Source organism: Physella acuta, unplaced genomic scaffold, assembly GCF_028476545.2.
Source record: "Physella acuta isolate Inbredline_101_S28 unplaced genomic scaffold, ASM2847654v3 ptg001628l, whole genome shotgun sequence".
NCBI lineage: Eukaryota > Metazoa > Mollusca > Gastropoda > Physidae > Physella > Physella acuta.
Window position 1 is genome coordinate 172,960 of NW_026733142.1, and position 72,089 is coordinate 245,048.

General features: G+C 37.8%; 1 protein-coding gene and 1 non-coding gene across 7 annotated transcripts; one reads left to right on the plus strand and one right to left on the minus strand.

Moving 5' to 3' along the window:
- Positions 1-8,407: 8,407 nt before the first annotated feature.
- LOC131929435 (transcription factor cwo) lies at positions 8,408-49,973 on the minus strand. Of its 6 annotated transcripts, none has more exons than XM_059285639.1 (13): positions 49,550-49,973; positions 46,662-46,883; positions 46,018-46,492; positions 16,069-16,135; positions 15,809-15,916; positions 15,349-15,439; positions 14,989-15,077; positions 14,632-14,743; positions 13,885-14,172; positions 13,227-13,368; positions 12,465-12,536; positions 10,165-11,661; positions 8,408-9,537 (listed from the first exon to the last, which is right to left on the minus strand). In XM_059285639.1, exons 3-12 carry the CDS (start codon positions 46,101-46,103, stop codon positions 11,049-11,051), a joined length of 1,668 nt encoding a protein of 555 aa, XP_059141622.1. In that variant the 5' UTR covers positions 46,104-46,492; positions 46,662-46,883; positions 49,550-49,973; the 3' UTR covers positions 8,408-9,537; positions 10,165-11,048. The 6 variants fall into 6 exon arrangements, with proteins under 6 accessions (XP_059141622.1, XP_059141621.1, XP_059141620.1 ...); XM_059285638.1 differs by having other exon boundaries at positions 8,408-8,749; positions 9,352-9,537; positions 46,018-46,883; XM_059285637.1 differs by adding an exon at positions 9,739-9,809 and having other exon boundaries at positions 46,018-46,883.
- Trnas-cga (transfer RNA serine (anticodon CGA)) lies at positions 42,202-42,283 on the plus strand. The gene has a single exon. It is a non-coding gene; the product is annotated as a tRNA-Ser (tRNA).
- Positions 49,974-72,089: the final 22,116 nt, after the last annotated feature.

Here is a 72,089-nt window from a genome sequence, read left to right on the forward strand (position 1 = left end):
GAGTGTGATCACGTCAGGTTATAGAGATGTTGAGTGTGATCACGTCAGGTTATAGAGATGGTGAGTGTGATCACGTCAGGTTATAGAGATGTTGAGTATGATCACGTCAGGTTATAGAGATGTTGTGTGTGATCACGTCAGGTTATAGAGATGTTGAGTGTGATCACGTCAGGTTATAGAGATGTTGAGTGTGATCACGTCAGGTTATAGAGATGTTGAGTGTGATCACGTCAGGTTATAGAGATGTTGAGTGTGATCACGTCAGGTTATAGAGATGCTGTGTGTGATCACGTCAGGTTATAGAGATGTTGTGTGTTATCACGTCAGGTTATAGAGATGTGTGTGATCACGTCAGGTTATAGAGATGTGTGTGATCAAGTCAGGTTATAGAGATGTTGAGTGTGATCACGTCAGGTTATAGAGATGTTGAGTGTGATCACGTCAGGTTATAGAGATGTTGTGTGTTATCACGTCAGGCTATAGAGATGTTGAGTGTGATCACGTCAGGTTATAGAGATGTTGAGTGTGATCACGTCAGGTTATAGAGATGCTGTGTGATCACGTCAGGCTATAGAGATGTTGAGTGTGATCACGTCAGGTTATAGAGATGTTGAGTGTGATCACGTCAGGTTATAGAGATGTTGAGTGTGATCACGTCAAGTTATAGAGATGTGTGTGGTCACGTCAGGTTATAGAGATGTTGAGTGTGATCACGTCAGGTTATAGAGATGTTGAGTGTGATCACGTCAGGTTATAGAGATGTTGAGTGTGATCACGTCAGGTTATAGAGATGTTGAGTGTGATCACGTCAGGTTATAGAGATGTTGAGTGTGATCACGTCAGGTTATAGAGATGTTGAGTGTGATCACGTCAGGTTAAAGAGATGCTGTGTGTGATCACGTCAGGTTATAGAGGTGCTGTGTGTGATCACGTCATGTTATAGAGATGTTGAGTGTGATCACGTCAGGTGATAGAGATGTGTGTGATCACGTCAGGTTATAGAGATGTTGTGCGTGATCACGTCAGGTTATAGAGATGTTGTGTGTGATCACGTCAGGTTATAGAGATGTTGAGTGTGATCAAGTCAGGTTATAGAGATGTTGAGTGTGATCACGTCAGGTTATAGAGATGTTGAGTGTGATCACGTCAGGTTATAGAGATGTTGAGTGTGATCACGTCAGGTTATAGAGATGTTGAGTGTGATCACGTCAGGTTAAAGAGATGCTGTGTGTGATCACGTCAGGTTATAGAGGTGCTGTGTGTGATCACGTCATGTTATAGAGATGTTGAGTGTGATCACGTCAGGTTATAGAGATGTGTGTGATCACGTCAGGTTATAGAGATGTTGTGCGTGATCACGTCAGGTTATAGAGATGTTGTGTGTGATCACGTCAGGTTATAGAGATGTTGTGTGTGATCATGTCAGGTTATAGAGATGTGTGTGATCACGTCAGGTTATAGAGATGCTGTGTGTGATCACGTCAGGTTATAGAGATGTTGAGTGTGATCACGTCAGGTTATAGAGATGTTGTGTGTGATCACGTCAGGTTATAGAGATGTTGAGTGTGATCACGTCAGGTTATAGAGATGCTGTGTGATCACGTCAGGTTATAGAGATGTTGAGTGTGATCACGTCAGGTTATAGAGATGCTGTGTGTGATCACGTCAGGTTATAGAGATGTTGAGTGTGATCACGTCAGGTTATAGAGATGTTGAGTGTGATCACGTCAGGTTATAGAGATGTTGAGTGTGATCACGTCAGGTTATAGAGGTGTTGAGTGTGATCACGTCAGATTACAGAGATGTTGTGTGTGATCACGTCAGGTTATAGAGATGTTGTGTGTGATCACGTCAGGTTATAGAGATGTTGAGTGTGATCACGTCAGGTTATAGAGATGTTGAGTGTGATCACGTCAGGTTATAGAGGTGTTGAGTGTGATCACGTCAGGTTATAGGGATGCTGTGTGTGATCACGTCAGGTTATAGAGATGTTGAGTGTGATCACGTCAGGTTATAGAGATGTTGAGTGTGATCACGTCAGGTTATAGAGATGTTGAGTGTGATCACGTCAGGTTATAGAGATGTTGAGTGTGATCACGTCAGATTACAGAGATGTTGTGTGTGATCACTTCAGGTTATAGAGATGTTGTGTGTGATCACGTCAGGTTATAGTGATGTTGTGTGTGATCAGGTCAGGTTATAGAGATGTTGTGTGTGATCACGTCAGGTTATAGTGATGTTGTGTGTGATCACGTCAGGTTATAGAGATGGTGAGTGTGATCACGTCAGGTTATAGAGATGTTGTGTGTGATCACGTCAGGTTATAGTGATGTTGTGTGTGATCACGTCAGGTTATAGAGATGGTGAGTGTGATCACGTCAGGTTATAGAGATGTTGTGTGTGATCACGTCAGATTATAGAGATGTGTGTGATCACGTCAGGTTATAGAGATGGTGAGTGTGATCACGTCAGGTTATAGAGATGTTGTGTGTGATCACGTCAGGTTATAGAGATGGTGAGTGTGATCATGGAAAATTAGCTTTTTTACTATCTCTCCTCCAGTACCCACATATGTGGATTCGAACTCGGGTCATTCAGGCTAGTGGCTGCTAACTCTATAGCTTAACCACGTTTGCATGCGGCTGGGCATGGTGCTTATCCTAAAAAATGCTGCGCACAAGAAACTCTACTTCCCCTGCTATATAGACCACTTATACTTCCAATTTTAAAATAAACAATTATAACTTTTATTTTTTTATTAAAAAAAAAGTTAATTGCACCAATCTTAAAAAGTAAAAAGGTCCCCTTCCAAACCTGATAATCTATGGGGCAAGTGAAGTAGAGTTCACCTGTTTCTGTGACCTCGGCATATGAAGGGATAGTGTGGTCAGCACTATGCACAGTAGCCTTTACCTACCATGAGTTAGGTTCCATTCTGAACACTAATATAATCACACACATATTAACAAAACAAATACAAAAATAGTTACGAAAAATTTCAAGCATTAAACTCCAAGAATGATTTGTTTTCAATTGCTCCTAACTTAGGCAACTTTTATTGGTACTGTCAACAATATCTTTTAGGACGAAATGAATCACAGAATAACAACAAATACCAACAAATTCTGGCACAATATAGAGTTCATAGAAAGCACAAAGTCTAACAAGAGTTCTTTTTACAGCTACAAAATTCCCTGTCAGTGTATAATCTATAAAGGGGGGAAATAACACAGAAGAAAGACAACTTCAGTGAACATTTCAGAAGCAAACAATCACATAGTTTTGTATGAATTATGTACACATCCGTAAATAGAAATGTGATATATTAAAACAATACTGAATAGAGCTGAATAACTGTTAGACTGCAACACTTTAAAGCTAACATTTAAAAATACAATTTTAAATTATCACAAAATGTATTTTAAAATTATCCTGTACTAATATAATCATTTTAATATAGGGTCTACTACTATTTTTATAATCCAGGTATAAATTAACCATTGTAAATATTATATAAGTTGATTTTAAGTTAGTAATTTAAAAATTGTTTTGCTATAGATTAATATTTTATGAAAAAAAAGGAAATTAAGGTGGATTAGCTATTTACTGACATATATTTTTATGTTAACTTATATTGTTATTTTGTGCAAAAAGGATAAGTTAAGCTCTTGAATACTTAAAAAAAATTGTATAAATTTAATGCAGGGACTTGACAGAATACTTTTTTGAGCAAAAATATTTTTTTTTAAAATGTTATAAGTTACTCCAATTCAGATGTGAATAAAATATAAAATAAAAATTAGATACTATTTATTACAAATTAATAGCCAGAATATTCAACAAGATTGAATTTATATTTTTTGAATGCATCAAGTCTATTAATATAATTTTTTTTACAGCCAACATTTAAGTATGAAAGCTTATATACAATTTTATTTAATGAAATCATAAAACAATTTAAACAAATTTAATTGAGCTTTGGCACATTAGATTTGTAGCTTACTAAGTCACATTTAACTGAAATGAATATCAAAAGATCACTAGGCATTATGTGATAATTTCACAACAACATATCATATTAATGTTTAAAATACATAATTCTTTACATTTTAGATTAAAAAAACAGATCAAAGTTTTTAATCAACATGTAAGCAAAACATAACATCTATGTTGTGTAACATGCAGATATTTGAACATATCATTATTTTAAATTTAATTTTAATAGTTTTGACTACAACCCTAACAATAAACATAATCTTTAAAAAAATATTGTGGTTTTATAATTCAGTTAGATAAATTATTTAACCTTTAAAATCCTCTATATTCACATTATTTTTTTATATTATTTTTAGTGTTACAACATTCTTCCCTAGAAAAATAATTCCACTATTTTCTGTGAAACAAAAAATGTAATTAAAGTATACTTAGAATTATCTTTAAGTTTTATTCAATTATTTTTGTTAATTGAAACAACAAACTTGAAAAATATTTCAGGAAAAAAAATTATGTCTTTAACTTCCACTGATACAGAATCAAAAACATGAATAACTATTAACTTATTCCAAGAAATTTGTTATAAAATTATTACTGTTAAAATAAAGACGTAAATTTTAAATAAACATAAAATAACTATTTCAAACAATAAATTTGTAAAAATAAAATGTATATTTATATAATTTGTATCATGAATACTTATCAAAAGCTTTTAAAAACCTTACATTTACACATTAAAAACAAACAAGTAAGACTAAGAAGGTCAAGAAAGATGCCTTGTATCAGAGGTAGGTTATTGAAAACAACTATGGCAATGTACTGTGGCACAGCCACATACACTAAGGTTTAGCTAGGGAATCAGCTATTATATTTATGTTTCCTCTGTAAAGTTTGCTACATACCTTTCTAAATTTAAAGCTATAAGTATAGTAGCTAGAAATTAAGAGTTTGTTAAAGAATAGTTTAAAAAATAAGATTTGACTTATTTTTTTTCTGCATATATAGAAATAATTAAGCTAAAGTTCTGTTATTTTTACATATGTATTATTTTCTATGAATATTATATTTAAATTGACATAAGTATAAAAATATTTTATATTGTAAGCAAATGAATTAACACTTTGATAATATAAACAACCCCTTTTTAAAAAAATAGAATTATATAATCATTCAAGCTTGCCACCTGCGAAAAAACTAAAAACTCACTGTTGTTTTGTTATTAAAATGTTCGCACAGAAATTGGAACTGTATATTATGTTTGTAATTACTACTTCAAATTTTTAGTGAAAGTGAAATATTGAAAACAAGAACTTAGCTTTAAAATTGAAAAGAGAAAAAAAAAACTAGAATAATACACATGATGTCTAAGGTGCAGATCAAGAATTTTGTTAAACCTGTTATTTTTTTCTGGAATGTAAAAACTAAAAGAATTTATAGGAATTATACTTTATTTTACTTTAAAAAATATTGTCAGAATTTATGGATTTAATAAACAATTATACTGGTATGTTTATCGGAATGTTTTCTTTTACTTTTACTAATTAATTTACATCAGACATATCTAAAAAATAAAATGTTATATGTTAATGACTATACAAACATTTAACAAAGTACAAAAATTAGGGGAAATTAGATGCTAAATTTTTACCCATTATAAAAAAAAACCTTTAAATATAAATGTTAATATCTAAAACTATTAATCAAGAATGGGATCTAAAACATGGGTTGTAGAAAACTATTTATAGTTGATAAGCAAAAATAGAAATTATCTAGCTTTACAGAAAGAAAAAATGTTCTGAAATTTAAATTGTGTTTTGTTTTTAATCCTTTCAAGTATATTGATTTTTAGAATAGGTTTAACATTTTAACAAAGCTGAAAAAGAAGACCCAATCAAGTTTTGATTTGTCTTTTTTGTATGTTGAGATTTTGTTCCACTGATTTGTTTTATTAGAACCTATTTCTTGATGATTTTGTAATAAATTTAATAAAGTAAAATAATTCTACAACCCCTTGAATTCATTTGGACAGTGATTAAGTTACTACTTTACACTTTCCTGAAAAAAAAAACCACCGGATTTACAGTAGAAAAAAAAGTTTAATAAGTTTAAGAATTTTAAAAAATTACTACTTGTGACTTCTTAACATTTTTTTTTCGAAAAGTACATTCAGCAATGCAAAATCATCTCCAATATATTTCTGAGGTAAGGCGGATTTTAACTGTTTTTCAAATCACTCAAAAAAAAAAAGTTAGTTATTATATTTTGAAATAAACTTAAATTGTGGTTAAAAGCTATAAAGAAATTTAAATACAAATTATTTTGTAGTTTTGTCTCATTTTTTCAAGCGTTTGTTTTATTTCATTATTTTGCAAAAATAATTTATAAAACAAAAAGTAAAGCTTTCTTATTCTAATTTAATTATGTCTATTTCTGTAACACTATTTCTATTTTTCCCACACAATAAGTAAGGCTTGGAAAGAATTAATAAATAGCAGAACTAAGCAAAAGATATAAATGTTTATCTACACAAACAATATAATTTTATCTTACAATATAAACAAATATCATTCAATTATTTTCATAAAGTTTAAGAGAAACAATGAGCAAATTATCTTATAAATTAATTCATAATACACAACATCTAATGGCGGGATGTAAGGATAACATAATAATAGAGGACAGTACTTAGAGTCTGCGTTTTCATTTTATTAAAAATTAAATAGAGAATTAATTAAAATAAAATGAATTTAAAGTATTTTAGTACGAACATGATGAATGTGAAGAACTTTAGTAGTAACATGCTTATTAACAAGACAAAATAAAAGCAAACATGCTGCAAAATTCTCTATTGGCACAAGGCTAAATAAGAGCTGGATGGTTCAAATGTTGTACTCAGGCAACCTTCAGCTTTGTGATGAGTTTCTTCTCCCTGATGATGCTTGAAGCATGAATTCATCAGTCCACATCTGGTCATTTCTTCAGCCTGGTCTTGCGCTGTCTCCTCCTGGAATAACTTCTGGACAGGTCAGCCATCTTGCACAAAAGGGGAACTCTTTGCGAAAGGTCGGCAGCCATCTTGAAAAGAGGTAGATTCCTCAGATAGATCCCAAACTCCGTCCAGAGCCATCAGCAAAAGTTGTAAGGACACACAACATGCGAGAAGAGAAAATGAGACAATAGAGGGTTAAGATAGGAAGCAATTCAAACATGAACGTTAGCTCAATAATTTAGTGATAGAATGCGCAAAGAATTTGATGCAAATCAGAGTGAGATAATAACATGCAAGTCATAGCACCTGTAATATCATTCTTTAAATTACCTTTTGCAATGTATGTTGTAAAGAAAATATAAGCATTCAAATCTTAAATGTGCATAAATAATTCATAAAATATAAACTTTACTAGACTTATTAAAGTTTAGATATTTGTTTATAATGTTCTTTTTTTTTTCATTTAAAGCATTATAGCAGGCTGCAATTGATATTTGTTATAAAATAAACAATGAATCATTAGTTAAGTTACACATACTTCTAGATGTCAATAACTTGTTTATCTGTACTTTTGAATAACTACAACTAAAATTGTTAATAACAAGGAAATAGATAAATAAATCTGAAAAAGAAGAAATAAGATCAGAAAGAAACAATTCAGTTTCAAACTATTATTTATTTGTCTAAACTATTTTTTAAACTGTTTCTTTTACGTTAAAAAAAATATATTCACTCATTTGTTATGAATAATAGACAAATAAAAATAATTTCAAACTGAGCATAGAGAACAAATAAAGAAGATTTGTAACATTTTCTGCTTGTAATGCAATATGCTTGTCAAATATATTTTTTAACTTAAAAATAGTCTCGTATTTCTAGAAATATTATATATTAAATAAAAGTGCATGCCTCCATAAATTAGTTCTTAAAATCTCTTGGGTCTGCTTGCAAGGCAGAGAATGTTACTTTGAAACAAGAATTAAATATTTCATCTTGTTAATATCATGCAAATCATAATAACTAAAGAGTGATATGAAGACAACACATTTTTTTTTCTAATTTCCTTACTGTTTTTGAGAGAATTTGTATAACCAATATCTTTTTTAAAAATGCTAGATAATATGTCAAAATGAGAAAGTGTTTTTTTTTTTTTTGTAATATAATCTGGCGTTGTGTTGAAGAAATACAAAACATACAAAGAAAGAAGAAATATTCAAACATGATTCGGCAGTGTTTTTGTAATAATAAATTAGGAAATTTCCAAATCCTTTTAATTAATTAACAAAACAAAGAAGATGCTTACATATACTTCAATGCAAGCTTATGAAGAACCTGTCCAAATTTTTTTTCTACAATCAATACCACTAGTTCAGTCATAGTTTGACATCCATGTCATTTACCAGTAAATGAAACATACGTTGGCTATTTGTTTTGTAATGTAAAACATCCCACAAAGTAACAGCTAATCCCTTGTTAAGATCTTGATAGTTCACTTCCACATTGAAAGATATAGACATCAACCGCGTTAACAAACCTCCGAGAAAGTGTAGCGTTAACTTCAATCCCGGCAAAAAAATTTTCTCATGCTTTCCATCGTCTGGTCTTGTCTGTGTTAAAATATCCTTGAAAACTGTTTGAGGTAAATCCTTCCAATGAAACAACAGCATTGGATGAGTGTGAAAATGTCAGCAAGCAAGCAAACATGGAGTGGTTGCAAAAACTAATTTCTGATCAATTTTTTTTTTAAAACCTTACCTCAATAATGTCCTGTAAAATAAGGTTGTAGAGTGGTTATGGGGACCACCTACTAGGAATTATATTTATTTAAAATGAGAAGAAAAAACCTTTGAATTAAAATAAATCTGTGGCAAGCCTTAAAATGATGCCACTGCTGATCAAGTTTAGTAACATGTATTTAACTTTAGTGTTTAAATTGCAAACAGCCAAATAGACATTTTAAAAAGATTCTGCATTTAATTTTAGTTTGTTCTTTTTTTTTTTAAGAGTAAAATTATGCAAGTTTTGTGCCACTTTTTTAAAATTTATTGGAAAAAATCCATCAAGTATAAATTTTTTAAATTCAGCAAATTAATGAAACATGTTCATTAATAATGCAAGTAAAAATATAGTTTGCAATTTAAAACAATTTAAAGCTAAAATACTTAGTAAAAAAGTGTGTTGTAAAAGTTGTAAAAAAAGTTTGAAACTTACCAGTTGCTTAAGTGATTATAAAATTATGCCCTTATATTTAGAGTTTTTTGTTTTTAAAACAACTACAATACATTTTACAAAATATAATAAAACCTTATAGAATGGACAAAAAAGGGAGTTGAAATTGTAAGGAGTAAATGTACACATGAACACCAGACCTTGATGTGCTGAATAAACTGATGTCTTGGTCTTTGCCCTTGCCGATACTAACAACCAAATAAGGTTTGTTTACATTTTTCCAAAATCTCTAATTCAACCAATCAGCAACCACCACCATGTTTCTTATTTATAAGACTTTTGTAACCTTCATCAGACAACAGACATCAGAGCACAGATAGCTTAACCTATAATAACAGATGAAACAAGATTTATCTGTTAAAAATATAATTTACAAAAGCAGTAAAATAATTGTGGAAATTAAAATATTATTTGATATTGTCATTAAGCTTCTATTATTTTTACTTTTTATATTGACAAGTTATTGAAAATATAAAAAGAAACAGAAAACAAAGTGATAATAGATTCTTAATATCTTTTGTATATACATTGAAATTGGCAGGATACTTAATCACATCCAAGTCTAGTGCTTGAAAATTTTATACACATTTTTATTTTCCTATTTAAAAAGGAATATTTTTAATTTATTGGTAATCTAATAAGATTAAATAAATGGCATTTTTGAAGTCCATATTAAGGTAATATCATGCTGAAAAGAATAAATGACATTTTCTACACAAGTTGAAATATTTCTAACTAAAAATATACTATCTTGTATTACCTGCATGAGATTCTCTTAAAAAAGCATTTCAAAGCTCTAGCCACTAAACAAACTGCTAGCAAATTGCCCCAAAAACACAATAATAATTTTTAAAATTAGATCAATACACTTGTTTAACTGACCCATGTCCATAAATAATTAGAAAAGATCTTAATAAATAATAATTAAAAAAAAAAAATCATGTCGCACTAACCTTTCTGGACTTTCATGAAGGTCTGGCCAATTCATCAAGATATCCAGATTTCTTTGTCTACCACTGCCAAATGTTTTCATTCACAGCCAACTATTTTTGTTCCTCATTAACCATATTTAGGAAAAAAAAATGGAGCCACAGTATTCTCCTCATTACTTAAAATATCAAACAGCGTCAATGTTTCAGTTTCCTGATTAGACATCAGCCTCCTTGCAGCAAATTTTAATCGGAATGTTAATCTTTTCTAAATCTGTTTATATCTTCCAACACCCACTTTCAGCAAACAGCCTAACCACTAAACGTCCCAGGAAAATACAGCAAAGTAATTCAAGCACCACAAACAATAATTAATGTTTGAACAATTAAAGGCCTCAGGTATCAATAAATAATTCAACTTTCAGTTTAAACATTTTGATGTCGACTAAATTCACAGGTTGGCAGCTGGCGTATCATGGAATACACTGATCAACAGCAACTGCAACGACACTAGCGCAAGTTGTTTCCATTTGGTGCCACATTCTACAACAAGGAACAGCAAGTCAACATGACCAGAAAAATCAAATATGCTAGCCCTTCCACTAAACGCAGCTCTAAAATCAATGTTATGTGTGATGACAACTGAGTATAACAAAAGATATAATCTTTATCTGTCAATTATGTTTTAAGCAACTGCAAGAATTTTGAAAATATTGATCTTCATTCTATTTTTAATTAATTTTCTGGACTTCTATCACCAAGTATTTTAAACGTTCGTAGAACATCTTGATCGTCACATTTTGAATTCAGCATTTAAAACTTTGAAATTTTTTATATTTGGTAATTTCTTCCCTTGTGTCTCTATTGTCACAATATGTTTTCACTACAGCAATATGTTTTTAGTTTTCCTATTCTTGGATGTTTCTCTCCTTACGCTGAGTTGACATGTGGGTGCAGATCGTTATGTTGGGCATGGAGATCACTGGACGACGAAAATGGACAGGAATGCTAATGGGGTGGAACACAGGTGGGCCGTCATGCTCTACAGAGTTCTCAAACAGACTGCCAATGTTTGTGTTGTGCACGGAGATAGGCATGTAGTGGGTGCCTTGTGGGTGGAGGATGAACCCAGGCAGGGCAACAGAGGAACTGTTGTTTTCATTGCTGCGATTCGAGACCTGGCTACCAGACTTGTTCGGGCGTCTCTTTGAGCAGTCGTTGGATACGGAGGCGGAGTGGAACTCGTCCGAGTTTGGAGAGTTGTTCCCCTCGTTTTGTCCATCGTTGCGGTAAATGGTGTTGGAGTTTCCCAAGCTGGCATGCCTGGTCTTGTGCTTGTTGCTCTTCCATTTCAGCTGGCTCTGGTCGTCTTCAAGGTCGCGGCTGCTGGTGCTGGAGCTGGTGTCGCTGGGGTGCCCGTGGTTGTGGTGATGATGCTGCATGTGGTGGTGCATGTGGTGATGGTGACCCTCCTGGGAAAATCGTTTGGTGATGTTGTGTTTGAATTTGTAAACGTTGTCCCTAAAAGAGAAAGATATAGTAAAAGTTAGATGGGTATTGAAAGGCCAGTAACTGCTGTTTGTTTTTTTAAATTTAAAAATGATCATAAAAATTAAGAAAAAGATAAATGGAGAAATTGACCAAAAACAAAATGGTAAAAAATAGACAATTTTACTCTTTCTGCAAAAATGAAACTTTGCTTTGTTTGTATTGATGGGATGTGCGGGCAGGGATGTATATGCAGCACTATGCATGGTAGGGGAAGGGGGTCATGGTTATTCCTGATAAGGGGACTTGATTGTGAAATATTTAATGTTATGTATTTGGAAACAAATAGTTCACTTAAGCACTTATACTCAAATAGTGTCTTATGAAGTTCATATTTAAGCTACATTTGTGTCAATTCAGTAGGCCTATTCTTTGTCTCAAAACAATTTTATCTAACATTAATAGTATTTTTAAAACTTTAACAAAATATTTTATTTTCAGGCTTTTTAAAATTTTAGTTCAAAATAAAATATTACATTGTCTGAAAAAAAAAGAGATAAACAAATTTCATTTGAAACATTATTTCTGAAAAAAAAAGCAACATATTAAAATTTTCTGAACCATGGCAGTTTGGTATTTTCTAATATAACCCATCTTTCTACCCTACTTCTATTTCAGATGTAATAGCAAATAAAACATTGAGTAATCATAGAGAAATAGATAAGAAAACAGACTAATGAGTGATGGTGTGAGTGTGTTTTTATCTCTTATCTCATCTTTAAAAAGGTGAAACAGAAATAAAAATGAAACAAATGCGAGTGGGAAGAATTATGTACGTGTAGTCTTGTTTAGCATCTTCTAGGAAACTTTGAAATAGCTTTTGTTTGATCTTGTACGCACTTGATCCGCTAAGATTGAAACAAATAGAAAAAGATGTAGCACAGAACACTGGCATCTTAGCATAGCAGTGATGAAAAAAAGCTAATGAAAATAGAAAATAATGAAAGTTTTATAAAATGAAAAAAGTGTAGTGTGATGCATTTTCTAAATTTTATACTTTCCACAAAGTTTTAATAAAGTTCTTATTAATGCATGATTATAAAAAAAACTCTAAAAATTTTGCTGTGATTAACATTTAATTTTTTAAAATACTTCAGAAGTTAAACTTTGACAGTGTTTGTCATAAGAAAGAGTTATGTATTGTAAAATGAAATATAAATCAAAATTAAGCTATGATGTCCCTAAATTGTCCAAGGATAGACTCTTCCAAAATTAGGTGTTTTAAGTTGGTAGTGCAATTGAAATCTTGTTTAGTTTTATGGATAAAAATTAAGGTCAGGCGTATGGTAGGTCTAGGTTTGGTGTTACTGTTAGTGATAGGGTTAGCATTGACATTAGTAGGTCATAAATGTGTATTTAGTTAACTGCCAGTAACCTAATGGTCCTTTTTTAATAAGATTCTATTAGCTGACACAAGTATAAAAAAAATTAATTATGAAACAAACTGCAGCCTACATAGTATGAGATTTTAATTAAGAAAAAAGGGGAGACTACAACAACAAAATGACAAGAAATCTGGTCAATCAAAAAAAAATTACCTTGAAGAGGTTGATCCACTAGGGGAAGTTTTCTCCATGTTGGAGAGATCTGACACATAACCACTGCTGCCCATACCATTCTGGTCAGAAGTTGACCCCAAGCCATGCAGGTGATTGGAGTATGAAAACAGAGGAACCATACCTGCACAGAAGAAAGTCTACTTATTGTCTAAATGTATCAATACAATTATTTTTCTAGAAAGCAGAATATCATGATCAATATTTACTGAACATTATTAGAGCACACTAATCGTTTTTAAGTAGAAAAATAAAAAGGCAGGAAGTTTCAAGAATAAAGGTTTTACAATTTTTAAAAAAAGTGTTTTTTTTTAAACATTTAGATCACAGTTCATTAAGGAACATCAGTTTTAGGAGAGTACTGAACTGTAATTTGGATGTTAAAAAAAAGGTTAAATTTAAAAAAACAAAACAAGAGGAATTATTTGAAGATTCTAAATATGAGATAATTAAAAAAAAAACTATTATATTTAAATTTTCAAAGTATCACTACCATTAATTGACAACATCTAGTAGAACTAATATTGACACATATTGTAGTCTACAGTCATCTCTGAACTACAACTGAATATGCTAATCTAAGACATTTTTTGTTTTGTTTTAAGAAAGAGCGCGGCAGTTAAAAATGTGACCAACTCACAGTTAGACCCTGATCCAGACTCTGACACACTCTTAGAGGAAGTGATGCCATGCTGCTGTTCCCCAAGCAGTGACCGCAGGTGCTGGTCACGGTTTTTGTTTTCGCTGCTGCTGTGGTTTTCATCCTGCGACACAAACCCGCTGGATGATGCTGAGTAGAAGCTTGACCTTTGCTGCAAGAAGGCTGGCTGACCGCTGATGTCTCCGTCTAATCTTGTCAGATCAGATTTCTCCACCTCACCGTTCATGGTACCATGTGGTGCAGTCAAGTGTGGTGTGTGTGAAATTTCTAAACATTGGAAAAGCAAAAAATTCATTTTAGGAAAATTATGAAACACCATCTTGAGTTTTAAAGAAAAATTTCAAGACAATGAATTAGAACAAGAAGTAATATAATAACAAGACAAATATATTTTTCAGTACAGATTTTTAAAAATGGAAACAGTTATAGTTGTACTATTCTGTGTTTGATTATGGCATATTTAGTATAAACAGACCAGGCCTTAAAAGGCAACTCTCTAAAGGCTAAAGGTCACACTGTGCTGCCCAAATCAACCCCTGTATATTACAAAACAATTTTATTCAAGGGATCTAATTCATAATTCAAAGGTGTTATAATAAAATAGAGCTATTTTGGCTATCACTTTACTTAACATAAGAGGATAATCCAATTGTTTTTAAGATCTGTAATATCACACCAACTATCTGCTTATAAAAGGAAAATTCTAAAAAAAAAATGTATTCTTACGCTCAGTGATAAATTTCTTGCTAGCGTTTTCCAGATGGTTCATAAATTTCTTACAAAATGGATCCATGGCATTAACACTCTCGACTTCAACAAGAAACCTCATGGCTTCATCCTGGAATACATTTTTATACATTCTTATTATTTCTTCAGATTTAAACACATAGGTATAGTATGTATAAAATGCTATTTATTGGAATAAAATTGAAGAAAAAGTAAATTATTTAAAAATTCTAAAACGTTTTACTTTCTAATCTGTGTTTATCTGCAAAAGATATTACTATTTAAATTTATTGTAAAATTAAACCTGGAGAGTAACTTAGCAAAAAATTAAATAAACAAAAGACAGTAAACTAATACCTGAGCTTCTTTGAAACCCATGTAGAACTTAGTGGCACAACAGTTGCGTTCAGATGGTGCTGGCTGTGGTTTATCCTCCCTCGAATTTTCTGAAATTTACAGAATGCCAATTTAATTTTAAAATATATAAATATATTTTTAAAATATTCGTATCACATATTTGAACAGCAAATGATTTTCTAATACTTTGTATTTGTATTCTTATGTGGTTTATAAGTCAAGTCTATTCAAAATGTCATCATATTTATGATGCCATAAGATTTCTATTTATTTTAGATTTAAATAATGGGTTGGATCTTAGATCATGATAACATTCGTCTATTTTGAAATTTCTAAAGAATTTAAGTAAGACCTACTCACTTTTTTCGTAATCATCTACTTTCTGTTGCAGCATATTTATATGCTTGATGGCCATTTCAATTATTTCTGTCTTTTCTATTCTACCTTGCCCCTATAATAATATAAAGAAACATGTTTTAAAATATTTTCAATATATAAGATAACAGTTCATTTGTTTAAAATTATATTTTGTAAAGATTGTTATGTACAGATTGAGTTAAATTATAATAACAACTGTATGTGTCAAATTCTAAGATTATTTTTTTATTTAAAAAATTATTTCAAATTAAAAACACAAAGTAATCTTTAAAAAAAATATGATTAGTATTTTTAAATTATACTAGGGTTATAAATAGAATAGTTTTATAATCAAGCTTAAAAATGATATACTCAATAAAAATTGATATAAATCTCTAAAAATCTAAATAAAACTATACTAATCTATCTAAGAAGAATGGAATAAATCTCATCTGTCAATTACCGGTACCTGCTTGTGGTAGCTACTGGGTATGAGGCGGCTCAAGTCTGCAAGACAGTTATTCATCCTGTCTCGGCGCCGTTTCTCTATGATACGATGGGACATTGGATCCTAAAGCAAAGTGGACAAGTACACAAATTACATCCTTGTTTTAGACAACAGTCCTAGTTAAAATGTTAGTTAAAACTATAGGAAAATACAAATTTCAAATACTAAGAAACAATTCTTTAAAAACTAGAATGATTTTCAGAACGCAAACTCACCCTTGGAATTTTTTGACGTTTAAGACTGAGCTCAAATTCATCAGCAGCCGTGGCAAAATTCAACAGCCTGGAACATACATTTTAAATAAGGACATTAGTTATTGCATGTTTAAATTGGTCAATTTTTAATATGTAACATATATGTATTTTATAAAAATAGATTTTCAACAAATTTAACATATTTTCAACACATTTAATTAATATATTATTCACCATTCACAAAAGAAAATTGCATTTTTTAATAATATTTATAGTCAAAGTCTGCAAAACATAATCAATTTTTAATATACTAATTGGAACATGTAATTTAATGGAGATCTGCTTTTTTAAAAATAGAGCCTGTTGATTAAAATTTCAACTCAGGATACTGTCCCTTTATTGAGCAGCTTTGAATTATCATTGTTACAGATGATTTTTTAAAATCAATTTAATTTTTAAATTTTTTCGTCAGAGTTTAAGTTACATTTTGCTTGCAAGGTGTGGGGAAATAAAACATGATTTTAAATTGGGGAGTGAGAATTTAAGTAAACAACTTGTCAAGTAAATTAAACATTTATCTAATTAATGGGAGGTCACTCAGATATTATTAGTGATTTTTTTAAAATTTTGGTTATAGGCCTTAACTATAAAAATTATAAAATAAAAATTAATACAGAAACTCCTGAATTTTCGGATCTTGTTTAGATGAGCCCCGCCAATAAGTTAACCACCACCGCCCAAAAAAAAAAATTATGAAATAAAAGGACATGAAACTTGTACTTTTTAGATTTTAGTTTTTATTGAAATTGGGACATTTCATTTTATTAAATACATGCAATAACAGGTACATGTTTCGTGTTGGTAAAGAAAAATAATCCTGTTTAGACCTAGCGATCCATTGGGCAGATGAAGTTGAGATAACATGTTTCTTGACTTCGGATACGAAGGGAGGGTGTGGTCAGCACATTCCCCAGAATTTGATCAGCACTTAGCCCAGCCTTAACGTGTATTAGGCACCAGTGCTTCTGCCAGACTTTTTTCTCTGGGGGGGGGGGGGGACGACGACACTGTTAAAAGTATATTTCTATATAAGAGGTCGTCCATAAATGGCGTCACACTCGTAGGGGGGAGGGCGGGTCCGTAATTTTGTGACGGTGTGTGACAGGGGGGGGGGGGGCAGATGGTGTGACGTCACTTTTTTGCATTATAAAAAAGCAATGTTAGAAAAAGAGCTTTAGCCGAAAACGGTTTTAATAAATTATAATAGGAATTGATGAAAATAATCTATGTTGACAATTTTCTGACAAGATTTCGGAAAAATATTGATTTTTTAAGAAAAATTCAACAGCAACTTTGGGGGGGGGGGGGGGGGGGGGGGGTTGTAGGCTGAGGTGTGACGTTATTTTAGGAGGGGGGGGGGGGCTGACTTTTTGTGACGACGTGTGACGGAGGGGAGGGGGGTAAAAATCGACCAAAAAAAGTGTGACGTCATTTATGGATGACCCCTAAATTACATTCAGTTGGGGGGGGGGGGTGCAAATTGAAAGTTTGTTTCCGGGCGCCGGGAAGGGTCGCTACGCCTCTGGTTGACTATCAATATAATAATAGGCTTTCAGACCTTGGTTGTCCGAGATTGAGTTGTATAATAGTAAGTATATTTTAGACTTTAAATGAGGGCTACTTGTGCATATCGTGTTCATGGCATCGGGCAAGAATAGCCTACACTCTAAAGATTTTTTAAAAATATCTAAAGATGTTGCGCCAAGGTTATAAAACACGTGACAATATAGATCTAGAACTCGACTATGCGTTGGTTGTTTTTCCTCAATTATTGTTCTACATACTTATCATATTTTGTTTATTCTCTCAAAGAATGTTTTAATTTTTTTTTAGATGCACTGAACAAAAAGTTGTAACAGAAGAGCGTAGCGATAAAAATAATGGCGGCCCTGATTAAATAGATTGTAACAGCTGATCTAAGTTTGATTTATAATAGTCGTTCGACATCGAACTAAGATTTCAGACAGATAGGCCTAGTCTCTAACTATGTAGATCTAGGCCTAAATAAATGTGTAGCCTAAAAAAATTATTTTCTCGCATTTGTAAATTTTAAATCTTTTCAACTATTGTGTTTTTCTTTTGAATTTGTTATTTGTTAGTAAAATGGACCAAAAAACGGGTTTTAATCAAGAATGATCTAGATCTAGAACTTTTCAGACAACTGGGCCGGTGATTTTTTTTTTTTCGCCCCCCCCCCCCCCCCCCCTCCCTTTATTTTTTTATTAGGCCTAATTTACGAAACCTATTGTTCAAAGGTTCAGCGATACTGCGTTTGTTATTCTCTAGTACGCTTCATAACGGTTTATGTACTCAACCTTGTGGTAATCAAAGAGAAACAAACCAATTATCGTAGCTGTTCCCAGAATCCTGCGCGCTCAACAGCAGACGGCCGCTGGTTGTCGCCTGGAACGTTTAATCAGCACGTGCATGGGCACGAGACTTGCGCAGTTTCTCCTCACCCCACCCCCCCTTCCCATATCGATAAAAAAACCAACCTTTCCTCTCTACCCGTTTGTGGTTCTCTCTCCCTTTTCTCTCCCCCCCCCCCCCCCCCCCCCCCCTTCAGCATGGGGAAACGCGATACACCGCACCCGCCGTTTGGCTGATTGTCACCGCCGCGTCGTCCGTCACGAACGGTTTGTCATCCATCATGGCGGCCAGCTCGTGACCCGCACGTGTTCGACCTGCTCGCCGGGAATTCCCGATAAATGTGTCCGCGCCGTTGGCCCTATACATATTTAATTTCCCCTCCCCACCCCATCCACGTTTTCTCCTTTTCCCCAAGCACGTTTTATTTTTCTACTGCCGTCATAACTTATTACCTTAATGAACAAAGTCTGGCATTTGCAAATTGTTCTAATTAACGGGTAATTTCTCGTGTCAGGTCGTGGCCCCGCGCTCGCATTTTCTCGTGTCAGTGGTTCTGAAATTATGTGGTGCGTACAGGCACCGAGGTCGCCACTAGCCGAGTGATCACCACAGCTTTCCACAAGCAGTGGGGTCGCGACCCTGTCACGATGACGGGTCGCGACCCGTGTACGGGTCATCAAGTTAAAGGTGAGATTGTGTGTTCTGTTAACTGCTTTAAATACGATGGCAACGTTGTTGTGTTAATACTGTCTAAAGTTAAAATCTAAATAACCCCTTAACCCCAGTTTGGGTAGTTAGGGCACCAGAGAGCGGTGTGTCTAGGACTAAGTGTCGCATGGCGGTGCCCTCCCCTCCCCATGCCTGACCACAGAACAAAGCCTTCATCTGGGTGGCTCGCCTTCGTCACGAACACGTGGTCGTTGAAGTTCATCGAGGAACTCTTGCGCTCTGGGCCGGTGACCTTTACAGAAGGTCATACCCCCAGTGATGCCGGGTTAGCATCAGTTGTTTGATTTGAATTTTTCTCTCCTAGATGAGTTGCTGTTCCCAACTATTAGCATCAGTTGTTTGATTTGAAAATTTTCTCTCCTAGATGAGTTGCTGTTCCCAACTATTAGCATCAGTTGTTTGATTTGAATTTTTCTCTCCTAGATGAGTTGCTGTTCCCAACTATTAGCATCAGTTGTTTGATTTGAAATTTTCTCTCCTAGATGAGTTGCTGTTCCCAACTATTAGCATCAGTTGTTTTGATTTGAAATTTTCTCTCCTAGATGAGTTGCTGTTCCCAACTATTAGCATCAGTTGTTTGATTTGAATTTTTCTCTCCTAGATGAGTTTCTGTTCCCAACTATTAGCATCAGTTGTTTTGATTTGAATTTTTCTCCTAGATGGTTTCTGTTCCCACTATTAGCATCAGTTGTTTGATTTGAAATTTTCTCTCCTAGATGAGTTGCTGTTCCCAACTATTAGCATCAGTTGTTTGATTTGAAATTTTCTCTCCTAGATGTGTTGCTGTTCCCAACTATTAGCATCAGTTGTTTGATTTGAAATTTTCTCTCCTAGATGAGTTGCTGTTCCCAACTATTAGCATCAGTTGTTTGATTTGAAATTTTCTCTCCTAGATGAGTTGCTGTTCCCAACTATTAGCATCAGTTGTTTGATTTGAAATTTCCTCTCCTAGATGAGTTGCTGTTCCCAACTATTAGCATCCGTTGTTTGATTTGAAATTTTCTCTCCTAGATGAGTTGCTGTTCCCAACTATTAGCATCCGTTGTTTGATTTGAAATTTTCTCTCCTAGATGAGTTGCTGTTCCCAACTATTAGCATCAGTTGTTTTGATTTGAAATTCCTCTCCTAGATGAGTTTGCTGTTCCCAACTATTAGCATCAGTTGTTTGATTTGAATTTTTCTCTCCTAGATGAGTTTCTGTTCCCAACTATTAGCATCAGTTGTTTGATTTGAAATTTTCTCTCCTAGATGAGTTTCTGTTCCCAACTATTAGCATCAGTTGTTTGATTTGAATTTTTCTCTCCTAGATGAGTTGCTGTTCCCAACTATTAGCATCAGTTGTTTGATTTGAAATTTTCTCTCCTAGATGAGTTGCTGTTCCCAACTATTAGCATCAGTTGTTTGATTTGAAATTTTCTCTCCTAGATGAGTTGCTGTTCCCAACTATTAGCATCAGTTGTTTGATTTGAAATTTTCTCTCCTAGATGAGTTGCTGTTCCCAACTATTAGCATCAGTTGTTTGATTTGAAATTTTCTCTCCTAGATGAGTTGCTGTTCCCAACTATTAGCATCAGTTGTTTGATTTGAAATTTTCTCTCCTAGATGAGTTGCTGTTCCCAACTATTAGCATCAGTTGTTTGATTTGAAATTTTCTCTCCTAGATGAGTTGCTGTTCCCAACTATTAGCATCAGTTGTTTGATTTGAAATTTTCTCTCCTAGATGAGTTGCTGTTCCCAACTATTAGCATCAGTTGTTTGATTTGAAATTTTCTCTCCTAGATGAGTTGCTGTTCCCAACTATTAGCATCAGTTGTTTGATTTGAAATTTTCTCTCCTAGATGAGTTGCTGTTCCCAACTATTAGCATCAGTTGTTTGATTTGAAATTTTCTCTCCTAGATGAGTTTGCTGTTCCCAACTATTAGCATCAGTTGTTTGATTTGAAATTTTCTCTCCTAGATGAGTTGCTGTTTCCCAACTATTAGCATCAGTTGTTTGATTTGAAATTTTCTCTCCTAGATGAGTTTCTGTTCCCAACTATTAGCATCAGTTGTTTGATTTGAATTTTTCTCTCCTAGATGAGTTGCTGTTCCCACTATTAGCATCAGTTGTTTGATTTGAAATTTTCTCTCCTAGATGAGTTTCTGTTCCCAACTATTAGCATCAGTTGTTTGATTTGAAATTTTCTCTCCTAGATGAGTTGCTGTTCCCAACTATTGAGCCTCATATGCCCGGAGGTTAGAACTCGGGACTATACGATTTAGCAACGATGAGCTATACCGACCCGACCACGCCGATCCTAAAGTGTTACCCCCCTGTTAATTGGGACCAAAGCCGGTCACAATAAGTGAAAAAAACCTCGGAAATAGTTTAACCCTCCCATTTCTAACATACGTGGGCCTTCATTGTGAATGCATAATATCATTCTGTGAATTCCTACATGAAACCATTTAATTAAGTGCATAATGTTATCTTTAGAACATAAAAGAATAGTTTTAAAAAATAAATTAAATATTAAAAAGTATAATTCTAAGTAACATAAATATATTCTATAAATAATATAAATATGATACGTGTGTGTATCACATACGTGGATGTAACTAAAGAACATTCTTTAAAATATATTTTTAAGTAGATTTTTGAACTATGTGGGCACTCCCTGACTTTTGCTGGCATACGGGCAATGTTCACGCCACAATTCCTCAATTTTAAATTTTGCATGAATATTTTAAAACAATCCGCGATGTAGTAAGGCCGCGATAATTAAACCGCGAAGTAGCGAGGGATGGCTTTACCCTGATGTGTAAACTACCCAGCAATCAGCATCTTGACCATCGGGATCAACACATTTTGTACATCGCAATATTTCATTCGTAGCAGAGCACAACTTACTAGTTTTCTGTTCCAAAATCAACAAGGAACAACTTAATTGGCTAAATACTCTAATCGCGATAAAAAAAAAATTATGTAGATTCTATATTCGTTATAAAATGGGTTATCAAGATTACCGAAATCACGGAAATTAGTTGCCTTGAATGGATCATTAAGCCAAATCAACGCTGTAATAGTTGATTTGCATAATTACAGGTAATTAGCGTATATAGGTTAACGCCGTGAACTTGAGCGCATTAAAGAAGTGGGTGTGGGGTGTGTGGTTCGAGGATAAGTTTTCTCACTGTTATATGTTTCATGTAGGACGGCGTGGTCGAATGATAGAGAAAATGGCTGCTAACCCGAAGGTTCGCATCTCGAGTTCGAATCTCGGTTCGGACGTGTGACTATAGGACGTCACTGAGTCCACCCAGCCCTGACGGGTACCTGACTTACTTTGGGGAAAGTAAAGGCGACTGGTTAGTGCTGACCACACCATCCCTTTATTTTTCGAGGCTAAGAGAAACACATGAACTCTACTTCATCTACTTCACGAATCATTAGGTAAAAGAGGAATCAGTATACTTTCATCTGATTGTATTTACAAGTAATAGGAACAATGAACGCGTTGTTGCTCAATGAGCAAAAATAAAAATGTCACGAGTTTTAAAATAGCGAGACCTCTGAGGGGTGTGGTTAACTTTCGACCCGGAGCCCACCCCCCCCCCCCCCCCACACACACTTAATCCGGCACTGTAAATAGGCTAGGTAGGTAATATAATGAGCTCATTTAATAAGAAAATTGGAACCTAATATTGTAGCCTATATTAGAAATATGTATGTAGGTGTGTTAAATTAGACTATGATTAGAGTGTTTGAGTTCAGATTAAATTAAGATTATATTAAGAAATAGGATCGATGTGCTTATCATAAAACAATGGCCGAATGGTACCATATAACGGACATTTAATAAAAATGAATACATGCGTCTGATAAATTGGAAATACCAATATAGCAAGTATGATTTATTTCTCCCTATTTCTGTCCACCGATAATAAAAATACAATATTAGCCTCGGCAATATCGTAATTTATATTCAGGCTATGACGTAGTGATTTCTTTGATGCTGGGCGGGTGAGACACGGAGCGACAAGAACAGGCGGTTAGCTGAGAGCAATATGAACAGGCGGTTAACTCGGAGCGACAGGTTAACTCGAGACTTGACGTCATTGCGGTTCATAACAATCTCGAGGCACACAATGTACTATAATAGAGAGTTTTAAAAAAATCACAGAAAATAAATTAAGGAACAAAATAGATATTGATTAAAAGGGGACATTAAAAAAAAGTTACATTTAGTTTTAATTTTAAAGAAGAGCAAAAACGAGAAAGTGTTATAGAAATAAAATTAAAGCAAGACTGTTAATGTTAAAGTTAAGAAACGCCTTCAAAATGGCGGACGTTGTCCTTTGAGGTAACCTAGTAAGCTCCAGCCATGAAGCCAATAAAGGTCTAAGCTGTCTAAAACACGAAGCTCACACAAGATTCTCAGACTTTTTATAACGAGATTTAGACGATAAAAAAAAAAGATTCGCCTTTTAACTTTACATTTAAAAATAAAACAAAATAATCAAGGATATTTTCTAGGGTTAGCGGTTCAAGCTAACGTGACTAGGAGTACTTTTGAGTCTAAATACTCAAGTAATGGGTTTTATTTTTTTTTCTATGACGCGCGAGGGGAAGTCCACCCGTGTTACCAGATTTAGCAGCCCGTCACTGACCAAATAGATAATTACGTTTCCTTTTTTTCTTTGGCCAACGACAATTTTCTACTGGCGAATGCTAAAATAGTAAACACCGGATGACGTTCGTATCTCGAGGCATTGTGGTATTAGGTTACTGTTGGGTCATTAGGTCTGGTTTTGGATTTTAAGGAGGAGGGGTCTGACGCAAAGAAATGGGAAAGTAAGTAGTGCAAAAATGTAAGGATGTGTCCATTAAAAAAACCATGTATAGCTAACAATAGTTAGTACGGATATAATTTGGCTTTAAAAAAATAAATGTAATTAAAAAAATCTGGGATCTAGTTTTTAGACTATGTGGGTTGTGGGGTGTTATTCAATTAGCAATGGCGTTTTAAGGGTTCTCTTTTAAACGGTTCACTTGTCAGATGAAGCAGAGTTCATCTGTTTTAAGACGACCCGAAAGCATGGCCCTGATGCAGATAGTAAACAGCCCTTCGCTCGGACTCGAAAATATTTAAAAAATTAAAACATAAATAATTTGCGCTACAGAATGTTTCACCCAAACTAGAGGAGGAAAATAAAAAAAAAGGGGGTTGGGGGACTCAGGGGCGTTATAAGTTAATAACTGAAGCGGGTTTGTAAAATGGGTTCATGAAGTGGGTTCATAAAGTGGGTCAATATGGTTCACAAAATGGAATCACAAAGTATGTTCGTTCATCAGACAACCCAATCGAACGTCGATACTTCAGATTTGTAAGGCAGGATCATCGCTTGATCTCACACGAATTAACTCTACTTTCAAAATATAGGCTTTATTTTTAGTTATTATTTAAACTCGAGTTTCAGTTTTGTTAGATATTCGATTTAAACTAAGTGCTGTTGCCTAGCAACAGTTACGTTGGATGTATTAAGATGAAATACTGTCCGTGGGCAGTTTAATGGTATGGGGGGGGGGGGGTCAAGACATTTCTGGGCGTTAGTTTGAGAACGTCATACGTGGCTATAAATGAGCCTAACACAATGTGTCCAGTTAGGTTTAAAGGTTGTGAATAATAGTCATTAAATTAAATATTTTTTTCTATTTCGAGGGTTGCCAGGTGTCCAGTCCAGTATTTGATCAGACTGTCCAGGATAAAATAAATATAAATACTGGACAAGTATATGAATAATACTCTGTCGCCCCCCTTCTTCTGCTTTGCGGCATACCTGAGAAGGGAAGGATGGAAAGGTGTCCAGTATTTTCGGAAAAGGTATCTGGCAACCCTATCTATTTCGTCCGAGTGTGCGTGTTCAGAGGTAGAGACGTAGCGATTCATTTCGGCGCCCGGGGTGAACTGTTACGTTTGAGTCTCTCCCTCCCCCCGCCCCATTAATATATAATTTTTCACGTTGACGAAGCCCCCCCCCCCCCCCCCTCCTCCCGCATTTGGAAAAGTCAGGGGCGTTTGTTACTTAACAGTTTTTTATATATTTTTTAAATGTTATTGTCACACAACCGATGTAAAAAAAAACACCAGTTTCACCAGCCTATCAGGTGACGTACACTCTAAGCTGCGCGGCCGAAAAATAGTTAAAAAAAAACAACTTCCGCGCAGTCATTTTTTAAAATACACGAGCCGACCCGCGGCATATCATACGCCGCTATTTAGTTGTTGTTTTTTCTACTTTTCAGTAATTCATAATTTGTGAATTCGACAGTACCAATGCTGCCACTGAAAATATGTGCATTAAAACACTAACACCCCCCCCCCCCCCCCCGTGAAAGCAGCCTCCTCTTAGTTACCTCCTCTAATTTTAAAATCGTTTCAAACTAAATTATCTGTCCCTAATAGCCGTCACCAAAACCGACTCTATGATTGTAAAATGTAAACATTTAGAGTGAACTACAACTCAGCAGACCATGTAGGGGTGGGGGTGGGATGGGGGGGGGGGGGGGGTAGCGATAGAGAAGAAGAGAGGGGACTGCAAAGGCGCGCTTGCAGCTTGTTAACACGTTTTTATTAACTCAGCTTCGCGTGTGTTTGTTGTTAAAATTGACATCGAAAATTAGCCCACTTCTGATTGCTCTATAGATCTGAAATTTGGCATGCAGGTTACTTTCGCCTAACAATTTCAGATGCAATCATAAAAACTAGCAATTAGAGACCGTAATTAGCTTAATTTAATTACGCCCAAAGGACCATAAAATTGAGGACATGATTTCTAAAGATACCGACAAGACTGGAGGCTTGTTGACACAGTTACTTCGGCCCCAATCGATGTGAGCGCGCTGGCCGTGATCGTATAGTGGTTAGTACTTCGCGTTGTGGCCGCGACAACCCAGGTTCGAATCCTGGTCGCTCAAGATTTTTTTAGTCCGTGTATTTATAAACACTTAGTCAATTCATACTTAATCAAGTCATTAGATAAAGTAGAAAATAAACTATATAAAAAACTTTTTTAAAAACCACGTTTTTCATGTGTAGCAACGGACTAAAAAGGAGAAAATAAAATACTTAAAAAAAACTTTTTAAAAAACCACGTTTTTCTTGTGGACTAAAAAGTAGAAAATAACTATTTACATACATTTGATGACAAAAAACGTGGGTCGGGCAGATGGGTCGGGAAATTTGATGGTGAACGTACCCACGTTTTTTGTCATCAAATGTATGTAAATAGTTATTTTCTACTTTTTAGTCCACAAGAAAAACGTGGTTTTTTAAAAAGTTTTTTTTAAGTATTTTTTTTCTAACGGCTCCCAGAAGAGAATTATATATATAGATTCTTGTGAAAGACGTTAAGATCGCCGCGCACACGAAATACACCTTGTACACTCATTTTTTACCCATAGAGGGAACGTTGCGATAGACCAAGCTGTAGTCTATATTCTCAACTTCGACTTTGTATAATTCAGTGATTCATATATCGCTTTAAATACACAGCTTTTAAATATTTTCTACTCTATTTTCCCCTGGGGCGACCGCCTCACCCGCCCTCCCCTAGCTACGCCTCTGTTCCGAGCTGGGGCACTACTCTCCTCCCTCCTCCCCCAGATGCCTGAAAACAAAAACATAAAAGTCCTGGGCTGGGGCTCCTGAACCAGCTTACTAGGCCAACGCTCAAAAGACAAAGCTTAAGTCCATTACCTGGATGGCCTGGTTTTCTTATGTTATACTGCATAGGCTCAAAGTCTACGTTATCGTGGGGGCAACTAACTAGTACTGATACTAAATTTTATTTTCAATCAAACGATTTGGCCTACTTTGAGAAAAAAAAATGTGTTACGTCATCAACGTGTTTCTCCGTTTTTTTTCTCTAAAAATAGACCGCGGCCGTGACCTTCCTTTCGGATTTTGGGAAATAATCTTTAACCCTGACAGAGCCTCAGGCTTGAATCGATCAACACGTGATGGGAAATCCGTTTTTTTTTTTTTCGTTCGCTTCTAAAGGAAATAAAAAAAAATCGCTGACTTGAAAGCTAGAAGTGGGGCTAAGATGGCGAGGAGGTGTTGAACATATGCCATTGGTAATCTACGCCCTGAGCTCAACATGTTGTTTACATGTGGTAATGGTGGGGGTTCGCATGTGGTAGTGGTGGGGTTCACATGTGGTTTACCTGTGGTAATGCTGGGGTTCGCATGTGGTAGTGGTGGGGTTCACATGTGGTAATGCTGGGGTCCGCATATGGTAGTGGTGGGGTTCGCATGTGGTAATGCTGGGGTCCGCATATGGTAGTGGTGGGGTTCACATGTGGTAGTGGTGGGGTTCACATGTGGTAATGCTGGGGTCCGCATATGGTAGTGGTGGGGTTCACATGTGGTTTACATGTGTTAATGTTGGGGTTCACCTGTGGCCCACATGTGGTAATGGTGGGTTTCGTTTGTGGTAATAGTGGGGTTCACCTGTGGCCCACATGTAAGGGTGGGGTTCACCTGTGGCCCACATGTAATAGTGGGGTTCACCTGTGGCCCACATGTAAGGGTGGGGTTCACCTGTGGCCCACATGTAATAGTGGTGTTCACCTGTGGCCCACATGTAATAGTGGGGTTCACCTGTGGCCCACATGTAAGGGTGGGGTTCACCTGTGGCCCACATGTAATAGTGGTGTTCACCTGTGGCCCACATGTAATAGTGGGGTTCACCTGTGGCCCACATGTAATAGTGGGGTTCACCTGTGGCCCACATGTAAGGGTGGGGTTCACCTGTGGCCCACATGTAATAGTGGGGTTCACCTGTGACCTACATGTAATAGTGGGGTTCACATTTGATTTACATGCGGTCATGAAATGTCCGCTTATTTACACCAATCATCCTGATGCGCCCTATCTGTTTGGAATGTGCTGATAGACTTGTTTATACAAATCAGTTTCTGATTACAAGCAAGTGCAGCGATTAAAGTGATAGTAATGTAGAGTTGATGACGTATGTGTCACTTAGCTGGTCCTGTCACATTTTTAAATTGTCATTTAGAGAGTGACATTTGATATCGGGACCTGTTTAAACCAGTTTGAGTTTATCGTTTTTGCGATATATTGTCTTAGTCATCACCTTTACCAGGGGTCGGCGTGGTCGAGTCGGTAAACCGAAAAGTCTCGAGTTCGAACCCTCGGGCAGATGAGGCTCGTTAGCTGGGGACAGCCACTCTTCTAGGAGAGACAACTCCAAAATTAAAACAACTGCTGCCTTGTAGTTTGTTCTTGGTTGGACAAAGGCTATGGAAGCAAATCCAAAAAAGAAAAGCAGGCTGAAATCGGAGTCAATGGCCTCAATGGCGCAAAACCAGTTGACACGTAACGCTTAATTGTGTTGGAGGCGTGGTCGAGTCGGCAAAAAGCTCATGGTTGATAAATTCGAACAGTCTCGATTTCAACCCCACTGGCAGATAAATCTCGATCCCCTTCAACACTAATAATTAAGAACGAAGAAGAAGAAAGATCACCTTTACCTAAAGACCACCAAATTGACGTCTTAGTTATAAATTTAAGGTAATGACCTTCAAATAACATCTTGGCCGTTTATTTAACGTAATGACCACTAAAATTAATTGCTTAATAACTTGACGTCTTTATTATCAGCCTAACGCCATGGCCACCAATAATACATCATGACACGATTTAAAAAAAAAGACAATCATGCATTTCTCTGTTTGAACCATTAAATCCATCATTAGTCAATCCTCCCATTCAATACTTATATCTCCACAAGCCTACATAAAAGGGGTGGACTGGTTGTACCCAATAGACCTGGGGTAGTTTTTAAAAGGGGCCCCCAATCCCAGATTGAAATTTTTTGATTGTGCATTTTTTTCTTCTACATCAAAGCCCGAATTGTTAAGGAATGGTAAAATAATAACGATCAAAAAAAAAATATCACAACACTAAAATGACAATTACAGCACCGCTTCTGTAGGGCCCACCGAGAATCTTTTGCTTAGGGGCCCACCAAGAGTTTTTGCTGGGGGTGGGGGGACGACACCAAGATTTTTTGCTGGGGGTGGGGGGGACGACACCAAGATTTTTTGCTGGGGGTGGGGGGACGACACCAAGATTTTTTGCTGGGGGTGGGGGGACGACACCAAGATTTTTTGCTGGGGGTGGGGGGACGACACCAAGATTTTTTGCTGGGGGTGGGGGGACGACACCAAGATTTTTTGCTGGGGGTGGGGGGACGACACCAAGATTTTTTGCTGGGGGTGGGGGGGACGACACCAAGATTTTTTGCTGGGGGTGGGGGGACGACACCAAGATTTTTTGCTGGGGGTGGGGGGACGACACCAAGATTTTTTTGCTTGGGGGCCCACCAAGAGTTTTTGCTGGGGGGCCACCGAGATTTTTTGCTGGGGGTAGGGGGGGGGGGGGAACGACACCAAGAGTTTTTGCTTGGGGGCCCACCAAGATATTTTGCTTGGGGGCCATCGCGATTTTTTGCTTTGGGGCCACCGAGATATTTTGCTTGGGGGCCACCAAGATTTTTTGCTTGGGGGTCCACCAAGATATTTTGCTTTGGGGCCACCGAGATTTTTTGCTTGGGGGCCACCGAGATTTTTTGCTGGGGGTGGGGGGGGGGACGACACCAAGATTTTTTTGCTTGGGGGCCCACCAAGAGTTTTTGCTAGGGGGCCATCGCTAATTTTCCCGGTAGACCGGCGAGCCAGTCTATCCAAGCGTACCAGTAGAGGACGCCAAACATAATGTCGTAAAGTGCCAATGACCTTACACGTTCTCTGCCTTTAACATCAGCCGACATGAAACCACTTTAATCAGTCCGCTTTAAGCGAGACCGGTTACAGCACACATTTTCTGGTCTTGTACCCAGGGTATATGTAACTGTAACAAGACCGGTTGCAACACACGTAACTGTAACAAGACCGGTTGCAACACACACGTGTAACTGTAGACCGGTTACAACACACATGTGTAACTGTAGAACGGTTACAGCACACATTTTCTGGTCTTGTACCCAGGGTATATGTAACTGTAACAAGACCGTTTTCAACACACGTAACTGTAACAAGACCGGTTATTACACGTGTAACTGTAACAAGACCGGTTACTACACACACACACACACACACAATGTATCAACACATTTTCTTGTCTCATAGCCGGGGTATATGTAACTGTAACAAGACCAGTTGCAACACACACACGTAACTGTAACAAGACCGGTTACTACAAACGTAACTGTAATAAGACCGGTTACTACACACATGTGTAGCTGTAACAAGACCGGTTACAACACACGTAACTGTAACAAGACCTGTTACAACACATACACCGTATCAACACATTTTATTGTCTCATAGCCGGGGTATATGTAACTGTAACAAAACTGTCTTTAGCTCATTAGCTGGGAGAGTTTAGGAGCTGTACATAAATCTAGTCTATCACCAGCAGGACCAAGACTGGAGTAAGGCAAGAGGCATTGTATAATCCTTAGGGAAAACGCACCAAGGTCGAACAGCTAAGGAAGTATCGAGATTATTTTTAAAACAAAAACAAAACCAAACAAAAAAGTTTCCCAGTTGAGTCAGGATTAAGATGAAGGTCGGGGATATGATCTGGATTAGGGTCAAGGTTAGGTTTTGGGTTACAGTCGGGATTAGCGTTTGGAAACTTTAAAAAACAGAGCAGAACTAGATCGCGTCCAGGCACGGCATCAATAAACACATGAAACATCAATATAGACGTGAAACATCAAGAAACACGCGGAACATCAATAAACACGTGAAACATCAAGAAATACGTGAAACATCAATAAACACGTGAAACATCAATAAATATGGGAAACATCAACCAATACGTCACAAAAAAAATCAATAAAGACGTGAAACGAAACATCAATATAGACATGAAACATCAATAAACACGTGAAACATCAATAAACACGCGAAACATGAATAAATACGTGAAACATCAATCAATACGTCACAAAAAAATCAATAAAGACGTGAAACGAAACATCAATAAAGACGTGAAACGAAACATCAATAAAGACGTGAAACATCAATAAACACCAATGTAGCATTTAGCATCCACATCAATAAACACATTCAACATTTAGTACAAATCAGATATAAAATATTGTGAATGCATCAAGTACGCATAGAGACCGAAGCCTACAATAAAAAAAATACACTCGACCCTTTCCCCCCTCTTCAAAAAAAATATGCCATACTTATTTAGTAATTTTCTTCTAGGAGTACTCAATTAAAGCATTATTTAACTCAACTGAAAACATAATTGCTAAGTCCTGATAAAAACACTATTAAAAAAAACAGCCTTGACAATAAACGTGTTCAGTACAGTTTATCTCTTAGCTATCTAGACCACTGTCTGCCTCACGTGTCTCAACCCCCTCCCCCCACCTCCCTCCCCTCACATCGCGGTTCTCCAACAGGTAGTAAAGCTGCGATCAGGACTAGGTCGTTCATTGATTCACTGAGGTCGTCTTGTGTTCGCGGGCCCCGTGACGTAATACACGGTGGGCGGTGTCGACGCAGTTTTGAACTCCATTTTTTTTCCTTTGGTACTCTGACATTACGTAGTCAGGTAGAAAAAATAATGAACAACGCCCGTATCCACAATCGTCAACACATTACACTTTGTAGAGTTAACAGCTTGCTTAGACGTACCGCTTTAGAAATGAAGGTTAAAACGCCGGGTTTAATTGTCAATGAAGCTAACCGTTTACGTAACAGTAAACGTAATCCTTAACTACGTGGTAAAGTAAGTTAGGTACCTTATGTGTCCGAATCTACCCCCCCCCCCCCCAAAAAAAAAGTCTACCCCCCCCCCCCCAACGAAATGGAATTTATATAGAAAATATATACTTTTAACAGTGTCCGCCCCCCCCCCCCTCTGCCAGGAATTTTAGTCCGCCCCCCCCCCCCACCCCGGGAGAAAAAAGTCTGGAAGAATCACTGTAACCCCCCCCCCCCCCTCCCTCTCATCCCTTAACTGAGATACATACATGCTTCATTTTAACCGTTGGGAGAGGTTGGGGGGGGGGGGGGGGGCTCAGTGAAAAAACGTAACGCCAATGTACCGTGAAAACTATATGCCATACACGCCTTTTGTGGGACCACAAAAAAATGTAATTTTTAAAAAATTGGAAAATTATACGCCCTTATCACACAATATCTGAGACATAATTCACGACTATCGTGTTTCTAAAATGTGTTTTGGTTAGCTTTGATTTACTGTCGCACAACACACACCGCGCACACACACCCATATATATACGCACACACTACACCACACACACATACACACATATATACACACACGCACGGACACACATATACACACACCACACCGCACACACAAATATATCCCACACCGCACACACACATACCACACACACACACACACACACATATATATATATATATATATATATATATATATATATATATATATATATATATATATATATATATATATATATATACACCAACCGCACACACACATACATAAACCACACACACACACACACCAGCGTGTCTGCGACCCCAACCGCCGGTGCATAAAAGTGAGGCCGGTCAAGCAGAAACGTCACAGTCTGGTCTGCCGTCTACCGCTAAACAACACAAGCGGGCTTAAGGCCGATCTTTGGTTTACGGATCAGTTCACATTGCCAGTGGTGTGACGGCCTTAAGATCACGTTATAGATCGGTCTAATATAGGGTGGAAGTATGACGTTTACCAGCTGGGGTGATAATTTGGGTCGTTTTTTCAATGGGCGGATATAGATTCTAGATGATATTGACAATATGTACAGCAAACACGTAAAACAAAGGGGTGGGAAAGTCTGATTTGATTTTTTTCTGACGATATGTGAAATATGTGAAGGTTACATTTGCCACCCCCCCCCACCCTCAAACTTTCGATTTGCACCCCGCTCTCAAACTTTCGATTTTGCACCCAGCCCCCCCCCCCCCTCTTCAAACTTTCGATTTGCACCTCTTAAAAGACTATTTAACACTCGAATTAATCACTAAATTAAGTGGAATTATCATTTTTCTCTATATATTTTGCTATTTTTTGCCTTGGTGTCACCCCCCCCCCCCTAAATGGTGTCACCCGGTGCGGTCCTCACCCCCACCCCCGCTACGCCACTGAGAATAGGTACATCTTAATACATCTCGATTATGTGAAATAGTTGAAGGCCTACATGACAAAATACATCTATGCTGATTTACGATTTTAACTGCCTTACATAGACAAAAAAAACTATAACTGATAAACACTACACTGTTAATTTTACAGCGCGTTGATGAATTTGTTGCATAACCTTCTTTGTGTGACTAATCACACCGCGCAGCTAATTGATAACACAACCGAATAATTAATGATGTCGGAGATCGTGTCTAAAAATAGATCGGGATGGTCACAAAAAACAATCGAATCAATCAGAGTTCACAGGGCGGGAATTGAGCAGACAATTAGCAGAAGATAGATGTGTGAGTTCGACTCACAGATCTGTTGACTGGGTGGTTTTAAAGTGCTCACGATGGTCCGGTTAGCGCACGTGAAGAAGAGTAAGCAGGGTCTATAAATAGAATTGAATTAATTAGAGCTGTTTTTTTAAATTATTTACTCGGGTATTTAGCTTTAATTGTATCAAATATTTAAACCGTAAAGATTGATATGCGTGTGTGTGGGTGGGCAAATGGTGTGGGCGCTGGGTGGTTATACGATAACCGGTTTTAAATATTAAATATCTCCCTTAAAACTTAAAAAAAATCATTACAGCTAGGAATAATTTGCAACGTGCCTGCATAAATAAGTAGAATTTAAGCTTCAAAGTTCTTTAAAAAAATTGTTTTAATTTTTTTCTGCCTTTTTTTTTGCTACCAGGTTCATGCATGTGATGGAATAAAAACAGTAGGCTTTAAGTGAAAGCGTCCCAGCCTCTGACAGTTAATGGAGCGAGTTCAAAACCCGACTGGAGGAATTGTTAAGACTGGGTTATAAGATCGCGACAGGCGCTCATAAGACACAAGAACAATGGAATAGGACTAGAAATCTATATCGAAACATGCCTGACTCGCATACTGAGAAGTGCATATGTGTGTGTGTGTGTGTGTGAGAGAGAGAGAGAGAGAGAGAGTTTGTGTGTGTATGCGGAGGGGGGGGGGATGTGGGTCTCTTATCAACAGGCTAATGTAATATAATCAGCATATACAAATACACAATGCTCTTTAAAGCTTGTTTGCTCTGCTCAAAGTGAAATCAAATTACTGAATATAAAAAAAATCACACGCATTCTAAAAAAAAATATTTACTTTATTTTAAAAAAAAGTAATTGTCAGTCTAAATTTGGAACAAAACATGTGGATAGATTAATTCACGGTGGCATTTTTACGTGGTAAATAACAGGAGTCTAGCGGTGACCTAATTATTTCGAGGAAGTTTCGGAAGTCGTCCGGTCGTTGATCACGTGGGTACCACGTGTTTCATGCGCCAAGCACGATGGGATAGTTTCCTGGCTGATTTTAGTCCAGAGTCAACAAGGTTATATGATTTAAATCAGCTGGTCATTTCGTCGTCAAGTTTATATTGTTCGTGTTGTTGCATTGTAAATTTGAAATTAGTCGGTCATTTTGTAAGCAAGGGTAATTTACACAATTTACATAACTTTGCCATTTCGTCTGTTAAAAAAAAAAGTAAGGTACTTTTTTGAACTTGTGTGGTACACACGGTAAGTAAAGTAGAGTTCAGCTGTTTCAGTGATCTCGGCAATATGCCTAGGTGACTTAACATTTTCCTACTCAGAGACGTCCAACTGACACGGGATTCGAACCTCAGCATTTAGCGCAAGCAGTCGTATACACTACCATCACGCACTTTAGTCTTATTATTCAACAAAAACGCTTCACAGCTAGTGCGTCCTGACGCACGGTTCACATTCCATTGCAGAAGTTGGTGACAATCGTAGATTTCATGTCCGCCCACGCAGCCGATGACGTACTTCCGTGAACACCGCTCACCCCACAGTCCTTTGGCTAATAGAGTGATCGATTCTACTTTATCCCATTACCTCCCTTTTTGCTATTGTATCTAGTAGTCTTTAAATTAATGGGTTATTACTTATTTCATAGCTGACTGGATTAACAAAAAATTAGATACTCATGCGTTTTCATCGTAAATTAATTTACCTGTAAGAAACTATAGCATTTTTAAAAAGGCGTTTTTTCCCAATATGTTGTTTACTTTATGCATGCAACTGGGAATTTACCAAGTAACTAGTATACAAACTATAAATACTTCAATATAGCCATTAAACATAATTTTGGCTCATTGAAAACAGGGGGGGGGGGGGCCTAGCTGGATATTACCTAGGAGTCTTGTGACTAGTGTAACTTAGAACAATGTCAATCTTAACACTTTGGAGGAGGGGGGTGGGGGTCAAGCTCGAAGGCCCCTGGTTGCAGCCCCACCCCCAACCCCTTGTTACCAAACGCGTGCATACAAGTGACTGCTGAAACTGCCCCCCCCCCCCCCCCCATGCCATTCTAATGTACACTCCCCAGCCCCAACATGTCACTAGCAAGGAATTAAAATGGCCGCGGACTTGGTCACACTCCTCCACCCCCCCCCTTCCACATTTCCAGGCACGTGCATACGTTTTTGACCTGCCGGTGTGGCGAGAGTGATGAGGTACCTCACGGGAGGGAGGAGGGGGGGCGGCACGGCACTGGACGTTAGGAAAAGAGGGGAGGGCGTTTCTGAGGGAGTCTGGAACCGCATTGGACACCAGAAAAAAGGGGATGGGGGTGGGGATGTGTGTGGGGATGTGTGTGGGGATGGGGTGGGGGGGAGGGGGAAGAGTTGTATTGAACTGGACACTAGAAAAAGGGGATGTGTGTGGGGATGGGGTGGGGGGAGGGGGAAGAGTTGTATTGAACTGGACACTAGAAAAAGGGGATGTGTGTGGGGATGGGGTGGGGGGAGGGGGAAGAGTTGTATTGAACTGGACACTAGAAAAAGGGGATGTGTGTGGGGATGGGGTGGGGGGAAGGGGAAGAGTTGTATTGAACTGGACACTAGAAAAAGGGGATGTGTGTGGGGATGGGGTGGGGGGAGGGGGAAGAGTTGTATTGAACTGGACACTAGAAAAAGGGGATGTGTGTGGGGATGGGGTGGGGGGAGGGGGAAGAGTTGTATTGAACTGGACACTAGAAAAAGGGGATGTGTGTGGGGATGGGGTGGGGGGAGGGGAAGAGTTGTATTGAACTGGACACTAGAAAAAGGGGATGTGTGTGGGGATGGGGTGGGGGGAGGGGAAGAGTTGTATTGAACTGGACACTAGAAAAAGGGGATGTGTGTGGGGATGGGGTGGGGGGAGGGGGAAGAGTTGTATTGAACTGGACACTAGAAAAAGGGGATGTGTGTGGGGATGGGGTGGGGGGAGGGGGAAGAGTTGTATTGAACTGGACACTAGAAAAAGGGGATGTGTGTGGGGATGGGGTGGGGGGAGGGGGAAGAGTTGTATTGAACTTTCTATCTGTCTGCTACTTTAGCTATCAGTTTTTTTCCCAGCTGTATACTTCTTTAGATATCTGCTTTTATAGCTGTCTACTTCTTTAGCTGTTACTTATATTGCTGTCTTCTTTAGCTGTCAGCTATTTATAGCTGTATATTTCTTCAGTTGTTTGCTTCTATTGCTGTCTTCTTGTTCATATTTCAGTTATTTGTATATATATCTGTCTGTATATCTGTATGCATATCTGTCTGTATATCTGTATGTATATTTGTCTGTATATCTGTCTGTGTAACTGTCTGCTTCTGGCAGCAGTCTGTTTTACAAGTCCTCACACAAAACACACGACACAGAAGACAACCGTGTTTTACAACACCCCACACACAACATCCCACACAAACGACTTCAGTTTTTTACAGCACCCCACACACAACACCTCACACACAACACCCCACACACAAACGCAGACCAAGTTTTTTTGACCCGCGAGTCACCCTGACCTATCAATCCTCTTGAAATTATCGCGCTTCCTAATCATTTTTTTTTAAAAACACTACCACAGCAAACATAATAAGCCGCCTGGGTCAATGCAACATACCACACCGACAGCACGATTCGGAAATCAATGAGGAAAAAAATACAACCAAGAAAAAATTTGCACATGTTTGGCTAATTCTATACGCGCGCTCGTGATTAAAGACGACGAAATTTTCACGATAAAAGGTCATGCTAAACTACGAGATCTCAGAAACAGAAGAAAAAAACACCGAGACATAACCTTGTTGGAAATGTGTGATTAAAAAAAAATGGAGTTTGTTCTAGTTTTGTTAAATCAATGCTGGGGGAGATAACGGGTGTTTTGTTGGAAACTGGATAATCTCCCCTAGGCATGTTGCTCACGTGGGGAGTGTTTGTAAACATGTGACGGTCTTATCCGTACAAATAGACAGCCAAGAACAAGAACTCGTGTCTGGCAGATAAGGACGAACTCTTAGCTCAGAAAATATAAAAAAATTTGGAAGAGTAGGCTATCGGTGATTTAAAAAACAAAAAGAGAAGATTATACAATTTTTGTAGATAAAAGAATTGTCAAGGTAGAGCATGCAAAACATCGAGAGGACTGGCTTTCGAATCCTGGATGCACCATGGTCCCAAGATCTAGCAAACAGACTAACCAGCTGTCAGTTTAGAGTAAGATAGTCAAAGGCTTTACACATTTTACTTGTCGAGACTAGGATATTACCCACCACGTAGAACAATTACCCACCACCACCATTAACTATAAAATACGTTGCATGCAACCATAGCTCTTGCAGTAATTCAATACTTCAAAAAAAACAAAGGACTACCACCTAACGTTTAGGTTTAACGTTAAAATTGGTGTTACTTGGCAATTCTTTTCAACTTTCTGGGCGGCTAATACACGATGGTAATAAACTTCTCCCGCGATGGCCAAGATGACCTACCCCATTCGAACTTGCTCACCAACAAAAAAAAAAGCTTGCTAATTTTGAAAAACTAGTTCGTGGATGAAATAGATTCCATAAAATAATGTCTCATTTGTAAGTGTACTTATAAGAGTCTAGTTCATTTGTCAACAGTTTTTTTTTTTTTAAACAAAAAAAAAAAACAACAGTGTTTGGTTTCAGCGTTGTTTTTGTTATATTGCGCAAGTACTGAGAAAACAGTGAATGAACTTTCCATAATAGTAACATTACAGTGATGTCTGCCAACTATATATATATATATATATATATATATATATATATATATATATATATATATATATATATATATATATATATATATACAGAGGGAGAAAGAGATCCACTAAAGTAAAAAATCTCAGGCCTGGCCATGCCGTATAGCACTATCGCGCTAATCCATCGTCAACCCGGAAGTCTCTTGGTCTGAGGGACGCACCCCCCCCCTCCCACCCCCGGGGGCCCTACTATCGCTATCTATAACTGATATCTTAACTATAGAGGTCAGAGAAAAACCGCTGGACATTGTGCTGACCACACAAGTAATTTATCTGCCGAGGTCACGAAAATGGATCAACTTTATCTGCCCTTATGGGCTATCTGAAAGTGTACATTATTTTCGAGTGAATTGCTTTATTTATAGCCACCGTGTACACATTATTTATTATTTATATGCTTATAACTTTTTTAAAAAAATATTGTATGTATACATTACTTTGTGTAGGTTTATTTAGTTGGGTCTATAGACGCACATTATTTTTTAAATACGAGTATTGAGTTAATGATGTAGTCGACTAATGACCGAGTGTGGTGGTGATGTTGTGGTGACGAAACCCTGTCATTACAAGACAAAATGTCTGACAGGCAGCACCACACAAACCTTTGAAAAGTTGTTTTTTTCCTTCGTTCAGTGCTCACCCACGTTGACTGCACGTGCCGAAGTTTTTGGTTCAATAACGTATTAAAGCAGCCAGTTAAATCTCTGCACTATCGCTGTGGGGTGGGAGAGTGGACGAGAGTGGGGGGGGGGGGGGGCTGAAGGTAAGGCGTGGAATAGGAGTAGGGGGGAGGAAGGGTGGGGGAGCGGTGGGGGGGTAGTGGTGGATTGGATTGGTGGAGTGAACTAGAGTAGTGGGGGAGGAGGGACTGAAGGTGAGGCGTGGAATAGGAGTAGGGGGAAGGAAGGGTGGGGGAGCGGTGTGGGGGGGGGGGGTAGTGGTGGATTGGATTAGTGGAGGGGAGTGGATTAAAAGGGTGGGGAGGAGGACTGGAGATGACGCGTGGAATAAGAGTAGGGGAGGGGAGGGTTAGGGGGAGTGGTGAGGTAGTGGGGCTAGTGGTGGATTGGATTGGTGGAGTGGATTAAAACGGCGGGTGAGGGAGGACTGAAGGTGAGGCGTGGAATAGGAGTAGGGGAGGATATGGGTGGAGGAGGGTGGTGAGGTAGTTGACGGGGGAGGAGTGGATTGGACTGGGGGAGTGGACTAGATGGGTAGGTGTGGAGAAGGACTGGAGATGACGCTTGGAATAGGAGGGAAAGGGAATGGTGTTGACGAGGGGTAGGTCGGGTGGAAATATCAATACATTCTCCCTGGGACTGGGTGACATTTAACACTTGATAGATTAGACCAATTGTACATAACAGGGGTCACGATAATTGAGCTAGCCAGGTGCTCGTGGAACCAAAGTTGTTTTTGCGTAATTTCAACCGGCAAATGACATAAGCTAGCGGGGGGTATAGCTTATGGCCAGAGGGTTTGGCCTTTTACAAAGCGAAATGTGTGTGGAGTTTTTAGAGAGGGGGGGGGGGCGTGAACAGGAAACTAGCCAGTTCTAAGACGAATACGAGTTATAAAATGGTAGGATGCACTTCAAATACATATTTTTAATTTACTGATAATTTTAGTGTGCCCACGGCAGATATTTATTGGCATATTTCAAGATTACTGTAATACTCAAATTATAATATATATATATATATATATATATATATATATATATATATATATATATATATATATATATATACGCAAGAGATCGGGACCCCCCCCCCCCCAATGTAGCAATCACGCGTTTATTTTTACACTTCGATTTTATACAGTGTAAATAGCTTCCATGTAAACATGTAAATCACATGTGTCCCTTGCGTACAAGCGCGAAACATTTTCTAATACAGCCGGAGTGAGCTCCCGATAAGAGATCAACACAGAGAAAATACAATTGTTGACACAAGATCTCGTCATACAGAGTTTTGTGAGGTCGGGTCGGGTAAGCTCACAGTTACTGAACCTAAATGTCCCGAGTTCGAATCCCCCGGCAAATGAGGCTGGGGACAGCAACTCACATAGGGGAGAAAACTCCAAAGTCAAACAACACTGCTGCCTTGTAGTTGGTTCTTGGTTGGACAAAGGTATGGAAGCAGGATGGAGTCGGAAGTCAATGGCTAATATGGCGCTAATGTTGTCACGTGATACATAATACGGAGGGAACCCCTTCTAACACTTGAATTGAGAACAAAGAAGAAAGAAGAATAAGAAGCTATGAAACAAAGAAACACACCGCACACTCTCTAGTGTGACGACGTTGAGTCAGTTTATTCGAACGTCTCTGTGGTAAAGTAAAGGCGTCTGGGCATAGGCGCTGACCACATTATTCCTTCACATGCCGAGGTCACAGAAATAGGTGAACTCTTACTTCACTTGCCCCATGAACCGGCAGGTTCCAGAAAGAAACTTTAAACCTTCTTAAACGAATCAACAAGATTTCAGATCCCTACGTTTTGGTTTTTCAAAATAGAGCAAACCCGAGGCTTTACTAAGGGTTTTAAAAAAGGAAGAAATTATATAATTAATCTTTTAATTGGATCGGCTCAAATGAAATTAAAATAACACGAGCTATGACAGGGGCGCGTGGGACTTCAACATGTTTCAAAAACACGAAAATAACATTGAATTATAACATTTTAATACAAGAGAAGAAAAAATAACATTTAATTATAACATTTTAATACAAGAGAACAATAAATATCATTTAATTATAACATTTTAATACAAGAAAACAGTAACAAAAACTTAAAGACATTATTCTTTGTTCTGGATAAGTAATATATAAAAAAATTTGTTAAATAAAGGAACAACCTTGGTAAAAAAGCTACATAATGCGTTACACGTTGCTTTTATATACTTTAAGGATTTTTATTTTGATATGTTGTAAGTTCGCCGGCTGGGTAATACCACTCTAATGATGGTATGTGATGAATGCATGTGATGATGGTAGGCCTATACTCTGTGTTCACCCCCCATGATGGTATGTGATGGGTTTATGTCTGAATGGTATGTAATAGGTTCACATTATGATGGTATAGGATGTGATCGGTGAACATCATGATGGTATATGATGGTTTCATGCCATGATGGTATGTCTATATGCCGTGCTCACCCCCATGATGGTGTGTGATCGGTTCATGTCATGATGGTATATGATGGTTTCATGCCATGGGGTATATGATGGGCTCACTCTATGATGGTATGTGTTTTGATGGTATGTGATGAGTACACCCCATGACGTAAACGGTATCAGGACCAACCGCTCACCGAGATGGCCTAATTAACAATGTTTATCAGATCCCCAATCACGTGGTCGAACCTACGTATGTAGGCCAGCTAGATCGATAACTGGTTTGTATTCCGGGAGGTTCCGTGTGATCACGTGATCCTCCCAAACAAGACCCTCCTACCCCCACCCTCCACATCAATATGTAGACGAGAGCGGGCATAGAGCTCAATGCGTAGACATCGTTCTGTATGTCCTCTGTTTACATGCTCAACAACGCCCCCACCCACTTCAACATCTATTAACATCATCTGGCTTTCAAATATAGCTAGAAAGGGCCTCAATAAAATAATAACGTATAATCGTCACTATCAGTACAGTCACGATGGCCGAGTGGTTAAGGCGTTGGACTCGAAATCCAATGGGAATTTCCTGCACAGGTTCGAATCCTGTTCGTGACGCTTTACGTTTTATTTAGTAGTAGAAGACAAGTAAGGGTTCAGGTCTACAATTATACTATCTATTAAAATCTATAAATCATAAGTCTTTATTTAAGAATAGTCGTATAGACTGATGGATAACTTAACTAACTCAGATTTTTCATGAATCGGTCCACGAATTAGCATTTAGAAAAACAGTATTAGTTAGCCCCAAACCAATCTAAGTAAAAAAAAAGTTACCCTTTGACAAGTGCTCTACCTCAAGACTAACCATTGAGAAGAGTATAATATAACTTTAACTAGAGCATAATTACGTTGGCTATGGCTAGCCTACAACACAGTAGGCAGCAATATGGCTGAGCTTAAATATCCCCGTTTAAGACGCTTTTTAACTTTAAAGATGTCATCAAAAGCTCTCTCCCCCCCCCCTCCTCCTCCTGCAGCCTGCTAATGATGCCTAAAACGCTTCTCACTATTAGAAGAATGTGTTTTACAATGTAATAATCTACCGTGTAAGCTTTTACCTGATAACAGTAAAAACAAAATGCAAAATAGATATGTTCTTTTGGCGTGTGTCGGTATATTTTGTTTTTGCGTAAACCCGCGCTTGTTCGGTAGTTGGACTAGCCAGCCGCACAGCTGATAAAACAACACGTGCAGAACAAAACTGCTGATTGCCGGTTTCCGCCGTGACCCGGGTTGGGTTACTTTACGTCATCAGCCAGTCACGTGATCTGGGGGACCAGATTCAAGGTCGTTTAACCCCACAAGCGTCACACTTGTGTGTATGTTTGTGTGTGTGGTGGGGGGGGGGGGGGGGGGGTGGCGGTGTTGGCGTTGGAATGTGTATGTGAAATATATATATATATATATATATATATATATATATATATATATATATATATATATATATATATATATATATATATATATATATATATTAGTTAAGAATCCTCTATAGACCTAGCGATACTTTGGCCAAATGATGTAGAGTCCATATGTCCCTTGACCTCGGCATATGGAGGGATGGTGTGGTCAGCACCATGCCCAGCCGCCTTTACTTTCTAAACGAAAGCCAATGGCAATTGTGGGCTAAGCGACGCTAGAAATCCTAGAACAAACGACGCCGGAAATCGTAGAACAAACGACGCCGGAAATCGTAGAACAAACGACGCCGGAAATCGTAGAACAAACGACGCCGGAAATCATAGAACAAACGGACACCGGAAATCGTAGTTATTCGAACTGACGACCACAGAAGCACAGTTTAAAGTTGGCCTAAACAGACAACAGCTTCATTGAGCAGGAAGGCAGTAATGCAGGGAGGGAGTAGTGTGCACCAACATGGAAGGGAATAATGTGCACCAACAGGGCGGAAGAAGAGTGCACCAACATGAGGGAGTAGTGTGCATCAACAGGGAGTCAATAGTGCACCAACAGGGAGGGAATAGTGTGCACTAACATGGAGGGAATAGTGTGCACCAACAGGGAGGGAATAGTGTGCCCCAACAGGGAGGGAATAGTGTGCACTAACAGGGAGGGAATAGTGTGCACTAACAGGGAGGGAATAGAGTGCACCAACAGGGATGGAATAATGTGCACCAACAGGGAGGGAATAGTGTGCCCCAACAGGGAGGGAATAGTGTGCACTAACAGGGAGGGAATAGTGTGCACTAACAGGGAGGGAATAGTGTGCACTAACAGGGAGGGAATAGAGTGCACCAACAGGGATGGAATAATGTGCACCAACAGGGAGGGAATAGTGTGCACTAACAGGGAGGGAATAGTGTGCACCAACAGGGAGGGAGGAGAGCACCAAGAGGGCGGAAGTAGAGTTCCCCAAGGGGAGGGAGCAGAGTGCACCAACAGTGAGGTAGTAGAGTGCACCAACAGGTAGGTGTGAAACGTTGGCAAGCGCAGGTGTTCGGCAACAGTGCCAGACCGGCTATTTTTAGCCGCGGGTAAAATCTTTCACACGGCCGATCACGTGCACCGACCTGTTTGGTCACGTGATTTCTCGTTTAGCTATGGCGGGGCATCCGTCAGGTGTTTGCTGGGAAACAGGTGAGTGGGGGGGAAGGGAGGGGGGAGGTGGAGATGGACTACCTACTTTGCTGATTATTTTGTTTTGAATTTAGATTTCAAGCGTTCGGTTGAAAAGCTTGTTTAAAACGTCATTCTATTATAAATTAAAGCCTGCGATTGCTTGGTAAATAAAAAATCTCATCGTTTTTCTTTTAAAACTGTGTATGAATGTTTCTTATCTGTTAAACTATCTTTCCCGTGTCTATATTTAAACGCTAGCTATAACAATTAAAATTAAAACTCAGAAACTGGGGTGGGAAGGGGTTGGGAAGAGAGCATTAATATGTTGGGTAATTTGTTGAGTGCGGTGTATATTTAGCCAACTTAGCCACAGACTACTGTAGTACCACCATCACACTGCGGCCCATTTATGGCTTGCCCTTGCCGTAACCATAGTGCTAACCATAAATAATTGAAAAATATAATTACTTGCATGCGTGGTTATCTTTAGGTAAACAACACAATAGGTTCACATTCCCGCTTACTAGGACATTCACATGTTGGCCGCTAGCCTGCATATTAACATTCTAAATGCTGGACCCTAGCTTACACTTTAAATGTTGGTCCCCAGACTCCATAATAATACTTTTGGTCTACAGACTCCATATTAACATTTTAAATGTAGTTACACTGACGCCGTATGACCACTTTAAATGTTGGTCCCCAGACTCCATATTAACCCTATACTTATTGGTAACTAGACCTAGCCTTCATATTAACCCTTTACTTGCTGGTCCCTAGCCTCCATATTAACCCTTTACTTGTTGGTACCTAGCCTCCATGTTAACCCTTTACTTGCTGGTACCTAGCCTCCATATTAACCCTATACTTGCTGGTACCTAGCCCTAGCCTCCATATTTACCCTTTACTTGCTGGTACCTAGCCCTAGCCTCCCGCCATAACTCGACGAACTTTGCACGTGTACGTGCCGCAGCCGACGGCCTTGACCTCCATAAAGCATCATCTCGTGCTGATTGTGGTTTTGTTTGGGTGAGATCCGTCTATCGACCGGCCGTGGCCGTTAAAAAAAAAAATCTTTCTAAGGAAACATGCGGCAGAGAAGGGACTGGCAAGGTAGCTTTGACACGATGCCAGACGTAACTGTATGTGTGTGTGTGTGGGGGGGGGGGGGGACACAGGTGATGATGTTGATGAGGGTCAATGAGTTCAAGTCTTACAGTAGAACAATACCCCCCCCCCCCTCCCCCTTTCCAATATATGTCCTAGTTTTCGTATAGTTCTGACGATGATGAGAATCGAAACTGTATATTTCGATGTTGCATTTTTTTTCATATGTAATTGTAGCTTTTAACACAATAAACCCAATCGCCCTTACGTTTTAAAGAGTGTGACTTTCATTTAAAGGACGAACTAAGTATGATCTGATAGGTTTAAAAATATTTCTGGCAAAAGTCATACAAAAATACGTGTGTACAAGGTCATGTTCATGGAAGTGGAAATGGTGGGGGTTAGGGGGGGGGCGTGTAAAAGGTGTTATGATTTGTTCTGAATTTTACGATTATGGACAACTACAAAATCAACAATCATCTTTCACATTTATGGGTGACTCCAAGAAGTATAATCTGTTGTTTTTTAAAATCATTTATGGACTGCACGATGCATAATCTATGAAGACAGACAGTGTTGAATGTGAGTAAAACAAAACTCACCTGTCTGTTTCCGTGATCTCCATCTTTGCCCTCTTGGCGCCCGGTGGGTCGTCCATCAACGATTGGTTACTCTCGTCGCCCTCCATGTTGGTTTCCGTTGGAAAATAAATTGTACTCCTTATATGGCAATACACAAACACGCCCACTGCACAATGAACCAATCAAATTTTGAACAAACTTTTTGTTTTTGTTTTGTTTGCTGTTGCTCTCCTCTACTCCTGTAGGGTGAGTTGTTGTTTTTTTTATATTGCTCTTCTTAAGACGGGAGACACACGCATTTCACACAATACAAGAAACATCTCAATGTGTAGAAGGATTTTGAATATCTCGCAATCGCCATTTTGTTTTTTGTATTTCTCCAATAAAATTGTTAAATTAACTTTGTTTTCAATGCCTTTGATTAACACAAAGGCCTTTAAATTGGCCTCAAACTATGGACCAAAACTTTGGCCAGTTCCTTCAGAAATTCACGTCACTAATAAGAAACAAATTCAGAAATTAAAACACGTTTCAACACAAATTATAAAATTTTTATTAACTAATCTTCCACAGGTTTTTTGAGAAATGAAGTCGGTTGGAACTAAAATAAAAGAAGTTTGGTTACAAATAGGGGACAAAATAACAAACAAATTCAGCACAGTTACTGTAGTAAATTATTCCTTCTCCATGTTCCAACTGGAGCTTGCACTAAGATAAACACTTTTTTTTTCAGTCAAGTAATGTGTCCTAAAAATTCTTTCTTCGCCAGCATCATAAATCTACGTTTATATCTGCTTCATCGCCGGCTTAACAGACGAGCCTCATAGGGTTATCAATTTAGTGCACAATATACTGGGCTTTGAGCTAAATCTTCAGGCTGTTGTGATCTGCAAAACAAAATCGGAGAGCTATTTATTTCAATATATTATGGTGTTCTAAAAATGCATAATTAAAAATATATATTAAATAACGTAAACATACAGGTGCAGAAACATTTACGTAAACTCTTATTATTTTACGTATTGTATGTATACATCAGTATTAAAACAGTAGAATAAGTAAATTTAATTTTGTTATGTAACATTCTGGTCAACCTACAGTTGCCCGTGATTATATTAACTCCCCTTTTCCAGAGTTATCCAACGCGAATTGCGTAACTTGCCCGTGGAAGTAGTCCATCACTCAGCCAGCCCTGACCTTAATAATTTGCGGTCTAAATACTACTAAACGGTTCCACTGACATATGCTGTTATTTATAATGTCACCATGAAATATAACAACGCCCTGTAACATTCGTTCATCTTGGTTATTTAATTATTTTGCTGCATAATTATATAACTGGTTACATAATGGGGAGAAAACGAATCAATTATTACGGTGGGGCTAACGAACTCATTTTGGAAAGAAAAAAACTTAAGGTGTATGTGTGGATACCATATCTGTGAGTGTATCAAATATGGAGAAGTGCTAGTATGGGGTTGTTGGAGGAGGGGGTGGCTTAAATCACACATCACGTTTACTGTAAGCTTGTGGGTACGTATGATAGTTTGTAGAAAGTATATCGAAGCATTTGTGTGCTACAATCTTTTCTTTAACACAGGATCTAACCATAACCCTTAACCCCCCTCCCCGAATCTTATTCCTCGATCCTAATCTAAACTAAGCCACCACCAGAAAAAAATAAAACGAGAGGAAACTGTATAGCACGGCAATAGTTTTGAGAAAACAAACCGGAATAACAATTAAAACCTCTCGGTGTTTCTTTCAGACATGTTTTTCTCTCAGGGAGAGTGGGGAGGGGCACTAGAAACAAAGGATAACTTGTATATTCAATAATATTTTTTTGTCGAATACTTTAGCCGACCGTCGTGGGCCTACGTGTTGGACGATAATGATGGGAAACGTGGGGGGGGGGGGGGGAGTAGAAGACGAGGGAATACTCTAAATTTAAATTTAGTGCTATCCATCCCCCTCTCACCCCTCCCCACCTTAAACAAAGTCGTGACCTTTTTTTTAGAGTTAACCACCGTTAGTGTCAGCTGTATTTACCACATCTACTACCCCCCTACCCCCACCCACAGCACCACCGCGTTGCCTCCCTTTGAAATGAAACGTGTGACGTCTAGATTCGGGGCACACGTGATCACATCGCTTGCGTCATAGGTTTTAATCATCGACCCGGTCCAATAAATACTGATCGATCTAACAAAAAAAAAACGCCCACACTTTTTATAATGGCGGATCTTTTACATACATATCTAACCTCATACCGATGTTAAAGGGATAACTTTAGAACATATCTACGTATACTGATATTAAAGAGAGTAACTTTAGAACATATTTAAACAAACTGATTCAAGAACGAAAATAAAAATTCAAACCCATACTGGTTTAAGAGGTAATTCATGCAAATCTTTACTAATTCGTTGAGGGGATACTATTTTAGAATACATTTATAATTTTAAATTTCACTAGTTCGTTGAGGTGATTTTATTGTATTGCAACATTTAAAATTCAAAACTGCCCTAATTCGTTAAGGGGATATTATTTTAGAATATATTAATGATTTAAAACTGCCCAAGTTCGTTGAGGTGATATTTTAGAACATATTTTATACCACACTTTTGCTGGGATTGGGGGGGGGGGGGTATTTTAAAAGTTAATAAGATTCGATCTTTGAAAGTTTTTATTAAATAATTATAGATTCGAGCATGTAAATAGAGTTTATGTGTGTAAGTGTGCGTGGAGGGGGGGGGGTGTTATTTATTTTTTTTTGTTCAAGCCATTTGGTAAACCTAAACTCGACTTGAATACAAAATAATTTAAAATAAAAATAAACGGGATCGTAAAGAAACTTTAATGTGTTAGTGATTATTTTAAAACAGCTAATTTGGCATCTTATTTATACGGTTCAAATTAGAAGAAATAATTTAAGGAACTCAATGGACAAATTTAAGTGTGAATTCATAAATAGATTAATTATTAATTAGGTGGGCCCTAATTTTATTTTAATCACGTTTTTACAAAATCGACGAAATAATTAACAACTGCTCGGGTGATGCCTTTATTAAATCAGTTTAATGTAATAATTACGAACAATAAAATTATTAAAATGACAAATTTAGTAATTAATATTATTCTAGTTAATTAACTAATAATACTATTTCATATATTTAAACAGGAGGCTTAAATCAATTAGCCTAAGCAATAAGCTTAGAATACAAATAAATTCTCAAAGAAAACGAAATTTGATTAGGTGTTTGATAATAAATAATAATAAAATATTAAATTGAGCACAATAAAGTATTTAGTATATATATTATATATCAACAAATAGTCCTGATCATCATAATGAAATGAATTGATCTGCATATTTCCAATTTGATCTATTTTTATATTTATTATTATTTTTAATAACTACAAAGTTGCCTATTCAATACTAACAACCTTAATTAATAATTAAATTGGACCTCAAAAATAAATCAGCTCAAACTTACTAGCAGTGACACAAAATAAAAAAACAAAAACAAACAAAAAAACGAGGTATTCTCACCTAGGATCGGTCGAATGAAAGCCGAATAAAACAGAACTCACTGTCCAGCGTTGTCCGAAGAACGAGTAAAATAAAATCACCACCAGTAATGACGATATTCGTGAAGAGGGGTAATTTGCAACCCGCGCTAGCCCAGTCCGTAAACACGAAAATATCAATCACCACACAATCAATGTATGATAAACGATTCTCAGTCAAAGTATTCTTTCACAAAACACCGAAGCTATATAATCCTAATCTATCACTGATCCGTTAATTATTTTTCCCTCCGTAAAGTAGAAAACTAAATCATCCGAGTGTTTTGGGTGTAAAAAAAACGAAATAAACAGTATATATAGTGTGTTGTTACTGGCCTTTGCTAGTCATGCTTTCGCTCACGTGTCAGAAGCCGTGTTCGCCCGCAACGTCACATTTCCAGCCGAACCCCCCTGTCGAAGTCACGCGACCTGAAGCATGGGCCCGTGTTGTTTTATTCTATTTTTAGCGTCTGGTGACCGACGTTGATTGGTTCGTAAATTCTGAGGCGCTGTCAGGGAAAACGAAAACAAAATAGACCACGAGCCACTTTAAAACAAGCCAGCGCCGGCAATTAATTTAAAAAAAAAATTAATTTTGAAGATTATTTTGTGAAACAGTGCATTCGCTTATGATATAGATAAAAGACAGCTGAGATAAAAGTAATTAAAAATAGATGCCCGCTCCGCTAGGGTTAATAAAAAAAATTCTACAAGTGTACTAGCAGGTTTTTGCAGCCCGTCACGTTAACAGCTAAATCAACAAGTGGCTGCTGTCAAAAAAAGTCGTCTTCTGTAACCGATGTCTAGGGAACTGAGTTTCTCCGGGGGGGGGGGGGGGGGGCAAAGCCCCCCCCCCCCCCCAAAGAAAGTCTACCACCCCCACCCCGAACGAAATGGAATTTATGTAGAAAATATATACTTTTACCAGTGTCCGCCCCCCCCCCCCCCCATCCCGTTATATTTAGACACCCCCCTCCCGAAATTATTAAGAGCCCCATAGGAGAAAAAGGTCTGGAAGAAACACTGCTAGGGTAGACTAAGACTTAGTGTAGTGTGTGTGGTGTGTGTGTATAGTTTCTTTCAGGCATTTCTTCTACGGGGGGGGGGGGGGGGGGGCAAACGAAAAAGTGCTAATATAGAAAAGAAATATTTTTACAAGTGCTTTAAATTTCTCAAGGTTAAATTTGTGTCACATCACTAAGGACCAACCCCCACCCCCCCCCCCCCCCCCCCCCCAAGAAAGACTGGTTGTTTTTTTAATGTGAAGAAATTATTGCAGGGGTTGATTAAGATTAAAGTTTCCAATTGACTAGACTGTCCAGATCAGGGCTTCTTTCAAACATTTTGCTCCAGAGGAACGGGGTGGTGTAGCAAAGGGCGGGGCAGGGAGTGCGTACCGCACCGGGTGACACCATTAAAGGGGTGACACCAAGGCAAAAAAAGTGCTAAATGTACTGAAGAATAATGCTTTTTTTGCCAGTTCCATTAATGATTGATTAAAGTTAAATAATTGTTGCTACTATAGACAAAACAATGACACATCTAACTGTATTTTTATCAGACTATTGATAAACATCATAAATACTAATTCTGCAGTAATTAAACAATGATACATCTAACTGTATTATTATCAGACTATTGATAAACATTATAACTACTAAGTCTGCAGTATTTACAGCCTATATACATACATGTACGCGTATGTGGTATATATTTAAATTATAGGTTTATGGAGGCCGACACACATAGTTTCTTCCAGGCATCTCTTCGAAATGAAATTTATATAATTTACATAGAAAATATATATTTTTAACAGAAGAGAGTCTACCGCCCCCCCCCCTTGAAAATTTCGAGTGCCCCCCCCCCCCGGAGAAAAAAGTCTGGAAGAAACACTGCCGACACACTCACACTGCATATATATATATATATATATATATATATATATATATATATATATATATATATATATATATATATATATATATATATATATATATATATATATATATATATATATATGTGTGTGTGTGTGTGTGTGTGTGTGTGTGTGTGTGTGTGTACTGTGTTTATTGGGGGGGGGGGGGGGGGGGTGACACCACAAAGTGCCGCACCGGGTGATACCCGACCAAGTGACGCCACTGGGACGGGGTTAGCATTTAAACACCCGAGTAGAGACAACGGTTTAAGTCTAAACTTTTATTCTTATGTAAATCTATTTTTTCCCGTGACTTTGTTCAAAGTGTGCGGTGGGGGAGGAGGTGGGGGGGGGGGTGGATTAGATGACGTGCGTATAAATGGGTGAAAGAGACGTTAAAGAAACACAACTCTGGAGAGTGGAAAGAGGTGAGGTTTCAGCTAGGCACGTGCGCCATTATTGACGAGTTCACCAGGAAACGATTGGGATAAATCGTTCGCGTCTGTAGCTGGTAAACAGTTTGTTTACGGTGGGTCTACTTTGTTCCAGTTGTCTAGTTTGTTAGTTTGTTGACAGTGTCTACTTTGTTGACAATGTCTACTTTGTTGACAGTGTCTACTTTTTTCACAGTTTGTCTAGGTTGTTAGTTTGTTGACCGTGTCTACTTTGTTGATTGTCTTGTATGTTAACAGTGTGTTTAGTTTGTTGACATTTTTTCTAGTTTGTTTATAGTTTGTCTAGTTTGTTGACAGTGTCTACTTTGTTGACAGTTTGTCTAGTTTGTTTACGGTTTGTCTAGTTTGTTAAGTGTTTGTTTAGTTTGTTGTCTGTTTGTCTAGTTTGGTGTCTGTTTGTCTAGGTTGTTAACAGTTTGTCTAGTTTGTTAACAGTTTGTCTAGCTTGTTGACAGTTTGTCTAGTTAGTTAAAAGTTTATCTAGTTTGTTGCCAATTTGTCTAGTTTGTTAAGTTTGTCTGGCTTGTTTTCTGTTTGTCTAGTTTGTTAAGCTTGTCTGGTTTGTTTTTAATTTGTATACAATCGTTTTGTTAAATCCCACTACATCTTAGAGTGACAATAGCTTAACATCTTGGAGATACCGGGTGACCCCTCGACCTAGTGACGCCGCTGCCCAGAGCTACCAGGACAGGATAACACTAGGGCAGTGGTTCCCAACCTTTTTCGAGTGGCGACCCCCTTTCATACAACGTAAGTGATTCGCGACCCCCATATAATTAACAAGCCGAAATTAGTAAAGAAAATAATAAGCACTAACATAATATTTTCTAGTAGACTTTCAATATGAATTATTCTTGATAAATGTTTTAATACGATGAGCAAAATTACATGCTATTAACAAGCATTAACTAGCATTAACAATTAAATTTTGCAAATTTAAGAATTCATCTAGATCTAGTTATTCATCGGCAATGCTGGTAACATCAAGGAAAGCAGAGAATGGGTGACAATGCAGATTCTTCTCTTTTCAGTTCGGGGAAAATAACGCCGCAGTTCGTTGTCAAGAGATTCAAGATGCACAGAATCCTTTAAAATTTTTATCTATCACACCACACTGCAGAGTTTCTCAAACATGGCATTATTTCAAATATTTATTTTTCCTCGCCAATTTTGCAGCTTTGATAAAAATGCCGAGAGATTATCATGAAAAGAGATAATATTCGTTCCTTTATCAGGTTTAGCTTATATCTGCTAGGTATAATACTCTCTCCAACCACACTATGTCGTTAAAGTATATAAAAAGGTCTTGTTTCCTTGCACTTCCAAGAACATCTTGATTTCATCTTTCAATTCAAAAACACGATTGACATTTCCTATTGACAGCCAGCGTACTGAAGTGTAGAACCTCGTGATCTTTATCCATGTCTTTGCACAGTTCTTGAAACAGACAGGTGTTTAGGGCTCCAGATTTAATATGATTTACGACTTTTATTAGCAATGGAGTCGGATAAGTCTTGCTGGCGAAGACATATGTGAATCATGCAGTGGATTCTCTTTCATTAGGGAGCTAAATCTTTTACTTTTTTCTGAAACCCCCATTTTGACCCAAACATGACGCACCATCCGTACAAACCCCACAGCCGTTTTCCCATTTTAATCCTCCAGTTTCAAAAAACGTATTTATTTTCTCCATGATATCTTCACAAAACATCAACTCTTATTTGCTAACATCTGAATGAATATATTTCACAAAGACAAGCAAATGCGAACACGAACTCACGTCTGTCGATTCGTCAACTTGAAATTCAAACAATGGTGAAAGCTTGATTTCATTCTAAATTTGTCTTTTAACATAAGCCGCTGCATAGTATTATTAGACAGAGATATTTGTTGCATCTTTACTGCACTGGAATCCCCAATAATTAATTTTACCATCTTCAGCATACATGGTTTGATGCGATTTTCTCCTTTGTGTGAGGGGTTTTTTGCTTGGGAATTTCTAATACTACTTCATATGATGCTTGCACTAATGCTGTGTTTTCTTGGTGAAAACGTTCTGTTCGATCAAATCTCTGACGTTTGCAACTAGCTTCATGCCGACAAAAGAACTACATATCTTTTTTGATGTGTTCCGAATGACTCGTCTCAATTTGACGTTTGGAAGTTTTCATAGACTCCTGACTAAGAACAACTTTGCACAGTACAAATTGTTTATTCTCTATTGAACTCTATTCCATTTCCAGTGATGTCAGTAATGCCGAATTTCAAATATTTGTCTAAATATTTATGTTTTTTTATTCATAGCTAGAGTTTAGTCTACCAGTTGGCGACCCCCCAGAAAGCCCTTCGCGACCCCCTTGGGGGTCGCGACCCCCAGGTTGGGAACCCATGCACTAGGGCATGTAGTGGCGGTACATGACCTGGCGATTTAAAAAAAAAATTAGTCGCATTATTTATTAATTAATTAGTTAAAAGTATTGGAGCCTAACTATAATCATTAATAATGTGTGTCTTTAGTGTCCGCACCTGAAACGATGTATTAGGTTCAGTAAGTGTGACACAACTCTTAGTCCGCCCCCGTGTGTACGTGTGGGGTTGGGGGGGGGGGGTGTTGGGGTGGAAGGGCTGGGGGTGGTGGGAAAACATTCTGCTACTACGCCGATGACGAGAACAGAAAACAATGTCCTTTTGTTTTTTTTTTCAGGTTTTCTCTGGTGAAGCTCGTCACGTGACCAGTGGTCTATTCCTGTCCCAGGCTGCCACTGCTTCACGTTGATACACCTGACCCCCCCCCCCCCCCCTCCTACCCCACCCTCCCCACTCCACACTGAGAGCTGCTGGATATCAACGTTTTAACTGACCTCCCCTTTACACGTTTGTCTCCCATGTTATCGTTGTTTCATGTATTGTCGAAGGGGGGCGCTACTTCAGTGGTGGTGGTGGGGTGGGGGCAGTGTTTCTTCCAGGCCCCTCTTAGGGGGGAGGGGGCTCCAAAGAGAGTCTACCCTCCCCCCCCCCTCCGTACGAAATGGAATGTATATAAAAAATATATACTTTTAACAGTGTCCGCCCCTTCCCCCCCCCCTAGATGGGATGGGTGAGGGGGACAGTATGGGGGAGGGAGGAGGACGGTAATGGGGGTGTGTGGAAGGTTTGGAAAAAGGAGGACAGTATAGGGAGGGAGGAGGATGGTATGGGGGGGGGGAAGGTTTGGGGGAGGGTGGAATTTTGGGGGAGGGGGGAGGACGGTAATGGGGGTGTGTGGAAGGTTTGGAAAAAGGAGGACAGTATAGGGAGGGAGGAGGATGGTATGGGTGAAAGGTTTGGGGGAGGGTGGAATTTCGGGGGAGGGTGGAGGACGGTTAGGGGGAGGTATGTGTGAGGCAGGCGGAACGGCGTGGTCGAGTGGTAGATCACACGTGCTTGCTATAAAGTCCGTAGTTCGTTTCTCTGGACTGTACCTCAGGTGATCCAGCTCTGTTAGGTACACGGTACAAGAGGGTGTGGGGGGGGGGGGGGGGGTGGGGACCTGCGCGATCTAGCCTTGCAAATGTCGAAGACAGAAACTCTACTTTATCTGCCCTATGCAGTGTCTATTAGATTGGGAGTGAGGGTACTTTATGAGGTGTGGGCGGGGGGAGGTGGTGGAAGTCGAGGATTTTGAAGCGTAAGGTTAAGCTAGAAAATTTTTATCCACATTTTAGATAATCAAATTAAAATATCTCTAAATGATAACAACAGAAGCACGATATCGATGACAATTTTTAATAAGTCAATTACACTAAGACAAGTGGTCTGTAATGTCTTCCTATTACTCATACTTTAAGTTTGAATTACGTTATGGCGGTGCCATGGTGGGGGTGGGTGGGGGGAGGAGAGGGGGGGGTGGAGGGGAATAGATCTATTTTTATTTGCGACAACATAACTCACTGACGACAAATTGACCCACTGTATTCCAAAATGACCCACTTTACCAAAATATGACCCACGGTGCACAAAACGACCCACTGCGTTATTAAATGACCAACTCACGAAAAATGACCCACTGCGCGACAAAAAGACCTATTGCACTACAAAACGGCCGATTCCTCTACAAAATGACCCCACTGGCAATTGATCGTGAAAGAGTACTTGACCTAAAAGCTTTCCTTGTAGTTTTTTTTTTTCAAAGGAAAAACCACCACGGTGCGTGTATAGGCGCCCATGTTTAGACACGTGACCAGCTCACGTTTCAAAACTTGGATTAGAAGAGAACTGACCGTAGCAAACATGAGACACTCACAGCTGACCGGAGAGTAGCGACGCAGTTAAAGGCTGTGTGGAAGAGAGGGGAGGTTGGCGATATGGGTCAACATGCAAAGTGCTATTTTTAGAAATAAATCTGTAAGCATAGAGCAGGAATTTAAACCATATATATATATATATATATATATATATATATATATATATATATATATATATATATATATATATATATATATATATATAAAGACAATTTTCAACTACTTCGCATTTACGAATGCAAAGGCTATGATGACTACGATTATATAACAATGCTCAAGGGACTGAAGTTCGGACCAATAGAAATAGCGATCACATAAATATAAGCTACACGAGAGGCGTTGTGGCATCAATGGAATCCATAGTAAAAACTAAAGATATTGGGTTCAGCGGAATCACGTAGGATTAATATTAATCTCCCAATGTTTAACACAATACACAAATAAAATCAATCAACCTATTAAATTGTGTTAATAGGAGTTTAAAAAACAACAACCCAAAACTTAACTTGTATTAATGATCTATTTATATATGCCGCAATATACCGCCAACCGCGCGCAGGAATATCAGCCCCAATGCGGTGCGGTTAGGTATGATCCTTATCCACACCGTAGCGAAGCACGGGTATAAGCTAGTCTATAATATTAGCAACTTTGATTCGAAGTATGACAATTGTTGCTAGGTTAATTGGATCTGGTGAAAACCTTAATCTTCCTTCAAACATCACACATCGAACAGCCAACTCTTGTCCACCCTATTTGACCTCCATAGTCAGGAGAGAGGAGGTTAAACGAGGGCCGATTTCATTCAGTCCAAATGGTAACTTGGGTTCCACAAAGCGTTTCATGGCGATACAGATTTATTTATTAACGGCTTTCCTTACGTTCATTAAGTATGTGTGTGGCTCGGCATATCTTGAAATATCAATTTATTAACCCACATCCAATGGATCGATTAAGCCTAGCGCCCGTTGTATTCCCTCTTCACCAGGCTATATGTCGAAACCAGGGGTCGGCAACCTTTTACTACGGAAGAGCCAAAAGTTACAATTAACAAAATTTCCCAGTTTTTATAGAGACACTAACATTTTTATTTCTATATTTGGTATTTGATTAGGATTAGGTAAATACATTTTATTTGTTATTTAAAATAGCTTTAAATATGAATTAATAGTAATTCTTAAAAAAATACACTTGTTTCACCAAAATAATACATTAGTAATCAAGTAATATGTTTATACGACTATCCCAATTGACTTTAGAAGCTGTTAATTTGTGCTTTTCTGTTTTTAAGGACAATATCGGCTCAGAAGGTGTCTCCCATTAGCCAGGCAGGCCTCAGGCCTCAACACGGCAAGCTTCGACTAAATGGCTTAGATATCGGGTTGATTACCGTGTATCAGTCGCTTCTGTCATTCGGTTCTCACCAGGCTTATCTTCCACCCCACTGAACGCAGGGTAAACTTGTACCCCACCGTCCAGTAAAATTGAAATTATATAACTATAATAATATTTTTGCAAGGAGATGGAGAGCCGCAACTTGACATCCAAAGAGCCGCATGCGGCTCGCGAACCGCAGGTTGTCGACCCCTGGTCTATACTATAAGATTAATCTATTCACGAGGCCCAATTCGTCTCAAGATAACTGGTGAGTGTCACGTGAGCCTCGTACAGCTCAAGTACGATGTGACCTTTGGGGTCATCCATGAATGACAACACTGCCACAAATACATTCTCCAAGAATAATTTACACACAAGCCGACGTCCATGTAATCATCGCATTTTTGTTTCATCATGGTCAATAGTAATAAGCTGTAAATATTTTACTTTACTTCCTCGATACTTTACCTGATAATTAAATTACTATTAGTAATTGTTACTGTTAATCGCAATAGGGGGTAAAATATATTTTAACGCCTGAACACATTAGATTCGTTTTGCAGGTTCATCATAACACTGACAAGGTTTTTCGCGCACTTTCTGACTAAATGCAGAGACTATTCAAATTGGTTTTATTTTTTTTAAGCATTAGCAAAGGCTATATAGGTGAGCTTAATACAACCATTTTAAGTACTTCGTAATTTGAATATGACGTAGGCGTTCACCAACAGTGCAGTGCAAATGTAACCTGTTATATAGATATGTATTTATCTATTCAGTATTTGTTATTTTTTTTTAAAAAAATAGGCAGTTATCATTTGACTTATCCAAAAGGACACGGCAGTCACCAAATTAGAGATACCAATCGCCAACGTACTAAGAAGCTTGGGAGCCTAGGCCACTGGGCAATCTTTAAAAAGCTAAAGTTTAGCCCTTAAAGGTCCTGAGTCAAATTCCTAGAAGGCAAGCATGCAAGCAAGCAGGTGACGGGTATCGAGATTTTAGTGCCACAAATGAATCCTCAACATGGAAATGGACCCAACAAAGTGCTGAGCTCATCCATGTTGAGAACTCACGAGGCCCAATTCCACGTTCGTCTCAAGATAACTGTTGAGTGTCCATAGGAATCTCGTACAGCTAAGCTACTTGAGCCTAGATTAGCCAACCAGCGGACCTCCACGTAATCATTCATATTTTGCATTGTCATTGTAAATACGAATTAAATGAGAATATTTTACTTTACTTCCTCAATAATCTGACAATTATGAAAACTTACATTATTATGAGTAATTTTTGGATCAACATAGATCTACTCTCTATTGAATACCCGTACTAAAATTGAAGAAGCGACCCACGTTTTTCTTTTTAGTTATTTAAATAGTAGGGTTTTATAATATAGATAAAGAAAATATTTTTTCTCTCATTTTTAGTGCATTATTATATAAATAAAGCTTGTTATTAAAACGTTTTTTACAAGCTTTTAGTTAACTTGCTTCCTCCGTCTGTCTGTCGTGCTTTTTTCTATCGTGCTTAATGCTTCATCATCGATCGAAGCTGCCGAGCGAAATTTCGACCACTTGTAACTAACCGATTCGTTTCAAATTTCACACATGGATCAAGACCCTATGATAATCCAGTCTGACATCAAATTTGACTTAATTGGATACCTAATTAATTTTTTATGAATTAATTAAAGTTTCCTATATAAAGTACTATTTATCGCGCTATTAAACGCACACAATTTTCGTGTCCAATTATTGCGCTATCGTTTCTAGTTATGCAACTCTATTTTAAACTGCAAACCATTTTTTTTTAATAACAAACTTTATTGTTTCAATGTACTAAAAAGGATAAAATAAGCAATTTTCTTTAAATATATTAATAATCTTCTATTAAATAACTAAAAATAAAAGGGTGTATCTTTTCTGAATTCAACTAAAAGTATTCAATACGTAATATAGCGACCTACGCCAGGTTCGAAAACACCATGATTTTTTAAATTCAAGAAGTACGTTTTTGAAAGTGTGTTATTTGAAAGGTCGGATAACTTGGTGACAGTGAGGAGCTGAACTGGTTCTATGGGCCCCCCAATTTTCTCTTATCAACGAAAATAAACATTCTCCTATCGACTTTTTGTGGGGTTTTATTTTTTGATGCTTGAATGTACAAACTATAGGTTAAGCTTATTTTTTTAAGTTTACAAACACAAAAATATGAGTTAGCCGGACACACGTGCACAATTTCTACAATTAGAATGTTGTTTTTTTTAAGTGTTGCTGCATTTAGGTGTGTGGGGTAGCTAACTGGTGACGCATCGTTCTGTGTGAGGTAGCTAATTGGTGACACAGCAATCTGTGTGAGGTAGCTTACTGGTGATACAGAATTCTGTGTCATGTAGCTAATTAGGTTAGGTTAGGTTTGCCTGTCGTCTCTCCTGAGACATAGGCCGCTGACAAGAGCTTTCCATGCATCTCTGTCCTGGGCTAGTCTCTCTAACTGTCCCCAGATGTACAATCTTCTTGGTGTCATCTTCCTGGTCACGTCTCCAGGTCTTTCTTGGTCTGCCTCTCCTCCTCCTGCCCTGTGGATTCCAGGTGAGGGCCTGTCTTGTTATGCTGGATAAAGGATATGTAGCTAAATGGTGATACAGTATTCTGTTTTATGTACATAATTAGCGATACAGCATTATGTGTGAGGTAGCTAAGTGGTGACACAGCATTATGTGTGAAATAGCTAACTGGTGATAACTGACTCGATATTTTTAATGTTTAAAACGATATCGAAAAACTTTTAAAATAGCAAGTTTTTAATCATAAAAAGAAAAAAGTAAAATGGGTTTTCAAAAAATATAATTTGTATTACTATTAAAAAACCTATTTTAAAGCGAATATCACTAAACAAATTAGCAAGGGTATTCGATTGCAAATAAATATTAATACTCTCTAGTTCTAACAGTATGTGAGTACTGGTATATACAGACGCCACCACACCCACCCACTCACCTACACTCTAGCTCCACCCCCATCCAACAACCACCCCCTCCCCCCCCCCCTTACACACAAACACAAGATACATATTCGTATACAGACATTGCATAATATAGTAAGCCACGCTTTTCTTTACAGCTATAATAACAATAATTGTAGTGTATTATTAAATTTAAAGAACATCCTTTTTTTGTTCTTTTTTTTAGTGCGTGTATAAAAGTTTCATTATTATTATTAACCTTGCTTTTTGTTTATTTTTTTTTTTGAGTACTTTGGTAAGGGAAATAACCGCAAAAATACAATGTTACTTGTTAATTTAAGGGTTATCTTTCACTTTCTTTTACCCAACTATTGTTACGAAAAAAATCTACGGCTACACGAAAAAATACGAGCTTAATAACAAACGAATGCATCGAATTTATGCTACACAACTAACGTCATTTTTGATTGTCAGTATCAATAAACCATCCCTTAACGTCAAATGTTTACGTTGTGTACGGATAATCAATATGTACAACGGGATTAAAATTTCGTCTTTGGTGATTTGTTTGTAAAACTTTGTGTCCATGGCTTCACTAGGTATGGGGTAAATAGATGTTATTTATTTAAAGTTTCACAATAATAGATGCATTAGAAGCTGGTGTCTCCTGATATATCTGATATATATGTAAAAAGTGGGCCCCATAATGACAACAGTTACAGTTATCATCTTCAATGTTATAAAACTACAAATGTACTAATATATATTAGACAAATATATAGCATATAATATATATAGGCATATATATATATATATATATATATATATATATATATATATCCTATAAAAAACAACCTTGTCTACGCCACCGATCTGAACCTATGATTACAATTTAGATTTTATCTAAATACAAGAAATTAAAGGGCGAAGAAAGTGTCTTATTAGCTTTGTTTTGAATGTTTTTTTCCTTTTGTTTTATTTTTTTTCCCCATGTTAAAAAGAGAGTCGGCTTGCCAGTTTGTTCTACCTAAAATTAAAAAAAAACTAAGTAGCTATTAAGTTAACGTGTTTAGTTATATAATTGTTGATTTATTATATAAATAAAAATAAAAACATTAAAGTAATAAAATTAAAAATTAAAATATTCTACAGGAAGAGTTAAATACGTTTTAAAGTCAATTGTGGAAAATTAAAGTTGGCAGCCTTTTGTTCAATACTAACCAGAATCAAAGAGAAAATAACTCTGTTGAAAAAAACTAGAGTTGGTAAATGTTACTAAGTTACTTATACAAGAATCGATGGCAAAATTCGCAGTTATGTCTGCTTACGGTGGAGTTTATTTATTGCTGTTTATTTGTTCCCTTACTTAACAGCGACCATGAGTGTAAATAATGGGTGATGATAAGGATGTATATCGTTTGCGTGCTACATCGGCTTTCGCTATTTAAGATTTTATGACAAAGTTTATTCTTGGCTGTGGCTAGGCTAAAAAAAGGGAAACAAGACAAGATTTATTTTTTTATCAGCCTATTGGAACAAGTTTAAAATCTAGATCTAGATATTCTTTACTAGATTCTAGTGTAGCTTATAGATCTGCTATAGGAATCATTCAGACCCAGGACTTTATCCAAGATATAGATCTATTTCATTTAGTTAGAGTAGTAGGAGAATTTTGAGAGTTAATGACTAACACATCAGATCTTCAGTTACGAAAGTGTTTTGTGTTTCACACAGTCTTCAAGTTTGTCCGACTATGTATCACCGCAGTGATGGTATGATGTTAATATTACTGTTAATTTCCTATATTTTATAGCCTATAGGCTTATTATTTTAATTAGCTTACTAAGCTGCTTTGCCTACTCATTACCATTTAATTTTTTCTCTATTTTTGCACATCGTTAATTTTTAGAAATTAACCTAAATTATTACAATTAACCTTTTATTATTATATGAAACTAATTAACTAATCACTAATCATTAGCCTACTAAACTAAAAACATTTACAGAACATTCTTTATTTCTTTCAATCTTATCATCATGACTACAGGCCCTTAATGTGCTAACAACATATTATGAATATGAATTACATAATTTATAAGCCTAGTTTTTGTAATGTTGTTTTAAGTTGAGGGTAGTATTGTTATTAGACTTTGTAATATCATAGATTATTATGGCTGGTTTATGATATAGGCCAAGCCTATCCCTGTCAGTATTTGTTATTCGGTTTCTTAGAATTGAGTGAAAAAAAATCACCCTGGACTATCTATAACATTCTATAGTATGTATAATGTAGTCATATAGGGCCTATAAGTATATAAAATGCTTGATTAACACATATCTTTGTCTACATTTAAAATAGCATACAAGACAGACTTCAGCTTATTGACCAAACTTTTAACTAGAATTTTAATACATTTAAATTGCTTGTTGTTTCAGAGCTGGTAAATAGGCTTTTTAAATGTAGACCTTCTCGTTTTAATTTTTTAAAAAATTAAACAAATTCATCAGTGTTAGTTAATTCAATGCAGAGGAAACACATTATTATTTATTTTAAACTCGTAAAAAAGCTGAACTCAAACATCTGTATAATATTAAAAAATGAATTTATATCGGCTATTAGTATTGTATTCATAAGTCAATTTTAAATTGTGGTTAAAAATGTATTACCTGTAACCATTTAAGGAAACAATTCTTCGCTGCGTTTCTTGTGGATTTATCACTGTGGTCCCAAAGTATAATACAATGATTAAATCCTAATCATGTAATAACAGTTGGCTGAAACTGTGCAGTAAATATCATGGAGATTTTAAAAATTTCCCATAACATTCATGTGTACTGCAATACAATTTATTTTGTGTTACTCAACATTTTAAGTGCTTTTCCTCTAAGTGGTTAAAGCACAGGAGATATTTTCCTCCAACACTTCTGTTTTCTAGGTAAGTCTCTATGAAATAATGTCTCTTAGCTTTAACCTCAGAACTCAGCTATGTGTATTAGTTATTGTCTTTCAAAGAAGTTGAGCATCTAGACCCATTGTGCATGCGCAAAATATTTTAATATGTATTATAATGCTGTAATTTTTAATGGATCTGAATTGTTTTTTTTTATGTATAGGTCTGTTTTGTATAATAAAAGCAAGTTGTTCAATATTTCCTAAAAATTACAACACTGATCAACTTTCATTTTAAGTCTTTTTTTACTATAAAATTTTAAAAATTTGTTGCCATCTTTCAGTTAAGCCTCGAAGTTGATTTATTGAAGTTGTAAAATCTAGGATAAACAGATTTATTCATTTCTAAGCACATCTTTGGTAAGGTTTGTCAATTTACACCTCAGTGTTTGAATGTTTAGCTTTTGTCAAAAAAAAAAAAATGGGGGGTTGATGCTATGTTCTGGGATTCCTGTTAATGTCATTAACCTGCATTAGATGATCCATCTAGGGTTGATGCTGTGTTCTGGGATTCCTGTTAATGTCATTTACCTGCATGAGATGATCCATCTAGGGTTGATGCTGTGTTCTGGGATTCCTGTTAATGTCATTTACCTGCATGAGAAGACCCTGCATGTGTGGGAGTTCTACTGTTCTAAGTGGCTTTCTTAATTAACCAATTCCTACCTTGTTTTGTTAATTTGACAAATTAGACATGGCCGATGGCATATCCACATTAATGAAGTGGAGACCAATGATGAAATTTATCACGCAGCCTTATTGTTTTCATATTATTTATATTTATTTTAGTATAATGAATCTGTACTTTTAAGAATAATACAGGTAGTTTTGGGTTGATGTTTTGTATATCATGGTATGGTTTTTATCAACAGAAGTAAACTCTCACTGGCATGTTTCCTCCACTAGAATATACAATGTTCAAATCTTGTGCATTAGAATTTCTAGTATTCATTTTTGTTTTTGAAACAAATGAGTGGAAGAACTTTGTTTCAGCGAATCATTTATAGTTTTGTAACATGGTGGTGCTGTTCTGATTGGTACAATAATAATTATTGTTGTGATGATTTTTTTTTACTGCTGGTATTTTTAGGATAATACAGTTGAAATACTTACTTAGGATACCATTTGTTCAGGATGAGACTGCTGATCTCTCTCTGTTGATAACAGGATATTCTTAGGATAATACAGTTGAACTGTTTACTTAGGATACCATTTGTTCAGGATGATAATGCTGATCTCTCACTCTTGATAACAGGATATTCTTAGGATAATACAGTTGAACTGTTTTCTTAGGATACCATTTATTCAGGGTGATACTGCTAATCTCTCTATGTTGATAACTATACTGTTGATATCATGTATTTAGTAACATGATCTGTTGCAAGAAGTTTATCTTTCTCTGGTGGAATCTTCTGAACGGCTATCTGCAGATTTTTTTTTTTAGCTCCCAATTGATTTGTATGTGGGATAATCCTTGCCATTCCATCGTATTTAAAATTTGTCAATGAAAATAAGTAATTATGCCCCTTTAAGTGGAAAGTAATCGAAACAAGGGAATTAACTTATAGACTTTGTAAAATACAATCTTATGGTTTAAGAACACAAGGCTTTGTAGTACGGTAAAATCCGCCACAGTAGCTGGTCTCTCTGTTGTTGGCTTTGGTAACTCTATAAATTGTAATGCTTTAATCCGCCTGAGTTATGTAGAAAGCTATAGGGGCCGGCCGGCTTTTGAAACAAAACAGCGTAATAAATTACGGCATGCACACTCGATTACCCACGGCGCAACAGCTGAGGATAAATCTAGAGGGATGTAAGTCCCGTTTAGAAGCTCAGCCTACACAAAGATCTACATCTAGTCGTGGGTTGCGTTTGGTGGACACACACAGTTAACTGCGATAGGTAGGCCGAATTTTATTTTTCCTTTCTGACGTAAAAATTATTTTTTTCCACATAGTAGATACTTGTCACATTCGTATGTCTAGTATCCATGGTAACCTTACTTTATCCTCAAGACTAACGCTATTTGAACAGCTCTCTATCCGCCTAGATATAAAATTGCCTGTATACGAGTGTTATACGATGTAATACGATTAATTATAGTCACCCGACTCGTCGTAGGCTTGACAAGCTACACACATAAGACTGTAACTAGTGCATCGGAATGTTATTAGCATAATGTTAAGAAGCTGCTGTCGTTACTTTTGTGATGAAGACATGGCCGTAAAGGAAACATCTTCAGATATGAGTCTGATCTGTTGATATTGTAGTGTTGTTGTTGTTTTCTCTTTATGAAAAAAAAAAAAAAACATTTCTGGTTAGTTTCCATGGTGACTGCAACTTTCACGGAAAGTAAAATTTCAGAGCTAAAACTTTTTATGTCGTGTTTCGCCTTCTATAGATTTTACTGACTACAAATAGTATCTGGCTTTTCTTGTCGAATAAAAATAAACCCAAACTTTTCAGTTGACGTGGAACCAAGCCATGTTTTCGCACATCTTTAGGCCTTACCAGTGGCGTCATAAGGAGTGTGTGGGTGGGAAGGGGGGTGCTGTCACCAGGTGACACCATTTTGGAGGTGACACAACGTCAAACAAAAATCGTAATATTTACTGTCAGAACAATGTTTTACCAAGTTAATAAAATATCAAAATAGTATTGGGAGAGAGGTGACACCAACATACACCATAAGTGCAAAAAATATTGTAGGATGACACCCTCAGTTACCGCACCGGGTGACACCCGATCTAGTTACGCCACTGGGTCTTACGTTTCTTGTTAAGTATTACTACGTATTTTACTTAGTATGAAAACGTATTGAGGATCTGGATTTAAAAAAAAACAACTAACAAAACGCCTGTTACAAATGACGCGACAGAAATAGCTGGCGTTGATAGTAGTATAGTAGGTCCCCTTTGGGTATTATTGAGGTGGAGGTGGAGGTGCGGTGGAGGTGGAGGTGGAGGTGGAGGTGGAGGTGGAGGTGGAAGTAGGTGGAGGTGGAGGTGGAGGTGGAGGTGGGACAATTGTTGCATATTTTGACCGTTATTGATTGATCTTTGCCCACCTGTTGCATATTTTGACCGTTATGGTGCGGTGGAGGTGGAGGTGGAGGTGGAGGTGGAGGTGGCGGTGGAGGTGGAAGTAGGTGGAGGTGGAGGTGGAGGTGGGACAATTGTTGCATATTTTGACCGTTATTGATTGATTTTTGCCCACCTGTTGCATATTTTGACCGTTATTGATTGATTCTCGACCACCTGTTGATTTTTGTCCCTGTTTTTTGACCAACTATTGATTTTTTAGCCCGTTGTTGATTGTTCATTAACCAACTGTTGATTATTTTGACTAGTAGGTTATTGTTTTGATCGGTATGTTGACCAATTGACCACTTGACCACGGGTTGGTCAGAGGTGGAGGTGGAGGTGGATTCCCCTATTGCACCTCCAGTGAGGGTGTGGGTGGGGGTGACGCGGGTGGGGGGAGGTGGTAGCAGGTGGTACCCCTTCCCTTTTGTGTGTTGCAATCTCATTCTCCCTTTGTCTGACGTCTGTGTGAACATGTCCTTTTGTGTGCCGCTACTCGCGTCATACTCAAAGGCAGGTGCTGTACCCCATTGTCTAATCCAACTCACGCTCCTTTACTATCGATTTTTTAAAAGTCATGTTTAAACATGTTGACCGTATAAAATCTTTGTTGAATAGGCCTGGTGGATGTCGAATTCTACTCGTCTTAATATAAAGAGATACAACACGTGCCAACAGCCGGGGCGGTTATTGCCCCCTTCCTGGTTTCTACTTGGTTGTTGTGTTTATGGCTGGCGTTTATTTACACACAAACACACACACACAACTTACACACAACTTATATCACAACAAAAGACTTCTTATATTTTATGAATTTATTTCAACTTTCTCCAAGTCATCAAACGCTTTTAAAATATCATATCTCAGGGCGAGTAAACGTTCAAAGGCTATACGAGAGAGCTTTATTCCAGAATTATTAGGAAATTTAAGATCTGTACCATCCATAAGATCTCTAAGATTTAAAGTGTTTTTGTTCATGAATTGACTAACGATAGCTACTTTATAACCACTGTCATTCGTCGTTCGTATTTCCGTCACTTTATTACTATTCCGGGCGACAAGTAACCAATCTTCACTAGACATCTTGAAAGCGCCGAAATAAACGTTTATAAGTAGTCCCAATAAGTGCAAGTGTTAAACGTGATATAAGTCGATCGTTAATATATTGTCGAGCCGGTGACGGTGAAAAAGGGTGGAGAATAAGTTTTAGGCTAGCTCCCCGAACTTTCTTCAAAACAAAATAAACCGCGTATAACCCACAGCTGTTGGTTACAATGTCTTGCAAAACTCTTGAATTGTAAACGAATGGTCTGTTTGAATTATTTTTTATAAAAGCCAAAATGGTGGGTTCACGCGGTGGTAATCCAAAACTATCGAAATAAGTAAATTGCGATAGACCATTGAAAAAAAGACCAACCCAGTGGCTGCCTTCATCCTTGGACGAATCTAAATTTATAATGAACGCCGCCTGCTTCGTTCTATCGATACGTGTAGGTAGTTGATCGCACGCTACAACACCAAAGAGATTTGTGCGTTGTACAAATAAATCTGCGGCCAGTATACTTTGTAGTTCTCTTGTGTTCATTTTCGTTTATAGGACGCTTTAGGCGGTGTAATCTGTCAACACTTGTCTCGTTTTTGAAATTTCTAACACCGAATCTAGTTCAGCATACGCAATAACTTGAATCGGTTCAGTTGTAACTTGTGAAAATTTAAGTTCAATAGAAACAGGTCCAGATTTAGCCAATTCAAATTGTTCACCATCCAAAAGACTGGGGCTTAAATCAAAAGCAAACAAGGTATATCCGTTCTTAAAGTGTTTATAGTCTATTCCATTCCCAGCATCTTTTCCAACCATACCCAGAGAGAGGTTACTATTGAAAAAGGCTCTAATGGCTTGATTCCTATCAAAGTCCATGACCAGTGGTTTTCCCGATAACGATCGTCCATCAACGCTTACATTTAAATACGTCAATTGAAAATGTTGAAAATTGAAGGGGTTTTTTGTGTAACTACCATTAAAGGCTGTAGAGGCGACTAGTCCGAGGACTAATCGGGTGGGTGTTTGACTCATATACAAATTGTCTTGATTGTGACTTAACATTCCTTTCGGTATAGCAAAGGTCTTTATAACAACGCGTTTAAAAGGGTATTTTGCATTCATTCTCGTTAAAGCCTTTTCATGCGCGATAGAAATCGCCGGGTTAAGTCTGGCCTTTCTAACCACCAATGTTGCGTGCGTTATCATCGCTTTATACCCCTTGTTTTGGTCTGCTGTCAAGAGAGTGAAACTGTCTTTTGCGGGTGTAAGTTTAATTTTAATGTCAACCCCATTCAGCATATAGCGATCTTGGGTGAAAATGTCAGAGTGTATACGTCCCATCATATCGATCTCATGACTTTCAGCAGCGGTGGTGCGGCGAATCCTATACCCATCATTATTGTCATCTTTGAACTCCTCGAAATGCTGGGGTGTGTCCATCGCATACAGAGCGGCCGATAGAGACCCATTCTTGGCCTCACCCCCGTAATTTAACGTAGCCTCCAGATAGGCGCGATACGGATAGGTGTTCTCACTAGCGGTGATTAGTGTGTCGTTGAGAGAAATATCCACTTGTGAAAATAAACTGTGCAAAAAATAATTGATGGGTGCGACATCAGAGCCCTCTGGTATGGGATCACCATTCGCTAAGGTCACCTTAGCGCGCACGTGTAAATAGGTGTTGAACAAATCTAGATAGTCTTCACTGTTGCCAGAAATTGCAAATTCTATAGGTGCACTTTGTGCCAAGGAGGCTAGGGGATGTATTTCAACAAATTGACCCTCCTCGACGGCCGTTTGTGTCGGGGGTGTACTAAATAAATCCAATCCAGAATGTAAGCACTCACATGAACTTGGGTGAATAAGAGCCATGGTTAAGCAAATATATCTGAATACTTGGGATGCTTCTTCTTACGCTTAGCACACGCCTTCGAATGGTTGTGACTTGCTCTGTGCGTGAGTTTTATTCGTTTTTCAAAGGGTTCACCTGGTGGTCTCGACAGCGCACGCTTTCTTCTCAACCCGCTTCCTGATTGGTTTTGTCCCAGGTGATCAACGGCGCCTTGTAATAAACGATGTCCAGCTTCCTTGGCGTGTTCTTTAAACGATTCCCCAATGTTTCTTCCCGCTAATGCATCGTTTGCAACATGCAATCCGGTACTAACACCTTCTCTGAGTAAAGCCTTACCTCCCGTCTTTATCCAAGGGAGGACCATTCGACCTAGACCACTAAAGAAACTACCAATACCGTGTCCTCTCTGATTTCTTCCACCGATAAAAATTGGTAAACCATGACCGTACTGATTACAGTAAAAATCTTCGTACAATTTAGGGTTTCGATGTAAAAGGGTATGTTTCACCATGGTGTGAGTTATTCCAGATCGAAATGTTTACGTGGTCTAAAATGAAGTGTCAACACTGACGTTCCACTTTTGAATGAGAGCGTTTGTCCCAACTCGTCGCATAAAAGTATTTCCACTGTGTCGAATGAAAATCGGTTCAGGGGTATGTAGTGGGGTTTGTCGTAAATATGAAAAACGGAGCTTGGTTTCTTCTCAACGATCGGTACTGTCCGAAGCAAAGGGACCATGACATCGCCAACCGGTCTCGTTTCTACGAGGTCACAATAGACGAATACCGTTTTTACTTCGTCTTCAGGGATATGTTTCTCTCTAACTCTACCAGGAACATGCAAATAGCTTGTCAACCTGTCACGGACGGTACTTTCTATTCCTCTCGCAATTACTTTTACGACAACTTTCTTAAATCCCTTGTTACAGTTTGAAATTATAACTTCGACTTTTTGTTCATCAATATCTCTTTTTATTAGTTTTTTAATATTGTTAACAAGCGGGTCTATGTAATTATGTTTGGTCTGTCGTAATCCATGTATAAAAAGGTTAACGTCTTCACCTTCTGTGCTGGAATAATACTGGAGCCAAATTTCATGTTCTCTAAGCATACAAAATGAGTTCGGCATTTGAATCTCGACCAGACCAACCTCATAGTGCGAATTCACATCGATACTCTGTGGTAATTTAACGAAGAAATGCCCAGCCTCATTGTCTGGAAAGACATTTGGTGATGTATTGCTAGGCAGGGTCACATAAAAACTCATTGTAAAATTTTGGTCCTTGCAATGGTTGGGTTAGGTAAAATATAACCGAGACAGCTGGATAACAACACGACCCAAAGTTTTCCCTCTTTGTCGTCGAGCGTTCCACGCGTCAGATTAAATAGTGAAAAAGCGATGACGACAAATATAACCAACATTTGAGAGATGAAAACAATTTCCGGTCGTGTCCTTAGTCTACCGATCCAGCTCGAAATGGTCGAACCGATAGAAGACGTGGTGGATTTGGGTCTCACCTCACTCCCACCGAACGGTCTGAGCGTTTCTTCCAACACGGTCTCATCCATGCTTAGGCTTTTCACTGTTTCAACCATCGTTAGTCTTTATATTTCGAAATGTCTCTAGCTGAAATCCAACTGTTGAATGAAGGGTTATAACCGAACCACTTGACTAAATACTCTTTACCAACGACACCCTTTCTTTCTTGTATAATGTGTTCGATGCGGTACACTTTTTTGTCCCCCACTTTCTGAAGCTCTTCTTTGTAAAACGATCCTTTCAATTCTTCACCCGAATCATCTTTTAAAACGTACGTTACGGGTGTTGTTGCGATAACTCGGCTCACCGTAAACAGTTCTTCCGTCCACGAAGGCGTATACCCCTTTTTAAAAGTGTGTCTGCTTTGCCCTATCCGTACACGATCACCTTCGTTAAATACTTTTCGATAAGTAATGTCCACTGGTGCGTATAAAGTATTCCACACCCTTTCTTGATTACTCAAATTAACATTCACGGGGGCCATGCGAATACTCCGATGGTATGAATGGTTATAATTGTTGATCAAATCGGCTACCACATCGATGTAACGAAGACGATTTGTTTTAGTAAAGTACCGCCACATTTTTTCTTTTAATGTGCGATTGAATCTTTCAACTATAGCCGCCTTAATATCTTCATTCTCAGTGGTAAAGAAATGTACGCCCTCTGCTTTAAGAAATTTTAAAAATGTCTTGTTGACAAATTCACTACCTTTGTCTGTTTGAAAATTTATAGGTTTTCTAGTCGAAAATATTTTACGCACAGCCTCCACTAGCGCTTTACCCGATTTTTTCCTTATCGGAATTGCCCAGGCGAATTTGCTAAACACATCGATGCAAGTCACTAGGTAAGAAACGCCGTCATTGTCCTTTCGTAACGAGCGCATATCTATGAGATCCGCTTGAAATTGTTGATTTATTCCACCTGTGATGGTGGCGCGCCTTTGAAACCGTCGCCGAAGGGGTTTATGTAACGTGTAGGTATCCTGATGACTTAACCATTCTTTAATTTTTTTAGTTCCAATTTCAGGGTGTTTAAACACACCACCGTAGGCACCTGG

Excerpts from the sequence above, each read along its gene's own strand:
- LOC131929435 (XM_059285640.1), bottom strand. The coding sequence starts at position 46,103 with ATGGAGGGCGACGAGAGTAACCAATCGTTGATGGACGACCCACCGGGC. Across the intron at positions 16,136-46,017 it reads GAGATCACGGAAACAGACAG|GCTGTTGAATTTTGCCACGG; the intron begins GTGAGTTTTGTT and ends TGTATGTTCCAG. Across the intron at positions 14,744-14,988 it reads TGGGTTTCAAAGAAGCTCAG|GATGAAGCCATGAGGTTTCT; the intron begins GTATTAGTTTAC and ends AATGTATTCCAG.